At 43.6% G+C, this 72,089-nt stretch overlaps 1 protein-coding gene across 1 annotated transcript; it reads left to right on the top strand.

Annotated features, from left to right (window-relative positions):
• The first annotated feature begins 34,640 nt into the window (after positions 1–34,640).
• Positions 34,641–35,905, top strand: LOC139554361 (uncharacterized protein C18orf19 homolog A-like). The gene is made up of 4 exons (XM_071367113.1): positions 34,641–34,744; positions 35,275–35,386; positions 35,544–35,699; positions 35,795–35,905. The coding sequence occupies exons 1-4, from the start codon at positions 34,641–34,643 to the stop codon at positions 35,903–35,905; spliced, it is 483 nt and encodes a 160-aa protein (XP_071223214.1).
• Positions 35,906–72,089: the final 36,184 nt, after the last annotated feature.

Here is a 72,089-nt window from a genome sequence, read left to right as displayed (position 1 = left end):
ATGGTGGGAATAGAAGACCATTCTAACATGGTGGGAATAGAGGACCATTCTAACATGGTGGGAATAGAGGACCATTCTAACATGGTGGGAATAGAGGACCATTCTAACATGGTGGGAATAGAGGACCATTCTAACATGGTGGGAATAGAAGACCATTCTAACATGGTGGGAATAGAGGACCATTCTAACATGGTGGGAATAGAGGACCATTCTAACATGGTGGGAATAGAGGACCATTCTAACATGGTGGGAGGAGAAGACCATTCTAACATGGCAGAGGAGAAGACCATTCTAACATGGCAGAGGAGAAGACCATTCTAACATGGCAGAGGAGAAGACCATTCTAACATGGCAGAGGAGAAGACCATTCTAACATGGCAGAGAAGAAGACCATTCTCACATGGCAGATGAGAAGACCATTCTAACATGGCAGAGGAGAAGACCATTCTAACATGGCAGATGAGAAGACCATTCTAACATGGCAGAGGAGAAGACCATTCTAACATGGCAGAGAAGAAGACCATTCTAACATGGTTGGAGGAGAGGACCATTCTAACATGGTGGGAATAGAGGACCATTCTAACATGGTGGGAGGAGAAGACCATTCTAACATGGCAGAGAAGAAGACCATTCTAACATGGTTGGAGGAGAGGACCATTCTAACATGGTGGGAATAGAGGACCATTCTAACATGGTGGGAATAGAGGACCATTCTAACATGGTGGGAATAGAAGACAATTCTAACATGGTGGGAATAGAGGACCATTCTAACATGGTGGGAATAGAAGACCATTCTAACATGGTGGGAATAGAGGACCATTCTAACATGGTGGGAATAGAGGACCATTCTAACATGGTGGGAATAGAGGACCATTCTAACATGGTGGGAATAGAGGACCATTCTAACATGGTGGGAGTAGAGGACCATTCTAACATGGTGGGAATAGAGGACCATTCTAACATGGTGGGAATAGAGGACCATTCTAACATGGTGGGAATAGAGGACCATTCTAACATGGTGGGAATAGAGGACCATTCTAACATGGTGGGAATAGAGGACCATTCTAACATGGTGGGAATAGAGGACCATTCTAACATGGTGGGAATAGAAGACCATTCTAACATGGTGGGAATAGAAGACCATTCTAACATGGTGGGAATAGAAGACCATTCTAACATGGTGGGAATAGAAGACCATTCTAACATGGTGGGAATAGAAGACCATTCTAACATGGTAGGAATAGAAGACCATTCTAACATGGTGGGAATAGAGGACCATTCTAACATGGTGGGAATAGAGGACCATTCTAACATGGACAGAGGAGAAGACTATTCTAAAATTGTAGTAGGAGAAGACCATTCTAACATGGTTGGAATAGAAGACGATTCTAACATGGTGGGAATAGAAGACCATTCTAACATGGTGGTAATAGAGGACCATTCTAACATGGTGGGAATAGAGGACCATTCTAACATGGTGGGAATAGAGGACCATTCTAACATGGTGGGAATAGAGGACCATTCTAACATGGTGGGAATAGAGGACCATTCTAACATGGTGGGAATAGAAGACCATTCTAACATGGTGGGAATAGAGGACCATTCTAACATGATGGGAATAGAGGACCATTCTAACATGGTGGGAATAGAGGACCATTCTAACATGGTGGGAGGAGAAGACCATTCTAACATGGCAGAGGAGAAGACCATTCTAACATGGCAGAGGAGAAGACCATTCTAACATGGCAGAGGAGAAGACCATTCTAACATGGCAGAGGAGAAGACCATTCTAACATGGCAGAGAAGAAGACCATTCTAACATGGCAGATGAGAAGACCATTCTAACATGGCAGAGGAGAAGACCATTCTAACATGGCAGATGAGAAGACCATTCTAACATGGCAGAGGAGAAGACCATTCTAACATGGCAGAGAAGAAGACCATTCTAACATGGTTGGAGGAGAGGACCATTCTAACATGGTGGGAATAGAGGACCATTCTAACATGGTGGGAGGAGAAGACCATTCTAACATGGTGGGAGGAGAAGACCATTCTAACATGGCAGAGAAGAAGACCATTCTAACATGGTTGGAGGAGAGGACCATTCTAACATGGTGGGAATAGAGGACCATTCTAACATGGTGGGAATAGAGGACCATTCTAACATGGTGGGAATAGAAGACAATTCTAACATGGTGGGAATAGAGGACCATTCTAACATGGTGGGAATAGAAGACCATTCTAACATGGTGGGAATAGAGGACCATTCTAACATGGTGGGAATAGAGGACCATTCTAACATGGTGGGAATAGAGGACCATTCTAACATGGTGGGAATAGAGGACCATTCTAACATGGTGGGAGTAGAGGACCATTCTAACATGGTGGGAATAGAGGACCATTCTAACATGGTGGGAATAGAGGACCATTCTAACATGGTGGGAATAGAGGACCATTCTAACATGGTGGGAATAGAGGACCATTCTAACATGGTGGGAATAGAGGACCATTCTAACATGGTGGGAATAGAGGACCATTCTAACATGGTGGGAATAGAAGACCATTCTAACATGGTGGGAATAGAAGACCATTCTAACATGGTGGGAATAGAAGACCATTCTAACATGGTGGGAATAGAAGACCATTCTAACATGGTGGGAATAGAAGACCATTCTAACATGGTAGGAATAGAAGACCATTCTAACATGGTGGGAATAGAAGACCATTCTAACATGGTGGGAATAGAGGACCATTCTAACATGGTGGGAATAGAGGACCATTCTAACATGGACAGAGGAGAAGACTATTCTAAAATTGTAGTAGGAGAAGAACATTCTAACATGGTTGGAATAGAAGACCATTCTAACATGGTGGGAATAGAAGACCATTCTAACATGGTGGTAATAGAGGACCATTCTAACATGGTGGGAGGAGAGGAACATTCTAACATGGCAGGAGGAGAGGAACATTCTAACATGGTGGGAGGATAAGCATATTCTAATCTGGTGGAAGAGAAGACCATTCTGACATGGCAGGAAGAGAGGGTAATTCTAACATCGAATTAGGAGAGGACCATTCTAACATGGTGGGAGGAGAAGACCATTCTAACATGGTGGGAATAGAGGACCATTCTAACATGGTGGGAATAGAAGACCATTCTAACATGGTGGGAGGAGAGGAACATTCTAACATGGTGGGAATAGAGGACCATTCTAACATGGTGGGAATAGAGGACCATTCTAACATGGTGGGAATAGAGGACCATTCTAACGTGGTGGGAATAGAGGACCATTCTAACATGGTGGGAATAGAGGACCATTCTAACATGGTGGGAGGAGAAGACCATTCTAACATGGTGGGAGGAGAGGAACATTTATAACATGGCAGGAGGAGAGGAACATTCTAACATGGCAGGAGGAGAGGACCATTCTAACATGGCAGGAGGAGAGGAACATTCTAACATGGCAGGAGGAGAGGAACATTCTAACATGGCAGGAGGAGAGGAACATTCTAACATGGCAGGAGGAGAGGAACATTCTAACATGGCAGGAGGAGAGGAACATTCTAACATGCCAGGAGGAGAAACCCATTCTAACATGGTGGGAGGATAAGCATATTCTAATCTGGTGGAAGAGAAGACCATTCTGACATGGCAGGAAGAGAGGGTAATTCTAACATCGAATTAGGAGAGGACCATTCTAACATGGTGGGAGGAGAAGACCATTCTAACATGGTGGGAATAGAGGACCATTCTAACATGGTGGGAATAGAAGACCATTCTAACATGGTGGGAATAGAGGACCATTCTAACATGGTGGGAATAGAGGACCATTCTAACATGGTGGGAATAGAGGACCATTCTAACATGGTGGGAATAGAGGACCATTCTAACATGGTGGGAATAGAAGACCATTCTAACATGGTGGGAATAGAGGACCATTCTAACATGGTGGGAATAGAGGACCATTCTAACATGGTGGGAATAGAGGACCATTCTAACATGGTGGGAGGAGAAGACCATTCTAACATGGCAGAGGAGAAGACCATTCTAACATGGCAGAGGAGAAGACCATTCTAACATGGCAGAGGAGAAGACCATTCTAACATGGCAGAGGAGAAGACCATTCTAACATGGCAGAGAAGAAGACCATTCTCACATGGCAGATGAGAAGACCATTCTAACATGGCAGAGGAGAAGACCATTCTAACATGGCAGATGAGAAGACCATTCTAACATGGCAGAGGAGAAGACCATTCTAACATGGCAGAGAAGAAGACCATTCTAACATGGTTGGAGGAGAGGACCATTCTAACATGGTGGGAATAGAGGACCATTCTAACATGGTGGGAGGAGAAGACCATTCTAACATGGCAGAGAAGAAGACCATTCTAACATGGTTGGAGGAGAGGACCATTCTAACATGGTGGGAATAGAGGACCATTCTAACATGGTGGGAATAGAGGACCATTCTAACATGGTGGGAATAGAAGACAATTCTAACATGGTGGGAATAGAGGACCATTCTAACATGGTGGGAATAGAAGACCATTCTAACATGGTGGGAATAGAGGACCATTCTAACATGGTGGGAATAGAGGACCATTCTAACATGGTGGGAATAGAGGACCATTCTAACATGGTGGGAATAGAGGACCATTCTAACATGGTGGGAGTAGAGGACCATTCTAACATGGTGGGAATAGAGGACCATTCTAACATGGTGGGAATAGAGGACCATTCTAACATGGTGGGAATAGAGGACCATTCTAACATGGTGGGAATAGAGGACCATTCTAACATGGTGGGAATAGAGGACCATTCTAACATGGTGGGAATAGAGGACCATTCTAACATGGTGGGAATAGAAGACCATTCTAACATGGTGGGAATAGAAGACCATTCTAACATGGTGGGAATAGAAGACCATTCTAACATGGTGGGAATAGAAGACCATTCTAACATGGTGGGAATAGAAGACCATTCTAACATGGTAGGAATAGAAGACCATTCTAACATGGTGGGAATAGAGGACCATTCTAACATGGTGGGAATAGAGGACCATTCTAACATGGACAGAGGAGAAGACTATTCTAAAATTGTAGTAGGAGAAGACCATTCTAACATGGTTGGAATAGAAGACGATTCTAACATGGTGGGAATAGAAGACCATTCTAACATGGTGGTAATAGAGGACCATTCTAACATGGTGGGAATAGAGGACCATTCTAACATGGTGGGAATAGAGGACCATTCTAACATGGTGGGAATAGAGGACCATTCTAACATGGTGGGAATAGAGGACCATTCTAACATGGTGGGAATAGAAGACCATTCTAACATGGTGGGAATAGAGGACCATTCTAACATGATGGGAATAGAGGACCATTCTAACATGGTGGGAATAGAGGACCATTCTAACATGGTGGGAGGAGAAGACCATTCTAACATGGCAGAGGAGAAGACCATTCTAACATGGCAGAGGAGAAGACCATTCTAACATGGCAGAGGAGAAGACCATTCTAACATGGCAGAGGAGAAGACCATTCTAACATGGCAGAGAAGAAGACCATTCTAACATGGCAGATGAGAAGACCATTCTAACATGGCAGAGGAGAAGACCATTCTAACATGGCAGATGAGAAGACCATTCTAACATGGCAGAGGAGAAGACCATTCTAACATGGCAGAGAAGAAGACCATTCTAACATGGTTGGAGGAGAGGACCATTCTAACATGGTGGGAATAGAGGACCATTCTAACATGGTGGGAGGAGAAGACCATTCTAACATGGTGGGAGGAGAAGACCATTCTAACATGGCAGAGAAGAAGACCATTCTAACATGGTTGGAGGAGAGGACCATTCTAACATGGTGGGAATAGAGGACCATTCTAACATGGTGGGAATAGAGGACCATTCTAACATGGTGGGAATAGAAGACAATTCTAACATGGTGGGAATAGAGGACCATTCTAACATGGTGGGAATAGAAGACCATTCTAACATGGTGGGAATAGAGGACCATTCTAACATGGTGGGAATAGAGGACCATTCTAACATGGTGGGAATAGAGGACCATTCTAACATGGTGGGAATAGAGGACCATTCTAACATGGTGGGAGTAGAGGACCATTCTAACATGGTGGGAATAGAGGACCATTCTAACATGGTGGGAATAGAGGACCATTCTAACATGGTGGGAATAGAGGACCATTCTAACATGGTGGGAATAGAGGACCATTCTAACATGGTGGGAATAGAGGACCATTCTAACATGGTGGGAATAGAGGACCATTCTAACATGGTGGGAATAGAAGACCATTCTAACATGGTGGGAATAGAAGACCATTCTAACATGGTGGGAATAGAAGACCATTCTAACATGGTGGGAATAGAAGACCATTCTAACATGGTGGGAATAGAAGACCATTCTAACATGGTAGGAATAGAAGACCATTCTAACATGGTGGGAATAGAAGACCATTCTAACATGGTGGGAATAGAGGACCATTCTAACATGGTGGGAATAGAGGACCATTCTAACATGGACAGAGGAGAAGACTATTCTAAAATTGTAGTAGGAGAAGAACATTCTAACATGGTTGGAATAGAAGACCATTCTAACATGGTGGGAATAGAAGACCATTCTAACATGGTGGTAATAGAGGACCATTCTAACATGGTGGGAATAGAGGACCATTCTAACATGGTGGGAATAGAAGACCATTCTAACATGGTGGGAATAGAAGACCATTCTAACATGGTGGGAATAGAGGACCATTCTAACATGGTGGGAATAGAAGACCATTCTAACATGGTGGGAATAGAGGACCATTCTAACATGGTGGGAATAGAAGACCATTCTAACATGGTGGGAATAGAGGACCATTCTAACATGGTGGGAATAGAGGACCATTCTAACATGGTGTGAATAGAGGACCATTCTAACATGGTGGGAGTAGAAGACCATTCTAACATGGTGGGAATAGAGGACCATTCTAACATGGTGGGAATAGAGGACCATTCTAACATGGTGGGAATAGAGGACCATTCTAACATGGTGGGAATAGAGGACCATTCTAACATGGTGGGAATAGAGGACCATTCTAACATGGTGGGAATAGAGGACCATTCTAACATGGTGGGAATAGAGGACCATTGTAACATGGTGGGAGTAGAGGACCATTCTAACATGGTGGGAATAGAGGACCATTCTAACATGGTGGGAATAGAGGACCATTCTAACATGGTGGGAATAGAGGACCATTCTAACATGGTGGGAATAGAGGACCATTCTAACATGGTGGGAATAGAGGACCATTCTAACATGGTGGGAATAGAGGACCATTCTAACATGGTGGGAATAGAGGACCATTCTAACATGGTGGGAATAGAAGACCATTCTAACATGGTGGGAATAGAAGACCATTCTAACATGGTGGGAATAGAGGACCATTCTAACATGGTGGGAATAGAAGACCATTCTAACATGGTGGGAATAGAGGACCATTCTAACATGGTGGGAATAGAAGACCATTCTAACATGGTGGGAATGGAGGACCATTCTAACATGGTGGGAATAGAAGACCATTCTAACATGGTTGGAATAGAAGACCATTCTAACATGGTTGGAATAGAAGACCATTCTAACATGGTGGGAATAGAAGACCATTCTAACATGGTGGTAATAGAGGACCATTCTAACATGGTGGGAATAGAGGACCATTCTAACATGGTGGGAATAGAGGACCATTCTAACATGGTGGGAATAGAGGACCATTCTAACATGGTGGGAACAGAGGACCATTCTAACATGGTGGGAATAGAGGACCATTCTAACATGGTGGGAGGAGAAGACCATTCTAACATGGCAGAGGAGAAGACCATTCTAACATGGCAGAGGAGAAGACCATTCTAACATGGCAGAGGAGAAGACCATTCTAACATGGCAGAGGAGAAGACCATTCTAACATGGCAGAGGAGAAGACCATTCTAACATGGCAGAGGAGAAGACCATTCTAACATGGCAGAGGAGAAGACCATTCTAACATGGCAGAGAAGAAGACCATTCTAACATGGCAGATGAGAAGACCATTCTAACATGGCAGAGGAGAAGACCATTCTAACATGGTTGGAGGAGAGGACCATTCTAACATGGTGGGAATAGAGGACCATTCTAACATGGTGGGAGGAGAAGACCATTCTAACATGGTGGGAGGAGAAGACCATTCTAACATGGCAGAGAAGAAGACCATTCTAACATGGTTGGAGGAGAGGACCATTCTAACATGGTGGGAATAGAGGACCATTCTAACATGGTGGGAATAGAGGACCATTCTAACATGGTGGGAATAGAAGACAATTCTAACATGGTGGGAATAGAGGACCATTCTAACATGGTGGGAATAGAAGACCATTCTAACATGGTGGGAATAGAGGACCATTCTAACATGGTGGGAATAGAGGACCATTCTAACATGGTGGGAATAGAGGACCATTCTAACATGGTGGGAATAGAGGACCATTCTAACATGGTGGGAGTAGAGGACCATTCTAACATGGTGGGAATAGAGGACCATTCTAACATGGTGGGAATAGAGGACCATTCTAACATGGTGGGAATAGAGGACCATTCTAACATGGTGGGAATAGAGGACCATTCTAACATGGTGGGAATAGAGGACCATTCTAACATGGTGGGAATAGAAGACCATTCTAACATGGTGGGAATAGAAGACCATTCTAACATGGTGGGAATAGAAGACCATTCTAACATGGTGGGAATAGAAGACCATTCTAACATGGTGGGAATAGAAGACCATTCTAACATGGTAGGAATAGAAGACCATTCTAACATGGTGGGAATAGAAGACCATTCTAACATGGTGGGAATAGAGGACCATTCTAACATGGTGGGAATAGAGGACCATTCTAACATGGACAGAGGAGAAGACTATTCTAAAATTGTAGTAGGAGAAGACCATTCTAACATGGTTGGAATAGAAGACCATTCTAACATGGTGGTAATAGAGGACCATTCTAACATGGTGGGAATAGAGGACCATTCTAACATGGTGGGAATAGAAGACCATTCTAACATGGTGGGAATAGAAGACCATTCTAACATGGTGGGAATAGAGGACCATTCTAACATGGTGGGAATAGAAGACCATTCTAACATGGTGGGAATAGAGGACCATTCTAACATGGTGGGAATAGAAGACCATTCTAACATGGTGGGAATAGAGGACCATTCTAACATGGTGGGAATAGAGGACCATTCTAACATGGTGTGAATAGAGGACCATTCTAACATGGTGGGAGTAGAAGACCATTCTAACATGGTGGGAATAGAGGACCATTCTAACATGGTGGGAATAGAGGACCATTCTAACATGGTGGGAATAGAGGACCATTCTAACATGGTGGGAATAGAGGACCATTCTAACATGGTGGGAATAGAGGACCATTCTAACATGGTGGGAATAGAGGACCATTCTAACATGGTGGGAATAGAGGACCATTCTAACATGGTGGGAGTAGAGGACCATTCTAACATGGTGGGAATAGAGGACCATTCTAACATGGTGGGAATAGAGGACCATTCTAACATGGTGGGAATAGAGGACCATTCTAACATGGTGGGAATAGAGGACCATTCTAACATGGTGGGAATAGAGGACCATTCTAACATGGTGGGAATAGAGGACCATTCTAACATGGTGGGAATAGAAGACCATTCTAACATGGTGGGAATAGAAGACCATTCTAACATGGTGGGAATAGAACACCATTCTAACATGGTGGGAATAGAAGACCATTCTAACATGGTGGGAATAGAGGACCATTCTAACATGGTGGGAATAGAAGACCATTCTAACATGGTGGGAATGGAGGACCATTCTAACATGGTGGGAATAGAAGACCATTCTAACATGGTTGGAATAGAAGACCATTCTAACATGGTTGGAATAGAAGACCATTCTAACATGGTGGGAATAGAAGACCATTCTAACATGGTGGTAATAGAGGACCATTCTAACATGGTGGGAATAGAGGACCATTCTAACATGGTGGGAATAGAAGACCATTCTAACATGGTGGGAATAGAGGACCATTCTAACATGCTGGGAATAGAGGACCATTCTAACATGGACAGAGGAGAAGACTATTCTAAAATTGTAGTAGGAGAAGACCATTCTAACATGGTTGGAATAGAAGACCATTCTAACATAGTGGGAATAGAAGACCATTCTTACATGGTGGTAATAGAGGACCATTCTAACATGGTGGGAATAGAGGACCATTCTAACATGGTGGGAATAGAAGACCATTCTAACATGGTGGGAATAGAGGACCATTCTAACATGGTGGGAATAGAGGACCATTCTAACATGGTGGGAATAGAGGACCATTCTAACATGGTGGGAATAGAGGACCATTCTAACATGGTGGGAATAGAGGACCATTCTAACATGGTGGGAATAGAGGACCATTCTAACATGGTGGGAATAGAGGACCATTCTAACATGGTGGGAATAGAAGACCATTCTAACATGGTGGGAATAGAGGACCATTCTAACATGGTGGGAATAGAAGACCATTCTAACATGGTGGGAATAGAGGACCATTCTAACATGGTGGGAATAGAGGACCATTCTAACATGGTGGGAATAGAGGACCATTCTAACATGGTGGGAATAGAGGACCATTCTAACATGGTGGGAATAGAGGACCATTCTAACATGGTGGGAATAGAGGACCATTCTAACATGGTGGGAATAGAGGACCATTCTAACATGGTGGGAATAGAGGACCATTCTAACATGGTGGGAATAGAAGACCATTCTAACATGGTGGGAATAGAGGACCATTCTAACATGGTGGGAATAGAAGACCATTCTAACATGGTGGGAATAGAGGACCATTCTAACATGGTGGGAATAGAGGACCATTCTAACATGGTGGGAATAGAGGACCATTCTAACATGGTGGAAATAGAGGACCATTCTAACATGGTGGGAATAGAAGACCATTCTAACATGGTGGGAATAGAGGACCATTCTAACATGGTGGTAAATGAACACCATTCTAACATGGTGGGAATAGAGGACCATTCTAACATGGTGGGAATAGAGGACCATTCTAACATGGTGGGAATAGAGGACCATTCTAACATGGTGGGAACAGAGGACCATTCTAACATGGTGGGAATAGAGGACCATTCTAACATGGTGGGAATAGAGGACCATTCTAACATGGTGGGAATAGAGGACCATTCTAACATGGTGGGAATAGAAGACCATTCTAACATGGTGGGAATAGAGGACCATTCTAACATGGTGGGAATAGAGGACCATTCTAACATGGTGGGAATAGAAGACCATTCTAACATGGCAGAGGAAAATACCATTCTGACACTTTTGGGAGAAGAGGACCATTCTAACAAGGCCAGTGTAGAGGACCATTCTTACAAGTTGTGAAGAAAATAATATTCTAACATGGTTGGAGTCGAAGACCATTCTAACATGGTGGGAATAGAGGACCATTCTAACATGGTGGGAATAGAGGACCATTCTAACATGGTGGGAATAGAGGACCATTCTAACATGGTGGGAATAGAGGACCATTCTAACATGGTGGGAATAGAGGACCATTCTAACATGGTGGGAATAGAGGACCATTCTAACATGGTGGGAATAGAGGACCATTCTAACATGGTGGGAATAGAAGACCATTCTAACATGGTGGGAATAGGGGACCATTCTAACATGGTGGGAATAGAGGACCATTCTAACATGGTGGGAATAGAGGACCATTCTAACATGGTGGGAATAGAGGACCATTCTAACATGGTGGGAATAGAGGACCATTCTAACATGGTGGGAATAGAAGACCATTCTAACATGGTGGGAATAGAGGACCATTCTAACATGGTGGGAATAGAGGACCATTCTAACATGGTGGGAATAGAAGACCATTCTAACATGGTGGGAATAGAGGACCATTCTAACATGGTGGTAAATGAACACCATTCTAACATGGTGGGAATAGAGGACCATTCTAACATGGTGGGAATAGAGGACCATTCTAACATGGTGGGAATAGAGGACCATTCTAACATGGTGGGAATAGAGGACCATTCTAACATGGTGGGAATAGAAGACCATTCTAACATGGTGGGAATAGAGGACCATTCTAACATGGTGGGAATAGAAGACCATTCTAACATGGTGGGAATAGAGGACCATTCTAACATGGTGGTAAATGAACACCATTCTAACATGGTGGGAATAGAGGACCATTCTAACATGGTGGGAATAGAGGACCATTGTAACATGGTGGGAATAGAGGACCATTCTAACATGGTGGGAATAGAGGACCATTCTAACATGGTGGGAATAGAGGACCATTCTAACTTGGTGGGAATAGAGGACCATTCTAACATGGTGGGAATAGAAGACCATTCTAACATGGTGGGAATAGAGGACCATTCTAACATGGTGGTAAATGAACACCATTCTAACATGGTGGGAATAGAGGACCATTCTAACATGGTGGGAATAGAGGACCATTCTAACATGGTGGGAATAGAGGACCATTCTAACATGGTGGGAATAGAGGACCATTCTAACATGGTGGGAATAGAAGACCATTCTAACATGGTGGGAATAGAGGACCATTCTAACATGGTGGGAATAGAGGACCATTCTAACATGGTGGGAATAGAAGACCATTCTAACATGGTGGGAATAGAGGACCATTCTAACATGGTGGTAAATGAACACCATTCTAACATGGTGGGAATAGAGGACCATTCTAACATGGTGGGAATAGAGGACCATTCTAACATGGTGGGAATAGAGGACCATTCTAACATGGTGGGAATAGAGGACCATTCTAACATGGTGGGAATAGAGGACCATTCTAACTTGGTGGGAATAGAGGACCATTCTAACATGGTGGGAATAGAGGACCATTCTAACATGGTGGGAATAGAGGACCATTCTAACATGGTGGGAATAGAGGACCATTCTAACATGGTGGGAATAGAAGACCATTCTAACATGGTGGGAATAGAGGACCATTCTAACATGGTGGGAATAGAGGACCATTCTAACATGGTGGGAATAGAAGACCATTCTAACATGGCAGAGGAAAATACCATTCTGACACTTTTGGGAGAAGAGGACCATTCTAACAAGGCCAGTGTAGAGGACCATTCTTACAAGTTGTGAAGAAAATAATATTCTAACATGGTTGGAGTCGAAGACCATTCTAACATGGTGGGAATAGAGGACCATTCTAACATGGTGGGAATAGAGGACCATTCTAACATGGTGGGAATAGAGGACCATTCTAACATGGTGGGAATAGAGGACCATTCTAACATGGTGGGAATAGAGGACCATTCTAACATGGTGGGAATAGAGGACCATTCTAACATGGTGGGAATAGAAGACCATTCTAACATGGTGGGAATAGGGGACCATTCTAACATGGTGGGAATAGAGGACCATTCTAACATGGTGGGAATAGAGGACCATTCTAACATGGTGGGAATAGAGGACCATTCTAACATGGTGGGAATAGAAGACCATTCTAACATGGTGGGAATAGAGGACCATTCTAACATGGTGGGAATAGAGGACCATTCTAACATGGTGGGAATAGAAGACCATTCTAACATGGTGGGAATAGAGGACCATTCTAACATGGTGGTAAATGAACACCATTCTAACATGGTGGGAATAGAGGACCATTCTAACATGGTGGGAATAGAGGACCATTCTAACATGGTGGGAATAGAGGACCATTCTAACATGGTGGGAATAGAGGACCATTCTAACATGGTGGGAATAGAAGACCATTCTAACATGGTGGGAATAGAGGACCATTCTAACATGGTGGGAATAGAAGACCATTCTAACATGGTGGGAATAGAGGACCATTCTAACATGGTGGTAAATGAACACCATTCTAACATGGTGGGAATAGAGGACCATTCTAACATGGTGGGAATAGAGGACCATTCTAACATGGTGGGAATAGAGGACCATTCTAACATGGTGGGAATAGAGGACCATTCTAACATGGTGGGAATAGAGGACCATTCTAACTTGGTGGGAATAGAGGACCATTCTAACATGGTGGGAATAGAAGACCATTCTAACATGGTGGGAATAGAGGACCATTCTAACATGGTGGTAAATGAACACCATTCTAACATGGTGGGAATAGAGGACCATTCTAACATGGTGGGAATAGAGGACCATTCTAACATGGTGGGAATAGAGGACCATTCTAACATGGTGGGAATAGAGGACCATTCTAACATGGTGGGAATAGAAGACCATTCTAACATGGTGGGAATAGAGGACCATTCTAACATGGTGGGAATAGAGGACCATTCTAACATGGTGGGAATAGAAGACCATTCTAACATGGTGGGAATAGAGGACCATTCTAACATGGTGGTAAATGAACACCATTCTAACATGGTGGGAATAGAGGACCATTCTAACATGGTGGGAATAGAGGACCATTCTAACATGGTGGGAATAGAGGACCATTCTAACATGGTGGGAATAGAGGACCATTCTAACATGGTGGGAATAGAGGACCATTCTAACTTGGTGGGAATAGAGGACCATTCTAACATGGTGGGAATAGAGGACCATTCTAACATGGTGGGAATAGAGGACCATTCTAACATGGTGGGAATAGAGGACCATTCTAACATGGTGGGAATAGAAGACCATTCTAACATGGTGGGAATAGAGGACCATTCTAACATGGTTGGAATAGAAGACCATTCTAACATGGTGGAAATAGAGGACCATTCTAACATGGTTGGAATAGAGGACCATTCTAACATGGTGGGAATAGAAGACCATTCTAACATGGTGGGAATAGAAGACCATTCAAACATGGTGGGAATAGAGGACCATTCTAACATGGTGGGAATAGAGGACCATTCTAACATGGTGGGAATAGAGGACCATTCTAACATGGTGGGAATAGAAGACAATTCTAACATGGTGGGAATAGAGGACCATTCTAACATGGTGGTAATAGAGGACCATTCTAACATGGTGGGAATAGAGGACCATTCTAACATGGTGGGAATAGAGGACCATTCTAACATGGTGGGAGGAGAAGACCATTCTAACATGGCAGATGAGAAGACCATTCTAACATGGCAGATGAGAAGACCATTCTAACATGGCAGATGAGAAGACCATTCTAAAATGAAGGAGAAGACCATTCTAACATGGCAAGTGGAGAAGACCATTGTAACATGGCAGAGGAGAAGACCATTCTAACATGTGGGAATAGAGGACCATTCTAACATGGTTGGAATAGAAGACCATTCTAACATGGTGGGAGGAGAAGACCATTCTAACATGGTGGGAATAGAGGACCATTCTAACATGGTTGGAATAGAGGACCATTCTAACATGGTGGGAATAGAGGACCATTCTAACATGGTGGGAGGAGAAGACCATTCTAACATGGCAGATGAGAAGACCATTCTAAAATGAAGGAGAAGACCATTCTAACATGGCAAGTGGAGAAGACCATTCTAACATGGCAGAGAAGAAGACCATTGTAACATGGTGGGAGGTGAATACCATTCTGACATGTTGGGAGGAGAGGACCATTCTAACATGGTGGGAGGAGAGGAACATTCTAACATGGTGGGAATAGAGGACCATTCTAACATGGTGGGAATAGAGGACCATTCTAACATGGTGGGAATAGAGGACCATTCTAACATGGTGGGAATAGAGGACCATTCTAACATGGCAAGTGGAGAAGACCATTCTAACATGGCAGAGAAGAAGACCATTGTAACATGGTGGGAGGTGAATACCATTCTGACATGTTGGGAGGAGAGGACCATTCTAACATGGTGGGAGGAGAGGAACATTCTAACATGGTGGGAATAGAGGACCATTCTAACATGGTGGGAATAGAAGACCATTGTAACATGGTGGGAGGTGAATACCATTCTGACATGTTGGGAGGAGAGGACCATTCTAACATGCCTTTATGGTTGAGAATCCAACATCAGGGGTGTATTCGTTAGCTGGATTCGGCAGCAAAATGTTATATTTTTTGCAAAGCATTTCGCAAAGGAAACGAAAACAAGTCTCTATTGGACAAAGTCAGGTCCCTCCCATTTCCGTTCCTTTTGCTCTGTTCGCTTCCGCTTGCTTCCTAGAATTAACGGTAAACGGTTTCTCTTGCGAAACGTTTTGCAGAAGACCAAATGTTTTACACCGTAATCAGACTAATGAATATACCCCAGGTTACGCTACTGTGAACTCATGACTCCGTTACAAAACAAACACAATGGGTCCATTGATTTGGATAGTGTGAACACTATCTGTGTTAGCGTCCCAGCATGACAAATAGGTTTTCCCTAGAGCTCTGATGAAGTAGCTGCTAACAGAAGAACGAAGAGGCTGACACAGTCAGCAGGGAAGAGAACGTGCTCTATATCAATACAGCTATTCAATTCAGATCCAGTTAGCGAACACCACGACTGCATTGCATTTGATGGTCACGGTTTTCATCGTGTTTTGTCACTTTTATGCTCCCTTGATCATATGTCTGACTCATACTGGTTACGGTAGTACTGGTATTTATTCAGCCCGTCTGATCATATGTCTGACTCGTACTGGTATTTATTCAGCCAGTCTGATCATATGTCTGACTCGTACTGGTTACGGTAGTACTGGTATTTATTCAGCCCGTCTGATCATATGTCTGACTCGTACTGGTATTTATTCAGCCAGTCTGATCATATGTCTGACTCATACTGGTTACAGTAGTACTGGTATTTATTCAGCCAGTCTGATCATATGTCTGACTCGTACTGGTATTTATTCAGCCCGTCTGATCATATGTCTGACTCGTACTGGTATTTATTCAGCCAGTCTGATCATATGTCTGACTCATACTGGTTACAGTAGTACTGGTATTTATTCAGCCCGTCTGATCATATGTCTGACTCGTACTGGTATTTATTCAGCCCGTCTGATCATATGTCTGACTCATACTGGTTACAGTAGTACTGGTATTTATTCAGCCAGTCTGATCATATGTCTGACTCGTACTGGTTACGGTAGTACTGGTATTTATTCAGCCAGTCTGATCATATGTCTGACTCGTACTGGTATTTATTCAGCCAGTCTGATCATATGTCTGACTCGTACTGGTTACAGTAGTACTGGTATTTATTCAGCCTGTCTGTTTCTTTCACGATTATATATATATAATTTTTTTCTTTGTTCTACAAAAAAACAATTATCAGCAGATTGCCCACTTTAATCTTTCTATCTAATATATTCAATGAAATCATGAATCCATATACTGTACATGTACATATGGGACAGCATAGAGGCCCAGAGAATCAATCTCGGTTTCAAGAGCTGTCTGTGATGCTTTCAACTTGTCCAACACACAATCATATCTCTTGAATCAGTGTACTCAGTCCGTCTCTCTGTGTGAACCAGCTGTCGTAGTGCTGTCTTCAGCCAGTACAACATATACGTAATAATATCCATAACCTCGTCCATGGGCTGCAGTTGCTAGCGCATAGAGCCTGAGAACATTGTGGGACTGTTTGGAACTTAGGGAGTGACATTTACTGAGAGACACGCTATTCAATTCAAATTCCTTCCGAATCACACGACTATGGGGGGTGGATCTAAATCGAGGCGGGAGAGGGTAGTCACTAGTAAACACAAACACAACGTCATAAACCCTGCCTATTTCTACTATTTCTCTTTTTTTAAACGTTAACCTTAGCCTAACCCTAACATTACATTTAATTATTACATTTTTGTAGCCAATTTTGACTTTGGCTGCGGAATCAGACTTTGTGGCTATGGAAGCTAGTGGAAACTGAGAGGGAGTGAGCTTGAATGGCGAGAATCGGCAATAAAAATACAGGTTCAATCACATTAATGATATATTTTTGGGGAAGCCCAATTGATTCAGACTTCGGGCATAAGTTTCTATGTGAAAACTATTTATACGACTTTAGAACTTCCTTGTTTACTGCTTGTGCTTTAACGTCCACCATGTAGAGGGGAGGGTCTAAGGGTTGGGCCAGATAGTGATGGCCTGAGAGAACAGCCAATTAAAACTGGCGGATGTTTTGCCACTCCTGGCACAGACTCCCATTCAAGTTCCATTCTGAGGCGCTGTGAAACAAGATGGGTCGACAGAAAGAGAGAGCCGGCTAAGGGATGAGATTATAATCTCCAAATCTGTTGAATCAGTCAAAATGGCGCCGGAAGACATTGCAGCCGTTTTACGGGCGCCCAAACAACTTTGAAAGCATGCACGGAGTACAAGTCCGGTAATCCATTTGTCCCTGCGTCCTTGTGAATTTTGACCTGTTTAAAGGTCTTTCTCACATCGGCTGCGACGAGCATGATCACACAGTCGTCCGGAATAGCTGGTGCTCTCATGCATGCTTCAGGATTGCTTACCTTGAAGCGCACATAGAAGTAATTTAGCTCGGCTGGTAGGCTTGTGTCACGGCTTGGCTTCCCTTTGTAGTCCGTAATAGTTTGCAAGCCCTGGCACATCCGATGAGCATCGGAGCCTGTGTAGTAGGATTCAATCTTAGTCCTGTGCCATCGATGCACTCATTGATGAAAACCAGTGACTGATGTGGCATACTCCTCAGTGCTATCGGATGAGTCCCAGAACATATTCCAGTCTGTGCTAGCAAAACACTCCTGTAGCTTAGCATCTGCATCATCTGACCACTTCCATATTGAGAGAGTCACTGGTACTTCCTGCTTTAGTTTTTGCTTGTTTGCAGAAATTAAGAGGACAGAATTATATTCAGATTTGGGCGAGGGAGAGCTTTGTACGTGTCTCTGTGTGTAGAGTAAAGGTGGTCTGGAGTTTTTTTTCCTCTTGTTGCACATGTAACATGCTGGTAGAAATTAGGTCAAACGGATTTAAGTTTCCTGCATTAAAGTCCCCGGCCACTAGGAGCGTCGCCTCTGGATGAGCATTCTTTTGGTTGCTTATGGCTGTATACAGCTGGTTGAATGCTGTCTTAGTGCCAGCGTTGGCTTGTGGTGGTAAATAGACAGCTACGAAAATATAGCTTAAATCTTTCTTGGTAAATTGTGTTGTCTACAGCTTAACATGAGATACTCTACCTCAGGCGAGTAAAACCTTGAGACGTCTTTAATATTTGATTTTGCGTACGTGCTGTTACTGACAAATAGGCACAGACCGCCACCCCAGCTGTTCTGTCTTGCTGATGCACGGAAAAACCAGCCAACTGTATATTTTCCATGGAAGGTTGAAGGTCCTCAAGAACACAGTGTCCTCCATCATTCTTAAATGACAGAAGTTTGGAACCACCAAGACTCTTCCTAGAGCTGGGCGCCTGGCCAAACTGAGCAATTGGGGGAGAAGGGCCTTGGTCAGGTAGGAGACCAAGAACCTGATGTTCACTCTGACCAAGCTGTAGAGTTCCTCTGTAGAGATGGGAGAAACTTCCAGAACGACAACCATCTCTGCAGCACTCCACCAATTAGGACTTTATGGTAGAGTGACCAGACAGAAGCCACTCCTCAGTAAAAAGCACATAACAGCCCGCTTGGAGTTTGCAAAAGACACCTAAAGACTTTCAGACCATGAGAAAGAAGATTATCTGGTCTGATGAAACCAAGATTGAACTCTCCTGCCTAAATGCCAAGCGTCACGTCTGGAGGAAACCTGGCACCATCCCTATGGTGAAGCATGGTGGTGGCAGCATCATGCTGTGGGGATGTTTTTCAGCGGGAGGGACAGGGAGATTAGTCAGGATCGAGGCAAAGATGAACGGAGCAAAGTACAGAGAGATCCTTGATGAAAACCTGCTCCAGAGCGCTCAGGACCTCAGACTGGGGGCGAAGATTCACCAAGTTCTTGGTTCAACGCTGCAGAAATGTTTTGCTACCCTTCCCCAGATCTGTCCCACAGGACAATGACCCTAAGCACACAGCCAAGACAATGCAGGAGTGGCTTCATGGCAAGTCTCTGAATGTCCTTGAGTGGCCCAGTCAGAGCCAGGACATTGAACCCGATCTAACATCTCTGGAGAGACCTGAAAATAGCTGTGCAGCGACGCTCCCCATCCAACCTGACAGAGCTTCAGAGGATGTGCAGAGAAAAATGGGAAAAACTCCCCAAATACAGTTGTGGCAAGCTTGTAGCATCATAGCCAAGAAGACTCAAGGCTGTAATCACTGCCAAAGGTGCTTCAGCAAAGTACAGAGTAAATGGTCTGAATACTTACAGTACCAGTCAAAGGTTTGGAAACACCAACTCATTCAAGGGTGTGTCTTTATTTGCACTATTTTCTACATTGTGGAATAACAGTGAAGACATCAAAACTATGAAATAACACATATGGAACCAAATAAGTGTTTAACAAATCAAAATAGATTTTAGATTCTTCAAGTTAGCCACCCTTTGCCTTGATGACAGCTTTGCACACTCTTGGTATTCTCTCAACCAGCTTCATGAGGAATGCTTTTTTAGCTGTCTTGAAGGAGTTCCCACATATTCTGAGCACTTGTTGGCTGCTTTTCCTTCACTCTGCGGTCCAACTCATCCCAAACCATCTCAGTTGGGTTGAGGTCGGGTGATTGTGGAGACCAGGTCATTTGATGTAGCACTCATCACCCTCCTTGGTCAAATAGCCCTTATACAGCCTGGAGGTGTGTTTTGGGTCATTGTCCTGTTGAAAAACAAATGATAGTCCCACTAAGTGCAAACCAGATGGGATGGCGTATCGCTGCAAAATGCTGTGGTAGACATGCTGTGGTAGACATGCTGGTTAAGTGTGCATTGAAGTCTAAATAAATCACTGACAGTGTCACCAGAAAAGCAACCCCACACCATCACATTTCCTCCTCCATGCTTCACAGTGGGAACCACACATGCAGAGATCATCCGTTCACCAACTCTGCGTTTCACAAAGACATGGCGGTTGGAACCAAAAATCTCAAATCTGGACTCATCAGACCAAAGGACAGATTTCCACTGGTCTAATGTCCATTGCTCATGTTTCTTGGCCCAAGCTAGTTTATTTTTGTACTTTAGTAGTGGTTTCTTTGCAGCAATTCGACCCTGAAGGCCTGATTCATGCAGTCTCCTCTGAACAGTTGATGTTGAAATGTGTCTGTTACTTTGTACTCTGTGAAGCATTTATTTGGGCTGCAATCTGGTGTTGCAGTTAACTAAATTATAATGAACTTACCCTCTGCAGCAGCGGTAACTCTGGGTCTTCCTTTCCTGTGGTGGTCCTCATGAGAGCCAGTTTCATCATAGCGCTTGATGGTTTTTGCGACTGCACTTGAAGAAACTGTCAAAGTTCTTGAAAATGTCCTGATTGACTGACCTTCATGTCTTAAAGTAATGATGAACTGTCATTTGTCTTTGCTTATTTGAGCTGTTCTTGCCATAATATGGACTAAGTCTTTTACCAAATAGGGCTATCTTCTGTATATCTGTATATCTTCTGTAAATAGGTCTCTATGTAGTTTTGTGTTGTCTCCCTTGTTGTGATGTGTGTTTTGTCCTATTTATATTGTATTAATTTTTTTATTTGAATCCCAGTCCCCCATCCCCGCAGGAGGCCTTTTGTCTTTTGGTAGGCCGTCACTGTAAATAAGAATTTGTTCTTAATTAACTGACTTGCATAGTTAAATAAAGGTTAAATAAAAAATACATTTTAAAAATACTACCCCTACCGTGTCACAACACAACTGATTGCCTCAAATGCATTAAGAAGGAAAGAAATTCCACAAATTAACTTTTAACAAGGCACACCTGTTAATTGAAATGTATTCCAGGTGACTACATTTGGTTGAGAGAATGTCAGGAGTGTGCAAAGCTGTCATCAAGGCAAAGCTTGGCTACTTTGAAGAATCTCAAATGTACTTTATATTTTTATTTGTTTAACACTTGTTTTAGTTTACTACATGATTCCATATGTGTTATTTCATAGTTTTGATGTCTTCACTATTATTCTACAATGTAAAAAAAATAAAAAAATAAAGAAAAACCCTGGAATGAGTAGGTGTGTCCAAACCTTTGACTGGTACAGTATGTAAATGTGATATTGCAGTTTTTTTTATGTTTTATGAATGATCAAATGTTTCTAAAAACCAGTTTTTTCTTTGTAATTATGGGGTATTGTGTGTAGATTGATGAGGGGGAAAAAACGATTTAATCAATTTTAGAATAGGGCTGTAACCTAACAAAATGTAGGAAAAGTCAAGGGGTCTGAATAATTTCCAAAGGCACTGTATAAAATGTCATTTGAAACATGTAAAAAATACTTGTTTATGATATTGTAAACATACTGTAGTTTAATAATAGGCTAACCAAAAGGTTGCTGGATCGAATCCCCGAGCTGACAAGGTAACAATCTGTCGTTCTGCCCCTGAGCAAGGCAGTTCCCCAGGCACCGAAGACGTGGATGTCGATTAGGGCAGCCCCCCGCACCTCTGGGTTAAATGCGGAAGACACATTTCAGTTGAATGCATTCAGTGTACAACTGACTAGGTATCCCCCTTTCCCTATTTTCTATTAATTTATTTTTATAATATTTATTTTCCACTTCAGTTTATTTTAGTAAGTACTTTAACACTTTTTAAAAAACTGCATTGTTGGGAGGTCTAAACCTGTAGTGTTCTGTGCATGTGACAAATTACATTTGATTTGATTTGGTATGTGACCAGTCAGCTCAAATCGTTCTTATATAGCAACATTTTACATTTTGTTTTTTACATTGGCTAAAAGTAGAGACTCAGAGCTACAAAATGGTACATGATACACTACAGTTGAGGAAAAATGGGAAAGTAATTTTGCTTTGAAAGTTGATAAAGTTGTAAACTCACTTTTGAGAAAATGACATTTGAATGTATTGGTACTACTACTGGAGAGCCCTTCTTTGTCTACACCCATTCAGCATCGTTCACACCCTTTTAAGCTTTATCTCTTTAAGGGTTGATCCGAGCATTCTGTACTAACAACAGCACCCCTGTAAAGACTTTTATTATACACAGATTAAAAATAGCTATTGATAACAAATGTGTATGTTGTGGTTGTGACCCAGAGCCTCTTGAGGGGGGACTGTTCTTATGTCAGAAAATTTTGGAGTGAGTTAGAAGATTTTATATTAAAATTAACTACTATTAATGTTCATTTGAAAGACTGATATCATGTTTTATTTTGATCCAAATTATATGGACCCTGATTTAACTTTCATTGTTAATTTCTTTATTTTTCATGAGATTCTTAATCCATAAAATGATGTGGGCGGAGATCAAACCTCTACATAGTATCAGTAAGTGTAAAAACAAAAAAGCAATACCTAACACTTTTGAAGAAATTTCAAATGTATCTGAATATGTAATACCCTGTCTGTTAGGTTTATTTACTCTTGTTTGTATATTTCTGTTTTTGTATTTGTTTTGTTCCCGAGTGGCACAGAGACCTAAGGCCCTGGTTCAAATCCAGGCTGTATCACATCCAGCCGTGATTGGGAGTCCCATAGGGCGGTGTACAGTTGGCTCAACGTTGTCCGGGTTTGGCCGGGGTAGGCCAGGTTTGGCCGGGGTAGGCCGTCATTGTAAATAAGAATTTGTTCTTAACTGACTTGCCTAGTTTAAATAAAGGTTACACTTTTTATGTTTTATTTAAAATAATAATAATAGTCAGCCAACCATGCTAACTTCCTAGCTACTTCCAGACACAAAAGAGAGAACAGCTCCCTGAACATTAAACATTTGAGAGTCATGATGGCTTGCAGTGATGACGCAAAAAAGTTATGCATTCAGTTGTACAATTGACTAGGTATCCTCCCTTACCCTGTCCCTGTCCCCCCTTACCCTGTCCCTGTCCCCCCTTACCCTGTCCCTGTCCCCCTTGTCCCTGTCCCCCCTTACCCTGTCCCTGTCCCCCCTTTCCCTGTCCCCCCTGACCCTGTCCCTGTCCCCCTGACCCTGTCCCTGTCCCCCCTTACCCTGTCCCTGTACCTTTATTATTTTTCAACTGCGAGAGAAGCGCTAAACCTGGTGGAGAGAGGCTGTACGACACAGAATGAGTTGCATAATGTGTGCTGTACATTACGTCATGACACGTCACAATGTAACGTACAGTGTCAGAGGGGTCTGTTTTTTTTCAACTTTTCTCCAATACTATCGGGCCATGTCAATTACCATGTCAATCAACGCTTGAATAGAAATGTAGTCCACCCCCCGGATGGTGATGCCAACACAGTCGCTACAGTCCCATTAGTTTTCATTGCAGCCTTGTTTGAATTTAACAGTTGCGCAAATTAGCACGGAACGTGGTTAGTCACCATTAGCTAGCTAAAAACAATGAACCATAATCCCAACTCATGACGTTACTACCTTGCATGAATCTGAACCTGGTTGGTTAGCTACCTGCAATGTTAGCTAGCTTACATTAGGCTATAACTAGTCAAGCAAATGGGTCTGAGATACGAATAATACAATCAAACACGTAACGTTAGCTAGCGAGCAAGCCAGCTAACGTTAGCTAGCTAATAGTACACTATTTAGCTTGAAATGAAACCACTTTGTCAAAATTAGAAACGTGTTATCTGAAAATGTAGCTAGCTAAACTATCTTACCCGTATACATCATCAAATCTCAGAGTAAAAAGAGCTGAATATATTAATAAAAGTCACCTTGTCCTAGAGAGATGTACACGGCTATCAAAACATCACGCCAGGGTAAGCCAACATGAAACACAGCCCTCATTTTAAGTGTTTTCGAAAAACTCCCAATGGGAAAAATGAATGGTGGAAAAACAATTGGAACCATTTCCCTGTTTGACCACTAGGTTTTATCGGTATTATGACTCATACTGTGGTACTCTATTAACCAATGAAATCAAGCCACACCCGGCCATGATTACAGATACCTGTGTGTCCTTCTAAACTCTATAAACTAGTGACCCGCAGTGTTTGTCATTATACCCTAATGAAGACAATTTCTCAGTCCAAACTTTGGTTATTCTCCCTGTCTGGCCCACACTCTAGTACAGTAGGTGTCGGTAATGGACCATAACGTTGGATGCCAACCACCGGAAAAACAAAAGAAGAAGAAGAAGATTGATTGACGGTCGGTGGCGGCGCTACATTCCGAATAAACACAAATGCACTTCCTTGACAATAAACATGGAGAACTTTGACGAAAGGCTATCAGAACATGTTCACGAATGAAAAAACAGCTTTATGATACCTCGTATAGGGATTTCAAAGACACGAAAACTCCTGGAAAGAGCTCGGGAGGTAATGGGGATAGATGCGGTAAAGAGGTCAATGGAATGCAGACCGCAGGGATAGGAGGACGCTGGATTGGCGCATATTCAACAAATTATTTGTTGTAACTATTGTAACAGTCCCACAATGTGGTTACTAAAATTCGATTTAGATATATTTGATGGTTATGCTGCATAACATTTAGAAGTTGTCCCTTTTCAGGTTTAACTCCCATTTGTATAAGCTAGTAGAATAGCTAGTAGAATAGCTAGTAGAATAGCTAGTAGAATAGCTAGTAGTATAGCTAGTAGTATAGCTAGTAGAATAGCTAGTAGAATAGCTAGTAGAATAGCTAGTAGAATAGCTAATAGAATAGCTAGTAGAATAGCTAATAGAATAGCTAGTAGAATAGCTAGTAGAATAGCTAGTAGAATAGCTAATAGAATAGCTAGTAGAATAGCTAGTAGAATAGCTAGTAGAATAGCTAATAGAATAGCTAGTAGAATAGCTAGTAGAATAGCTAGTATAATAGCTAGTAGAATAGCGCCGGACTATTCTAGAATAGACTAGAATAGCTAGCACACATAAATCAATGGTCGTAGTCAAAGTAGTTTTAAATGCAGTTGATTGACGATGATGACATGAACATGTATTAGGGTTGACATCCATACAATCATTTTATTCAGATTTTTACCTCGACATAGTGTGAAATAGACATATAAACAGTAGCCTAAATGTTGGCTAATTTGCTGGAGGGCAATGGGGAGATTCAGGATGGAGATGCAGGTGGGAAAACGATGCAGCCTTTTAACTTCATGCTGTCTTGGCTGAGCTCCTGTGTAAAGCACTGGGAAATAGACTCCAACATCTCAGAAGAGGCAAGGACTTTTAGTTTAGCCTGTTACTTGTAATTAGCTGGATGGCTATAGAGATTAGCACTCAATCACTATAAGTGGTTCAGTGCAGACCAATTTACTGGATGCGTATGACAGCTCATCGAAGCGCAATAAATGCTCTGACTTCTGCGTTGCAGTAAATGCTGTAAAGCCACTGAAGACTTCAGATTGACCACGCAGAGCCTTTAAGGTGCCCGCCTGCTTCCCAATAGTCCGGCACAGTGAGCATGTCATAATACCCTTAAAACCTAGCAGTAAAAACCGGTAATGGTTTGTTTTTTCACCATACATTTTCTGTGTATGGGATTTTAGAACTGTTTCATATAAGGTTTCATATAAAAGCATGTTTTCTCAGTATATTCGCCTCAATTTACTCTCAAAAATGCAAAATTCTAGTTAGCAACAGAGAAGACCTCAGGAAGACTAGAAATTACTGCCGAAACCTCCTACAATTATTCTTTAGTCACCAGCGTGATCAGACCTTTGTGCCCAACCCTTATCCACTGCTGCTTGAATTCCAACTGGCGATCTGTTCACCGTCTGCCCTGGTTGTCTCCCCCTGTCTCATACAGGTAGTTGGTTACACAGACTTTTGGCCTCCCATCCTATTCTAACCACCTCTAGCCAACTTTGTCTTCATGTTACCTGCTGAAATTGCTGTACAACATGATCTTGTTGCCAACTGATGCACATTCATGTGTCATAAATCAGCACTGCAGAGCTCTCCCTGTCCTTGATTGTATTACTGTTGATGATATCTGGAAATGTGCATGTACACCCTGGCCCATCTACTGTTGCTAGCCCCAATTCTGACTTGTGCTCTGATATCTGCTTCACTGATTTCTGTTCTCGTAAAAGCCTGGGTTTTCTGCACATTGACGCTAGAAGCTTATTACCTAAAGTGGATCAATTGAAAGTGTGGGTTCACAGTTCCAATCCGAATGTGTTGGTCATTACTGAGACATGGTTAAGGTAGAGTGTTTTGAATACTGATAATAACCTTTACTGGGATTCCTGGAAGTGCATTCTGATGAAGATCATCAAAGGTAAGTGAATATTTATAATGTTATTTCTGATTTCTGTTGACTACACAACATGGCGGATATCTTTATGGTTGTTTTGGTCTCTGAGCGCAGATTATTGCATGGTTTGCTTTTTTGGTAAAGTTTTTTTTAAATCTGACATAGCGGTTGCATTAAGGAGAAGTTTATCTAAAGTTCCATGTATAATTCTTGTATTGTCATCAACATTTATGATGAGTATTTCTGTAAATTGATGTGGCTCTCTGCAAAATCACCAGATGTTTTGGAACTACTGAACATAACGCGCCAATGTATACTGAGATTTTTTTATATAAATATGAACTTTAACGAACAAAACATACATGTATTGTGTAACATGAAGTCCTATGAGTGTCATCTGATGAAGATTATCAAAGGTTAGTGATTAATTTTATCTCTATTTCTGCTATTTTCTGTGAATAAGCACTCACCTAACATAATCGTTTGTGGTGCTTTCGCTGTAAAGCCTATTTGAAATCGGACACTGTGGTGGGATTAACAAGAAATGTATCTTTAAAATAGTGTGAAATACTTGTATGTTTTTGGTAATTTAAATTATGAGATTTCTGTTGTTTTGAATTTGGCGCCCTGCAGTTTCACTGGCTGTTGACGAGGTGAGACGCTACCGTCCCACATACCCTAGAGAGGTTAAATAAAGTCCAAGCTTACCACATCCCACACACTTACTTTCCCGGACACAAATCTAGATGTTATAATGGATATTGACTCATGTGACACCGGTATTTGGGAAGTCCTCTCCCAGAAACACGAGGGTTGTGAGAGAGTAGTAGAATATGCCAGTCGGGCACGGTCAAAACAGGAGAGGAAGTATTCAACTACCAAGAAGGAGCTTCTTGAACATTTCAGACACTTTTTTATGGGGAGGAAATTTCTACTGAGAACTGATCACAGCTCACTGAAGTGGCTGAGTAACTTCAAACAGCCTGAGGGCTGTTGGCTAGATGGTTAGATAAACTGGATCAGTTTGATTTAGGATATTGTACACTGGCCAGGGATACTGCACGGTAATGCAGATGGTGTGTCACGCCGACACACACAGACAGAGAGTGTAGACACAGCCGACTCACAGGAGGCCACTGTCAATCTAGGAGCCATCGTAAACAAGCCTCAGGATGTCACTATTTAGGCCGTAGTTGGAGCTTAAACAAGACAGGCATTACCCACAAATGAAGCTATCCTTCTGGAAGCTCAGGATAGAGACCAATTGGTCTCCCTGTGGAGTTGCAATCAGATCCAAATCTCAGGCCTGTCAAACAGTCTCTATGGGGGTACCACAGGGTTCAATTCTCGGGCCGACTCTTTTCTCTGTATATATCAATGATGTTGCTCTTGCTGCTGGTGATTCCCCGATCCACCTCTATGCAGACGACATCATTCTGTATACATCTGGCCCTTCTTTGGACAGTATGTTAACTAACCTCCAAACGAGCTTCAATGCCATACAACACTCCTTCTGTGGCCTCCAACTGCTCTTAAACGCTAGTAAAACCAAATGCATGCTTTTCAACCGTTTGCTTAGTGACTAGCAGCACTACTCTGGACGGTTCTGACTTAGAATATGTGAACATCTCCAAATACCTAGGTGTCTGGCTAGACTGTAAACTCTCCTTCCAGACTCATATTAAACATCTCCAATTCAAAATCAAATCCAGAATCGGAATCCTATTTCGCAAAAAAGCCTCCTTTACTCACACCGCCAAACATACCCTCGTAAAACTGACTCTCCTACCGATCCTCGACTTCGGCGATATCATTTACAAAATAGCTTCCAACACTCTACTCAGCAAACTGGATGCAGTTTATCACAGTGCCATCCGTTTTGTCACCAAAGCCCCTTATACCACCCACCACTGCGACCTGTATGCTCTAGTTGGCTGGCCCTCGCTACATATACACCAGTATTTCTACTTGCACATCATCATCTGCTCATCTATCACTCCAGTGTTAATCTGCTAAATTGTAATTACTTTGCTACTATGGCCTATTTATTGCCTTACCTCCTCATGCCATTGGCACACACTGTATATAGACTTTCTTTTTTTCTATTGTGTTATTGACTGTACGCTTGTTTAGTCCATGTAACTCTGTGTTGTTGTTTGTGTCGCACTGCTTTGCTTTATCTTGGCCAGGTCGCAGTTGTAAATGAGAACTTGTTCTCAACTGGCCTACCTGGTCAACTGGCCTACCTGGTTAACTGGCCTACCTGGTTAACTGGCCTACCTGGTTAACTGGCCTACCTGGTTAACTGGCCTACCTGGTTAACTGGCCTACCTGGTTAAATAAAGGTGAAATAAAAATAAAAACAGGGGGCATGTGAAGAATGGGGTGTTATGCCTTACGAGACACTATGAGACATATGACACCACCTGGAGAGGGGTTGTACCAGATGAGCTCGTACATCAGACACTTTCTTTTATCCACAATGACAGAACAGGAAACCATTTTGAGCATGATGTTATTGGCCAGGCTGGTAGAGAGCCATAAAGCAGGGGTGTAAGGGCTGTGTGGCATACGCTGCGTAAAAGTTACAGGGTCCAGCACCCATTACAAGTTCGGTCACAGGCCGCCCTTATGAAAGGATAGCTATAGACTTAATGGATCAGTTTACAGAGATGGGACGAGGTAACAAACACATTATGGTAGTGTCAGATGACTTTACTAGGTGATCAGAGTCATATGCCATACCCAATCAGGAAGCGGTAACAGTAGCCAAGAAACTGGTAGAGGAATTTGTGTTGAAGTTAGGCGTTCCTCGCTCCATCTATAGCATCCTGTGGCAACATTTTGAATCTACTCTTTTTAGAGAGATGTGCAATGTTTTACAAATGATCAAAAACCACTCCATACAACCCACAGTCAGATGGTTTAGTGAAAAGAATCAACAGTTCTCTGACCAATATGCTGCCACTTTTTGTTGATGAAAATCAGAGAAATTGGGATGAGATACTCCCATATGTGATGATGGCCTAGTGTTCAATCTTCCAAGAGGATCACACCATACAGAGTGCTGTTCGGTACTGTATTTACGTTACTGGTTGATGTGGTTATGGGAACACAGCAAAATGAAGGGAAACAATATGTTGTTCAGTATGTGCAAAAGGTGCAAGGGAATTTAAGCTGTAAGGGAAGCTGTAATGAGAAATGACCTAAAAGCCACAGGTTAACAAAAGCAATGCTTTGATCTAAAGGTGACACCCCAGAGGTATGAGGAAAATGAATATGTGTGGCTTAGACTACCACTGGGAAAAGGGCTTGTCAGCCAAACTGAGATACGAGTATTCTTCCATTTACTTAGCTATGTAATCTGCAGTTATTAAATTCTCAGTTTCTCTCCCTTTGTTTTCTACTTCCGGAGAGGGTGATGTTCAGGTAAGGATGATGTCTGTACAAAAACAAAACAGGCTCTTTTAAGAGTCATCCATATGTTTTAAATATAGAACAATTAGAAACCCTACAACCCACACCTACACTGTGTATCAACCTGATTGATGGATTGTGTTGTGCAGTAAGCAGGCTCAGGTGTATAACTGTGGCTCCTTCCACCTTCAAAGAATAGGCAAGAGGACCGACCATAGAGAATAGTAAGACACTTCATAATTTTTATTTCTATAACTATGCTATATTATTTGTTCTGTTGTGTCTGTTCGTGTTTTTGCAGCCACTTAGTGTGGACATCAGCTGAGGCCACCGTCTCTGTAACACTGTCTCCTTACTACCTTAGTTTCTCAATAACAGTCTCTCTCCCTCACCTCATCCTTCTCCCTAAATCTTCTAGGTTATATCAGCTGTGTCGGTGAACCCCTCCCACATCTGAGCTGGCTGACATCAAATCAAATGTTATTAGTCACATACACGTGTTTAGCAGATGTTATTGCGGGTGTAGCGAAATGCTTATAGAGCATTGTAGAGACAGAGGGCACAGCATGATCAGAGGTGAGAGGTCACTTTGTCGAGTCAACAGGAAGTATTATTAAAGAGATATTTTACATTGAAATACAGATAGAGTCAGAGATGTTAATGATCCAAGGTCAGTTTTGCATTTCACCTCCTGATGATTATGATGACTGACAGTGTTAGCATGATTAAGCCTTGTGTGTTTTTTTATTCTATTTCTCTCCATCTGTCTCTCGTCTGCAGGTTTTGATGTGAGAGAGGATGCCAACCCCCAGTCCCGTCATCACCACCTCAACCGCTCTTAAGATAACCTTAGGGCTGACTGGAGGCCGAAGGCTGGTGAAGAGAGACCGCATGAGACACTAGTATGTAATTGTAATGAACTGAGAGAATATGAAGTATAGTAGCACTGTAGTTCATTAATCATATGCTGCTCTCCCTGCTCCTCTGTTCTTACCTCTTTCCCTTTGTCTCCCCACCTCTTTCTTCCTCTGTTTTTATAATGCACAACAGAGGTGCATTGAAGTAAAGATCGAATATGTATTTATAATATAATATTACAATTATAATAATTATAATGAATGTCTTAATTAACTTCTTTCAATAAAGCGTTTCACATTCTCTACTGATTGAAATTAAGTCTCTCATTTGATAAAATACTACACCTATCTGTCCTGTGTCCTCAGATCAGTGCAGATCAAGGAAATAGATATTGAGATGAATCTGTTTTTGTGTAGTGTACTGTTGTTTAAATTCTGTTTCTGTATATATAAAGTACAAATCAGCCTTTAACTAGTTAAATCATGTGTTTTAGTTTACTGCAGAGTTACAATGTGTAACCATTGATGTCCCAGGACCAGAATTGGTAAATACTGTTGAAGTGTATAATTGTAATAGATACATACATGTTACAGTACTCTTCTTGCGTTGTGTAAAATCAAATCATCGACACGAACTCCAACTTGTAGCACCAGTCATGGAGATTTATTCTGATAGAAACAGCACAAAATTGCACGTCATACATGCACGGCTCACCATCCCACTCTGCACTCACGCACGCTTGTTTGGTGCTTGTTCACTGGGACAATTCTAACTGAAACATCCTCCCTCGTAAGCTACGCAAACCAGCCAATTAGATGCCATGTTGAGTAGGTGAAGGCAAGACAAAAATAAAACCAAAAACCCATTGGCTTAACAATAAATGGCAAGAGGAATCACCAATATAACCCTGTTACATACAGACATAGCATAATACAAAGACTGGAGTTGGATATTCCTGGTATTGGATATGACTGAAAATAATGTCTCACAGACATTCATACCTGAACCACACCTTTATTTGCCAAGGTAGAGTTACATGATCAGTGAGTATATAATGTACAGGCTACAATGTGAAGAACTCATGCTTGGTAATAACTACATGTATATACGACTTGCATCCTTGGCACAATAAGTTATATTATATTCTACTCAATCCATAAGCTTAATTGATGCCATTCAGACTGTTTTGAAGTCGATACAACCTGCTGTGATAGCTGAGGTGCATAGCTAGGTCCATAGCTAGCTAATATTGACATTATAACATTGTCTGCAATTTCTTGGGGATTAATGATTAACTGGTGGAAGCAATTAAAACCACTGTTCTGAACAAATATTTATAACAAATGTTTTAGTGATTTTCGTAAATTAACTTTATGACAAAAAAATATGTATAGTCATTTGTCTCTACACAAACTAACATATTCCTCTCAACTCTAATGTTTCTGCATGACTCGTTATATGACATTATAATTACTTATATTTGCCTCCATCCTAGTTTTTTTGTCAGCCATCATTGCTGAAGAAAGTCTCCAACGTTGGGTCGCATAGCGTCAAATTCATCATGAGAACCACTCGATATGATTGGTCATCGCCCCCAGCGTTCGCTGCTGGTGATTTGCACAAAGTTGGGAATTGCTGAACCTTTTCACCGCCTCCCTCTCCACGCCACCCAACGGTCCCCCGCACACTCCGCTAGTCACCATTTTCCTTCCATTGAAAATGAACTGCAGTGTTTCACTGCATCGTTTTGCCAGTAGTGTACAGGACTGGGAGTATGTGAATACACTCGCTCGGTTCACCTAGCTGAATAGCTGGACTGCAGCATGCTGACGCCTTTAACTTCTCTAGGGTAGGGGGCAGCATTTTCACGTTTGGATGAAAAGCATACCCAAATTCAACTGCCAGCTACTCATCCCCAGGAGATAAGATATGCATATTATTAGTAGATTTGGATAGAAAACACTCTGAAGACACACCGCGCGATTATGTTAGGTCAGCGCCTAGCCACAAAAACCATACAGCCATTTTCCAACCAAGGAGAGGTGTCACAAAAGTCAGAAATAGCGTTAAAGTTAATCACTTACCTTTGATGATCTTCATCTGGTTTCACTCGCAGGTCTCCATGTTAGACAATAAATGTTAATTTTGTTCGATAATGTCCCTCTTTATGTCCAAAAACCTCCGTTTTGTTCGTGCGTTTAGTTCAGAAACCCAAAGCAACAATGTGCGCTCTCAACATCAAGACGAAAAGTCAAAAAAGTAAAATAAAAGTTCGTAGAAACATGTCAAACGATGTTTAAAATCAATCCTCAGGTTGTTTTTGTCATAAATAATAAATAATATTTCAACCGGACAAAAGCTTCGTCAATAGAAAAGGAGAAACAAGAAAGGCGCATTCCCGATCACGCGCAGGACTCATGTCTGGAAATTTCCACTGGCCACTCATTGAAAGTGCTGTATCTCCCTAATTTTTCAGAGTAAAAGCCTGAAACAATGCCTAAAGACTGGCCACATGTAGAGGAAGCCATAGAAATTGTGAACTGGGTCCTAAGTCTTTGTATGGTGGATAGGGTTTCAATGGAAAAACAGCCTTTCAAAATAATAGTACTTCCTGGTTGGATTTTCCTCAGGTTTTTGCCTGCCATATCAGTTCTGTTATAATCACAGACATTATTTTAACAGTTTTGGAAACTTTAGATTGTTTTCTATCCAAATGAGTAGCAGGCAGTTTAATTTGGGCACGCTTTTCATCCAAAATTCAGAATGCTGCCCCCTACCCTAGTGAAGTTAACACAGTGTCCAAAGAGGGGCCAGAAGTATACAGAATGTCATCTGTGTAGAGGTGGATCAGAGAATCACCAGCAGCAAGAGCTACATCATTGATGTATACAGAGAAAAGAGTCGGCCCAAGAATTGAACCCTGTGGCACCCCCGTAGAGACTGCCAGAGATCCGGACAACAGGCCCTCCGATTTGACACACTGAACTCTATCAGAGAAGTAGTTGGTAAACCAGGCGAGGCAATTATTTGAGAAACCAAGGCTGTCGAGTCTGCCAATAAGAATGTGGTGATTGACAGAGTCGAAAGCCTTGGCCAGGTTGATGAATACGGCTGCACAGTAATGTGGTTCAGGAGGACTCTAAAGCAGAATGGGAAGGTCATGATCCCCCTTCACCTCATCAACTCCTCCATGTGGTTTGGGACATTTTACTATGCTGCCATGCAGCAAGTTTTATTTAATATTTATCTATGCAGGGATGTCCCAATGTCTCTTTTGCAAGGGAGCTCTGTATCACAAAAATGCAGCATGAAATAAAGTACATAATAAGGAATTAGTTATTAATTACAAAAGTTCTTTACTATGCTGCCATGCAAAAAGTTACAAGTAATAACGTTGTACAGCAATATCAAGACATTATTTATCAAAGTGAAATGAGAGGAAGAGACAAAGACAAACCCATAATCATGTACAATGTGAGATGTTTTTCTGAGGCTGTTTCTCCTCTCCATATGGGCATTAGTGATAATGGGCTTTTCTCCGGTCAACCTGAGGTCACTGCCTGACACCACTGAGTCTCATTTAGATGTACAGTATTCTGATTAAACAATCAGGGTTGTGTCTGTCTGGCCTGGCAGTAAGAGCTGACAATAAGCCGGCTTTAAATTAGTCTCAGACTAGGATGGGCAGTGTGATGGTCATTAGTTTAGTTGTTGACACTTGACTGACTTGATGTCATAGAAAATTAACCCTTTAGGGGTGTAAATGTCGTTCCGTTTCTGTATTATGTTGGACTCCCGCAGGAGCTTGTTAAACTGTTGGAGCATTCCCAGAGTGGCTATGCACTGAATGCTCATATCTCATTACACGTTTGGACAGCAATTGTTTGTGATTGGAATGTCATACTATGGCAATTCCTTTGAGTGTTTTTGTATTAAAAACAATGTCCAGAGCTAAATCACCACAATCTTAACACATCATAGTAATCACATTAACACTAACCACAATGCTCATGTTTATTGTCAGATTGTCACAGTGTACCTGGCTGAGGTGGCAATAAGGCGGACGTCCCTCTCGATCAGGTACCTCCATAAACACAGCCACATGACCACCCCACCGCCCATTAAGGAGTATCTGCAGGACAAGATGGAGGAGACCAAGGAACGCCTCTCTGAGAAGATGGATTGAAACCAAGGACAGGTTGTCTAAGAAGATGGATTGAAACCAAGGACAGGTTGTCTAAGAAGATGGATTGAAACCAAGGAACGCCTCTCTGAGAAGATGGAAGAGATCATCTGTCGGGGAGGATTGGGGACAACAAGGACAAGTTGGCAGAGAAACTCCAGGAGACCAAAGACCAAGTGTTTTTCAGAAAGAAACCGGAATAGATATATGTTAATTCCTGAATATGATTAAATATATGTTAATATGGCCACTATAGCTCTTTAGAAGGATGGATGGACATAAACTGACTTCATCAGATATCATAACATTGTTGGATTCTAGCTTGAAATACTTGCAATACTAGAAGTTAATGATTACATGTATAAGGAATGTATATTGTGGCGTCAATGGAGTGAGGATAAGAACTAGGGTTATTGAAGTTACTGAGTGAGGAAAAAGGCTTGGTTGCAATCAATGATAAAGTTGGATAGCCGTTGTTTAGAGGGGAGTGAGGAATGTGGGCCGAGGTCAGGTCAAGTGAGAAGGAACAATTTTATTACACACATCACTTAACTTCCTGCCTTGCAACAGAGATGTAATGGCTGTCTAGATGTGCAAAGAGGAGACTCCACCTAATAGGCGGGTATAAATACTTGTGCTGGTGGAAACATGTCTTTGTCTTTGCAGCTGTTTGATCCAGTGATAAACTTGGTTTGAGCTTTAACTTCTCTGGGATATGTGGGACGGTAGCGTCCCACTTGGCCAAAAGCCAGAAAAAATGTAGCGCACCAAATTCAAATTCAAATATCTTACTATGGAAATCAATCTTTCATGAAATCACACATGAAAGACACCAAATTAAAGCTACACATGTTGTGAATCCAGCCAACGTGTCTGATTTCAAAAAGGATTTACGGGGAAAGCACACCAAACAATTATGTTAGCTCAGTACATAGCCACAGAAAAACACAGCCATTTTCCCAGCAAAAGATAGTAGTCACAAAAAGCAGAAATGGAGATAAAATTAATCACTAACCTTTGATGATCTTCATCAGATGACACTCATAGGACATCATGTTACACAATACATTTATGTTTTGTTCGATAATGGGCATATTTATATCCACAAATCTCGGTTTACATTGGCGCCATGTTCAGAAATGCCTCCAAAATATCCGGAGAAATTGCAGAGAGCCACGTCAAATAACATAAATACTCATCATAAACTTTGATGAAAGATACATGTTTTACATATAATTAAAGATACACTTGTTCTTAATGCAACCGCTGTGTCAGATTTAAAAAAAACTGTACGTAAAAAGCACACCATACAATAATCTGAGACGGCGCTCAGATAAAAACAACATTTCTCCGCCATGTTGGAGTCAACAGAAATACGAAATTACATCATAAATATTCCCTTACCTTTGATCATCTTCATCAGAATGCACTCCCAGGAATCCTAGTTCCACAATAAATCGTTGTTTTGTTCGATAATGTCCATTACTTATGTCTAAGTAGCTACTTTTGCTAGCATGTTTTGTGCACATGTCCAAACGCTCGCGCAGATGCAGGCAAACTCGGACGAAAACTTCAAAAAGTTATATAACAGGTCGAATAAACTGGTCAAACTAAGTAGAGAATCAATCTTCAGGATGTTGTTATCATATATATCCAATAACTTTTCAACCGGAGAATTCCTTTGTGTCTGTATTCCCCAGGCGCTCTCTTTTGATGACTTCTGTAACCGTAATAGCCTTGGCTTCATGCATGTTAACATTAGAAGCCTCCTCCCTAAGTTTGTTTTGTTCACTGCTTTAGCACACTCTGCCAACCCGGATGTTTTAGCCGTGTCTGAATCCTGGCTTAGAAAGACCACCAAAAATTCTGACATTTTCATCCCCAACTACAAGATTTTCAGACAAGATAGAACGGCCAAAGGGGGCGGTGTTGCAATCTATTGCAAAGATTGCCTGCAGAGTTCTGTTTTACTATCCAGGTCTGTTCCCAAACAATTTGAACTTCTACTTTTAAAAATCCACCTCTCTAAAAACAAGTCTCTCACCGTTGCCGCCTGCTATAGACCACCCTCTGCCCCCAGCTGTGCTCTGGACACTATATGTGAACTGATTGCCCCCCATCTATCTTCAGAGCTCGTGCTGCTAGGCGACCAAAATTTTAACATGCTTAACACCCCAGCCACCCTACAATCTAAGCTTGATGCCCTCAATCTCACACAAATTATCAATGAACCTACCAGGTACCACCCCAATTCCGTAAACACGGGTACCCTCATAGATATCATCCTAACAAACTTGCCCTCCAAATACACCTCTGCTGTTTTCAACCAAGATCTCAGCGATCACTGCCTCATTGCCTGCATCCGTAATGGGTCAGCGGTCAAACGACCTCCACTCATCACTGTCAAACGCTCCCTGAAACACTTCAGCGAGCAGGCCTTTCTAATCGACCTGGCCGAGGTATCCTGGAAGGATATTGATCTCATCCCGTCAGTAGAGGATGCCTGGACATTTTTTTTAAATGCCTTCCTCACCATCTTGAATAAGCATGCCCCATTCAAGAAATTTAGAACCAGGAACAGATATAGCCCTTGGTTCTCTCCTGACCTGACTGCCCTTAACCAACAGAAAAACATCCTATGGCGTTCTGCATTAGCATCGAACAGCCCCCGTGATATGCAACTTTTCAGGGAAGCTAGAAACCAGTATACACAGGCAGTTAGAAAAGCCAAGGCTAGCTTTTTCAAGCAGAAATTTGCTTCCTGCAACACAAATTCTAAAAAGTTCTGGGACACTGTAAAGTCCATGGAGAATAAGAACACCTCCTCCCAGCTTCCAACTGCTCTGAAGATAGGAAACACTGTCACCACCGACAAATCCACTATAATTGAGAATTTCAATAAGCATTTTTCTACGGCTGGCCATGCTTTCCACCTGGCTACCCCTACCCCGGACAACAGCACTGCCCTCCCCTCTGCTACTCGCCCAAGCCTTCCCCATTTCTCTTTCTCCCAAATACAGTCAGCTGATGTTCTAAAAGAGCTGCAAAATCTGGACCCTTACAAATCAGCCGGGCTAGATAATCTGGACCCTTTCTTTCTAAAACTATCTGCTGAAATTGTTGCCACCCCTATTACTAGCCTTTTCAACCTCTCTTTCGTGTCGTCTGAGATTCCCAAAGATTGGAAAGCAGCTGCGGTTATCCCCCTCTTCAAAGGGGGGGACACTCTTGACCCTAACAGCTACAGACCTATATCTATCCTACCCTGCCTTTCTAAGGTCTTCGAAAGCCAAGTCAACAAACAGATTACCGACCATTTCGAATCCCACCATACCTTCTCCGCTATGCAATCTGGTTTCAGAGCTGGTCATGGGTGCACCTCAGCCACGCTCAAGGTCATAAACGATATCTTAACCGCCATCGATAGGAAACAATACTGTGCAGCCGTATTCATTGACCTGGCCAAGGCTTTTGACTCTGTCAATCACCACATCCTCATCGGCAGACTCGACAGCCTTGGTTTCTCTAATGATTGCCTCGCCTGGTTCACCAACTACTTCTCTGATCGAGTTCAGTGTGTCAAATCGGAGGGTCTGTTGTCCGGGCCTCTGGCAGTCTCCATGGGGGTGCCACAGGGTTCAATTCTTGGACCGACTCTCTTCTCTGTATACATCAATGATGTCGCTCTTGCTGCTGGTGATTCTCTGATCCACCTCTACGCAGACGACACTATTCTGTATACTTCTGGCCCTTCTTTTGACACTGTGTTAACAACCCTCCAGGCGAGCTTCAATGCCATACAACTCTCCTTCCGTGGCCTCCAATTGCTCTTAAATACAAGTAAAACTAAATGCATGCTCTTCAACCGATCGCTGCCTGCACCTGCCCGCCTGTCCAACATCACTACTCTGGACGGCTCTGACTTAGAATATGTGGACAACTACAAATACCTAGGTGTCTGGTTAGACTGTAAACTCTCCTTCCAGACTCACATCAAACATCTCCAATCCAAAGTTAAATCTAGAATTGGCTTCCTATTCCGCAACAAAGCATCCTTCACTCATGCTGCCAAACATACCCTTGTAAAACTGACCATCCTACCAATCCTCGACTTCGGTGATGTCATTTACAAAATAGCCTCCAAAACCCTACTCAATAAATTGGATGCAGTCTATCACAGTGCCATCCGTTTTGTCACCAAAGCCCCATATACTACCCACCACTGCGACCTGTACACTCTCGTTGGCTGGCCCTCGCTTCATACTCGTCGCCAAACCCACTGGTTCCAGGTCATCTACAAGACCCTGCTAGGTAAAGTCCCCCCTTATCTCAGCTCGCTGGTCACCATAGCAACACCTACCTGTAGCACGCGCTCCAGCAGGTTTATCTCTCTGGTCACCCCCAAAACCAATTCTTCCTTTGGCCGCCTCTCCTTCCAGTTCTCTGCTGCCAATGACTGGAACGAACTACAAAAATCTCTGAAACTGGAAACACTTATCTCCCTCACTAGCTTTAAGCACCAGCTGTCAGAGCAGCTCATAGATTACTGCACCTGTACATAGCCCATCTATAATTTAGCCCAAACAACTACCTCTTTACCTACTGTATTTATTTATTTATTTTGCTCCTTTGCACCCCATTATTTCTGTCTCTACTTTGCGCTTTCTTCCACTGCAAACCAACCATTCCAGTGTTTTTAGTTTTTATTTTACTTGCTGTGTTGTATTTACTTCGCCACCATGGCCTTTTTATATTTTTATTTATTTATACATATATTTGTTTGCCTTCGCCTCCCTTATCTCACCTCACTTGCTCACATTGTATATAGACTTATTTTTTTTCACTGTATCATTGACTATATGTTTGTTTTACTCCATGTGTAACTATGTGTTGTTGTATGTGTCGAACTGCTTTGCTTTATCTTGGCCAGGTCGCAATTGTAAATGAGAACGTGTTCTCAATTTGCCTACCTGGTTAAATAAAGGTTAAATAAAAAATAAAAAATAAAATAAGTTATGGAACGCAAGGCGATATCATGAGGAAAGCGCATGACCAGGAACTGGCATTCTGCCAGACCAATGACTGAAACACCTCCCATCCGGCCCCACATCACACTAGAGGCTTCATTCCACGTTCTACAGACTGTTGACATCTAGTGGAAGGCTTAGGAAGTGCAAGATCCATATCAGATCCATATCTTACAGGGAATTGAATCGGCGATGAGTTGAACATTGACCAGTCTCAGAATTCTCACTTCCTGTTTGGATTTTTTCTCAGGTTTTTGCCTGCCATATGAGTTCTGTTATACTCACAGACATCATTCAAACAGTTTTAGAAACTTCTGAGTGTTTTATATCCAATAGTAATAATAAAATGCATATATTAGCATCTTGGACAGAGTAGGAGGCAGTTCACTATGGGCACGCAATTCATCCAAAAGTGAAAATGCTGCCCCTATCATAAAGAAGTTAACTAGTTGTCCGTTAGGTTCTGACAAACAGAGTGAAAAGCTAACAGTTGGCGTTGTCGGCAGTATTCACGATGATTTTTAGTCGAACTGGACAGTCCGAATCAGTAGAGCAGGAGCAGGCACAAAAACAAGGCAGGCACAGTTCCTACACAGTTCCTACACATTCTGACATCTTAGGGAGATGAGAATCTGAACAATAATAGGATACGGACCTAGAAAGCCTAAGCTTATTCAGTAGTTCCTTTGTGTTAGGACCGGTCGTAAACATATGGTTTAGGGTAGGTTCCATAAGGATAAGGCCCGAGTGGAGGTGCTCCTCTGCGAGATCGATAGAAATATATGGTTTAGGCCAAGATCCATGAGTGACACTACAGTGTAGGCTAGATTCTGTGTAGGATGTCCCTAGAGGTAGTATTCCCCTGCGAGGCCTGTAAGAGGGACGAAAGTCCCAGCCGCAGTGGCCAGGAAGCCGTAGGATGTGTGTATGAATGTTTGAACATGATTTGTGTGTAGTAGCAGTAGCAATAAAGAGAGGTTGGTTTATGCCCTATTGGGGCGGCGAACTGTGACAGACCAGGTGGGTTGTTGGGAACAGTGGTATTTTGGTCAAGAAATTGGACTAAAACCCCGTCCCAGGCTGCACATTAGTCATCCTGTGGGGAATTGACAGAAACAGTGTCGTCCAGCACCAGAGGAGTGAACAAATTATTGGTAGCCTAAGCTGTTACTTAACGCCGTTGGGGGGGGCGCCGAGTCTATAATAACTTAAATGGCTTATATGGCCAGGAGACTCCCGGAGTGGGAGGAGACTCCGAGTGTGAGAAGAGGAAAATGTTACCAAAGCAGAGGCAAAAAAAACATATGACCTGCATCAAGAACCAGATAAATGGTGAGGAAAATTAGCCAAATTTGAGAAAATTGGTACACATTATCCTGTGGATGGAAAGTTTAAAACCAGCCAAGAGTGTATGGATGCAATCGTACTGTGGAATACTGAAATCAGAGAACGGTCCAGACCATAATACGCAGGAATCCATGGGATTTTATCAGCAGCAGTTAAAGATGTAAAAAATAGAGACATGCGAGGTAAAATAGAGCAGTAGACAAGAACGAGGCGACAAAGAAAAAACTAGGCATATCCGAAGGGCATGGGCATAGATTAGATGAACAGCAGCAGGAATTGGCTATTGCGCTAGAAAATAGTCAAAAACTAAACCAAGAATTAGAGGGTGCCCTTGAGGATAGACAAAATCCAATAATTATCAGGGCACAAGGCGAGACCCAGATGCAGATGGTTGAAGTCTTAGATGTTTATTGATCCAAAAAGGGGTATGCAAGAGAATGGTTGTGGTCAGGCAAAAGGTCAAAACCAGTTCAGAGTCCAGGAGGTACATAGTCCAGAAACAGGCAAGGGTCAAAACCGGGAGGACTAGCAAAAAGAGAATAGAAAAGGCAGGAGCACGGGGAAAACACGCTGGTTGACTTGGACATACAAGACGAACTGGCACAGAGAGACAGGAAACACAGGGATAAATACACTGGCACAGAGAGACAGGAAACACAGGGATAAATACACTGGCACAGAGAGACAGGAAACACAGGGATAAATACACTGGTACAGAAAGACAGGACCACAGGGATAAATACACTGGCACAGAGAGACAGGAAACACAGGGATCAATACACTGGCACAGAGAGACAGGAAACACAGGGATAAATACACTGGTACAGAGAGACAAGAAACACAGGGATAAATACACTGGGGAAAACAAGATGAACTGGCACAGAGGGACAGGAAACACAGGGATAAATATACTGGTACAGAGAGACAGGAAACACAGGGATAAATACACTGGTACAGAGAGACAGGAAACACAGGGATAAATACACTGGTACAGAGAGACAGGAAACACAAGGATAAATACACTGGAGAAAACAAGATGAACTGGCACAGAGAGACAGGAAACACAGGGATAAATACACTGGTACAGAGAGACAGGAAACACAGGGATAAATACACTGGGGGAAAACAAGATGAACTGGCACAGAGAGACAGGAAACACAGGGATGAATACACTGGTACAGAGAGACAGGAAACACAGGGATAAATACACTGGTACAGAGAGACAGGAAACACAGGGATAAATACACTGGCACAGAGATACAGGAAACACAGGGATAAATACACTGGGGAAAACAAGCGACACCTGGAGGGGGTGGAGACAATCACAAGGACAGGTGAAACATATCAGGGTGTGACAATAATACAACTCATGGTTGCGCTTCAACAGTATCAGAATACGTGTGGAGGAGTATATGCAACGCTGTTCGCCCCATGCTATAAGAAAAAACAGGTCACATCTGGTGGGCCACCATTATACCCCTCTCTTGGATAGTGGATCAGCATTATCCAGGTAATAATAGAGATGCCCAGTACGAACAAACACGACCCCGGTTACATATTATCTTGGACAAAGGAGAGGACAACCCTATTCCCGATGACGCACATCCCGAAGTATGGATTAAAATTCAGCATCAGCATCAGCCACTGAGCGTGAGTGAAATGCGTAGTATTATGAAAGAGGCACTGGATCCAGTAAAAGAGGGACAGGAATGTATCAGTTTTTCTGAGGAAACGGTAGAATGTTGGGGTTTCATACTCGTGATTACGATCATATTGTACCCTCGCTTTTCTCCAAAGGCCATGTTTTCAACAATCACACAGGGATATCGAAACGTCAGCTTGGTCCTTCGGACACAAACTATGTGACCCAGCGACAACAAATGACGAAATTGAGGGATTCTTAACCACAGTTGGGAATATATTGTTTTGACCGGATGCAAGTAAAATTAGTAACTGTACTCAGGGTCCGAAAGAAGGGATGCGCGATTACGTGTATTCAGATGGATGATACTAATCTGACAATGGAGGATAGATACGATCGAAATGCTGAAATTTGTACGTCTGCTTTGATGGCAATCGCAAAAAGGGTGTACATTTGAGAGTTCAGTGTTTTAATTTGTTAATTTCTTTTTTTCTTTTTTAAAGGGTGGATCAGCTTTGATATTGAGGATAGATTCTTGCTTCCATCAATGTAATTGTCTGCATCACTTCCAATCCCCCATATATTTTTAGGTAAATATATATATCGATATACCTACATACATACCCATGTTTGTGTATATATGTGTATATATATACACTGCTCAAAAAAATAAAGGGAACACTTAAACAACACAATGTAACTCCAAGTCAATCACACTTCTGTGAAATCAAACTGTCCACTTAGGAAGCAACACTGATTGACAATAAATTTCACATGCTGTTGTGCAAATGGAATAGACAAAAGGTGGAAATTATAGGCAATTAGCAAGACACCCCCAAAAAAGGAGTGATTCTGCAGGTGGTGACCACAGACAACTTCTCAGTTCCTATGCTTCCTGGCTGATGTTTTGGTCACTTTTGAATGCTGGCGGTGCGCTCACTCTAGTGGTAGCATGAGACGGAGTCTACAACCCACACAAGTGGCTCAGGTAGTGCAGTTCATCCAGGATGGCACATCAATGTGAGCTGTGGCAAAAAGGTTTGCTGTGTCTGTCAGCGTAGTGTCCAGAGCATGGAAGCGCTACCAGGAGACAGGCCAGTACATCAGGAGACGTGGAGGAGGCCGTAGGAGGGCAACAACCCAGCAGCAGGACCGCTACCTCCGCCTTTGTGCAAGGAGGTGCACTGCCAGAGCCCTGCAAAATGACCTCCAGCAGGCCACAAATGTGCATGTGCTAAAACGGTCAGAAACAGACTCCATGAGGGTGGTATGAGGGCCCGACGTCCACAGGTGGGGGTTGTGCTTACAGCCCAGCACCGTGCAGGACGTTTGGCATTTGCCAGAGAACACCAAGATTGGCAAATTCGCCACTGGCGCCCTGTGCTCTTCACAGATGAAAGCAGGTTCACACTGAGCACATGAGCACATGTGACAGACGTGACAGAGTCTGGAGACGCCGTGGAGAACGTTCTGCTGCCTGCAACATCCTCCAGCATGACTTGTTTGGCGGTGGGTCAGTCATGGTGTGGGGTGGCATTTCTTTGTGGGGCCGCACAGCCATCCATGTGCTCGCCAGAGGTAGCCTGACTGCCATTAGGTACCGAGATGAGATCCTCAGACCCCTTGTGAGACCATATGCTGACACATGCACATTTGTGGCCTGCTGGAGGTCATTTTGCAGGGCTCTGGCAGTGCACCTCCTTGCACAAAGGCGGAGGTAGCGGTCCTGCTGCTGGGTTGTTGCCCTCCTACGGCCTCCTCCACGTCTCCTGATGTACTGGCCTGTCTCCTGGTAGCGCCTCCATGCTCTGGACACTACGCTGACAGACACAGCAAACCTTTTTGCCACAGCTCGCATTGATGTGCCATCCTGGATGAACTGCCCTACCTGAGCCACTTGTGTGGGTTGTAGACTCCGTCTCATGCTACCACTGGAGTGAGAGCACCGCCAGCATTCAAAAGTGACCAAAACATCAGCCAGGAAGCATAGGAACTGAGAAGTGGTCTGTGGTCACCACCTGCAGAATCACTCCTTTTTTGGGGGTGTCTTGCTATTTGCCTATAATTTCCACCTTTTGTCTATTCCATTTGCACAACAGCATGTGAAATTTATTGTCAATCAGTGTTGCTTCCTAAGTGGACAGTTTGATTTCATAGAAGTGTGATTGACTTGGAGTTACATTGTGTTGTTTAAGTGTTCCCTTTATTATTTTGAGCAGTGTATATTTAAATATATATATTTATATACATTCATACATATACACATATATACATACATACATTATTCCCCGCAAACCCTACCACCCCTCCCCCAAATGGGGCGGCAGGTAGCCTAGTGGTTAGAGCGTTGGACTAGGAAACGAAAGGTTGCAAGATCAAATCCCTGAGCAGACAAGGTAAACATCTGTTGTTCTGCCCCTGAACAAGGCAGTTATAATAAGAATTTGTTAAATAAAGGTACAATTTAAAAAATGGAGGAAACTAATAAACAATAACACTTCGGCTTCTACCTTCAGTTTATACATCTGATACACAATCTATTTCGCAATAGTTATATTTAGTTTGTTTTTAGTCCTTCCTCTATTTCTGATGTCCATCCAGTTTGATTTCTATTTGTGACTGTGCTATTTCACAACATTTCTGAACCTATATACATTTTTACAGACCCCGTATGTTTTACGTTGGTTATCTTGTTATTAGTCCCACCCTTCAGATACCCTCAACCCCTCCCATCTATCTCTATCTTCTATTTGTTATATATTTTTCAACTGTGCTGTGATGTTTCACAAAAGTACTGAACCTTTCTATTCTCATAGCTTCTACAGATTGTAAATTAAAGAAACATTTTTGCTAAAATAATTATTATATTATTGATTGATTGACTATGACTTTTCAAATCCCCCAGTATTGCTATCTGCAGCGTTAGTTCTAGGCAAATGTTGCAATTCTTCAGCCATTCCTGGACCTGTGACCAAAAACGAGCTACATATGGACAATACCAAAATAAATGATCGAATGACTCTGCCTCCTCACTGCAGAATCTGCAGAGCTGGGAAGATTGTATCCCCCTTATATATACAATTCTATTGGTTGCAAGAATTTTGTATAGTAATTTAAATAGAAAAATGTGAAGTTTTGAATCCGGCGTTGTTTTGTGAATCAATTCATAAACCATGTGCCATGGAATGGGTACATCAAAAATATCTTCCCAACTATTTTGCAATTTTTATGGCACAACTGTCCATTTTGAGTCCTTAAATGAAATTGGTAAATGTTTTTATTTATCACAATTTTCTTTAACCATTTATGTTCTTTAATACAGGGCCGACATACAAGTTCCTTACTTTTTCCCCCTTCCACTTTCCTCTTCCATTTTCATGGTAATGCTGCAAATAGTTGGTTGTAATTTTGTGTAGAGCAGACATTTCCATATGTCTGTGTTAGCTGCATGTGTGACATAACTCCACCAGTCCTATTTATGATATCATTCACTAAAATTATACCTTTTTAAACATTTTTATCGATTTTTATTTTTATCAATTAGTATATTTGAGTTTAACCACAATAGTTGTTGTATTATTTGTTCTGTCTTTTCAGGTGGATTAAACTGAAATTGCAACCAGCTTTCTAAGGCTTGTTTTAAAAAATAAAGATATTTTGGAGATGATTTCCTTTTCAAACAACCGAAAGTGAGCCGTTGTAATCTGAATAAAGGGAAAAAGGCCCTTCTTGAACATGTGGTGAGACATTCTTACTAATTTACTAGAGAACTTCCTGCCTTAGGTCAGTTAGGATCACCACTTTATTTTAAGAATGTGAAATGTCAGAACAATAGCAGAGAGAATGATTTATTTCAGGTTTAATTTCTTTCATCACATTCCCAGTGGGTCAGAGGTTTACATACACTCAATTAGTATTTGGTAGCATTGCCTTTAAATTGTTTAACTTGGGTCAAACATTTTGGGTAGCCTTCCACAAGCTTCCCACAATAAGTTGGGTGAATTTTGGCCCATTCCTCCTGACAGAGCTGGTGTAACTGAGTCAGGTTTATAGGCCTTGCTCGCACATGCTTTTCAAATCAAATCAACATTTACTTGTCACGTGCACCGTGTACAACAGGTGTAGACCTTACAGTGAAATGCTTACTTACAGGTGTAACGGATGTGAAATGGCTAGCTAGTTAGCGGGTACGCGCTAGTAGCGTTTCAATCAGTTACGTCACTTGCTCTGAAACCTAGAAGTAGTGTTGCGACCTTGCTCTGCAAGGGCCGCGGCTTTTGTGGAGCGATGGGTAACGACGCTCAGTGGGTGACTGTTGTTGATGTGTGCAGAGGGTCCCTGGTTCGCGTCGGGGCGAGGGGACGTACTAAAGTTATACTGTTACACAGGCTCTAACCAATAGTGCAAAAGAGGTATCTGCCCACAAATGTTCTGTAGGTTTGAGGTCAGGGCTTTCTGATGGCCACTCCTGTACCTTGACTTTGTTGTCCTTAAGTCATTTTGCCACAACTTTGGAAGTATGCTTGGGGTCATTGTCCATTTGGAAGACCCATGTGTGACCAAGCTTTAACTTCCTGACTGATGTCTTGAGATGTTGCTTCAAACATCATTTTCCTACCTCATGATGCCATCTATTTTGTGAAGTTCACCAGTCCTTCCTGCAGCAAAACACCCCCACAACATGATGCTGCCGCCCCCACAACATGATGCTGCCGCCCCCACAACATGATGCTGCCACACCCACAACATGATGCTGCCGCCCCCGCAACATGATGCTGCCGCCCCCGTGCTTCACGGTTGGGATGGTGTTCTTGCCTGCTAGACCTCACCACATTAGTAACTGTTTGGCAGAACAGGTTCACAAAGCATCATATGAGAAAGCACAACAAGAGGGAACATATTTGGGGGTGTCGATTTTCAAAAGGCACGAAGCACGTGATCGAGTAAGAACAATGCATTCTCTGGCACGAACAAACACTCCTCACACGCTCAGGAAAACCTGAGGGGTTTTCAATTTTGTGAGACATTTTATTCCGTCGTTTTCTGAAATTGAGACACTTACAGGTCCCCATGAATATAGTGGAGTCAAGAGTGTGAGGAAGTGTTTGTCGAGCGCCAGCACTGGCGGCTGCCAAACCTAAAATGTTTGTTCATGAACATGAAAGGCATTGTAGTGCAGTGGTTACGCAAAACCATGTGGGAAAAGAGAGATCAGTAATGACCTGGAGTAAATCGTTAGACTCGGTGGCGAGAGGAATGACTGTCTGAGGGCAGGTCAAGATTCAAACATGGTGTTGCATTGCTTCGATTCCAATGGGTCAAAAAAGTGGATCTGTATGTTCCACATGCTGTAGCAACCACACAGCACGAAAGCACAACATGTTACTAGTGCAAAATGGGAGTTAAGTTAAATGGGGAAAATCTACAATTCCATCAGATTGGTGCTTTGAATCCTGTGCCATTGCCTGGGAGGGTGAATTGTGACCCAGATCAAATTACTCCAAAGCCTCGGGCCGATTTGCAACAGCATTTGGAATTCGTACAAGCTACATGACCATAGTAGGGTGTGATGACAGGCTGGCCAACTGCGTCAGCCTAGGGGGCTGGCAGTTCTATGCATTAGCCGAGGCCTGCAGGTTGTCTGAAGGGGAGAATGGAACAATATACACTGATTCTCCATATGCATTTGGGGGTGTTCATGATTTGGGTGCATTGTGGTCACAATGGGGCATGTTAACAGCGACAGAAACACCAATAAAAAATGGACATGAAGTAGAAGCATTATTAGAAGCATGTCAGCTACCCAGTAAATTAGCAGTGGTGAGATGTGGAGCTCGTATTAGTCATACAGATAAAATAGCCATTGGGAATCGCCGAGCAGACGAAACGGCCAAGGCAGTAGCCTTAGTAAGAGAAGGTGTTAAGAAACCACATGTAAATGCCAAGGCTGGGATTCTAAAACATTTACAGCAGCAAACTAACAAGAAAGAAAAGTGAGAGTGGTTAGAACATGGTTAGAACATGGTTAGAACATGGTTGCCAAGTCGACACTGAGGGGTTGTGATATAATACCACCACTTGGAAGACCAGTAGCACCAAGCGGGATACATATTACTCTTTCTGAAATGTATCATATCAAATGTTATTAGTCACATACGCCGAATACAACAGGTGTAGACCTTACAGTGAAATGCTTACTTACGAGCCCCGAACCAACAATGCAGTTTAAAAAAATATGAATGAGAAAAAGAAATAAAAGTAACAAGTAGTTAAAGAGCAGCAGTAAAATAACAAAAGCGAGACTATATACAGGGGGGTACTGATACAGAGTCAATGGGCAGGGGCACTGGTTAGTCGAGGTAATTGAGGTAATATGTACATATTATTAAAGTGACTATGCATAGATCATAACAAAGAGTAGCAGCAGTGTAAAAGGGGGGGGGGGGGGAGCAATGCAAATAGTCTGGGTAGCCATTTGATTAGATGTTCAGGAGTCTCATGGCTTGGGGGGTAGAAGCTGTTTGGAAGCCTCTTGGAGCTAGACTTGGCACTCCGGTACTGCTGGCCGTGCAGTTGTTATGGTTAGGGTTGTTGTCCTGGCACCACACGGTCAGGTCTCTGACCTCCCTATAGGCTGTCTCGTCGTTGTTGGTGATCAGGCCTACCACTGTTGTGTCATTGGCAAACTTAATGATGGTGTTGGAGTCGTGCCTGGCCGTCCAGTCATGTGTGAACAGGGAGTACAGGAGGGGACTGAGCACGCACCCCTCAGAGGCCCCTGTGTTGAGGATCAGCGTGGCGCATGTGTTGTTACCTACCCTTGCCACCTGGGGGCGATGCACCAGGAAGTCCAGGATCCAGTTGCAGAGGGAGGAGTTTAGTCCCAGGGTCCTCAGCTTATTGATGAGCTTTGAGGGAACTATGGTGTTGAACGCTGAGCTGTAATCAATGAATAGCATTCTCACATAGGTGTTCCTTTTGTCCAGGTGGGAAAGGCCAGTGTGGAGTGCAATAGAGATTGCATCATCTGTGGATCTGTTAGGGCGGTATGCAAATTGGAGTGGGTCTAGGGTTTCTGGGATAATGGTGTTGATGTGAGCCATGACCAGCTTTTCAAAGCACTTCATGGCTACAGACGTGAGTGCTATGGGTCGGTAGTCATTTAGGCAGGCCGAGACATGGGCGCTGGGCAAGCCGGTTGGGGCGTGGGAGCCCAACAAACCAGCAGGAGCGAGAGAGCCTGACGAGCCGGCTGAGGCATGGAAACCAGAGAATCTGACTGAGGCAAGACGCCTGTTGATCCTGCTGCAGCGAGGGAGACCGATGATCCGGTGGAGAGTGACATGGAAGCTGCCGAGCCAACCGAGGAAAGGAAACCTCTCAAGCCAGCCAGGGCTTAGGCACCCCCAGTTCCATCGGCGGCGGAATCCACCCCGACGTCACCAACAAAACTAAAAACAAAAACAAAAAAACTCCTGGACCGGCTGGGCGAACAGGAACTGACGATCCGGCTGAGGCCTGACGTGGGATGGGCGCCATCCGAGCCAACTGGGGGCAAGGAAACCTCTCGAGCCAGCTGGGGCATGGAAGCCCGACGAGCTGGCTAGGCACCCCCGGTTCCATCAGTGGCGATCCAGAGCCGATGCCTCCATACCAACCGGAACACCAGTACTCCCCGATGCTTCGTGGGATGGCTGCTGCATTGTGTCACATGTGACGACGCTGGAGAGACTAAGCAGGTACGGGGAGTCAAACATTTAATAAAGAACGGACATGGAACGAGACAGGAACAGCGTCAGCAAACAAGTAATACAGACAAAAGACAATTAATGCAGCAGTGGGGAACAGAGCAAGGGAACTGACAAATATAGGGGAGGTAATAAACAGATGTTGAGTGAGTCCAGGTGAGTCCAATATTGCTGATGTGCATGTTGAGGGAAGGCAGGTGTGCGAAATTGATGGCAGGAGTGCGTGATGCAGGGCAGCCTGGCGCCTTCAAGCATCAAGGGAGGGAAGAGCGGGAGCAGACGTGACAATTCCAAGAAAAAAAGAAAAAAAACTCTGGGTTTCCGTTAGGATGGAATGGAAAATATGTACAACGTGACGGTCGGGAGGAAATGTGATGGGACTGGGCTATTTAGCTTAATAATCCCAGTGTCGTGCACGCGGGAGACCTGGGTTACATTTCCCAACGGAGAGGAAGGAGTAGGCCTTGTACATAAGAATTTGTTTTTAACTGACTTGCCTAGTTAAATAAAAGGTTGCACTAAGAGCATACCATTTCTACACCCCCTCCACAAAGTTTCCAAATACAGAGAGGTGTTGGTAAAGGTATATTGTCCTGCTAAAAGCCCATCGTGGGCTGTTATAATACTGTACATGGTGTCCAGGTCAGGATAACCAAAACATTTATTTATTAAAGACTATCAGGAAGAATTTTGGTATTTATTTATTTTGATCCAAAGCCATGAATGAGTGAGTCACTCATGTAGGTGCCCGGCTATATGACTGTGCCATCAACTTTATTTTATTTCCCCTCTATTTAACCAGGTAGGCTAGTTGAGAACAAGTTCTCATTTACAACTACGACCTGGCCAAGAGAAAGCAAATCAGCTCAACACAAAGTTACACAGAGTTACACATGGAATAAACAAACATACAGTCAATAATACAATAGAAAGAAAGTCTATATACAGTGTGTTCAAATGAGGTAGGATAAGGGAGGTAAGGTAATAAATAGGCCATAGTGGCGAAATAATTACAATATAGCAATTAAACACTGAAGTGATAGATGTGATAGAGGAAGTGATAGAAGATGAGTGTGCAAGTGGCTTTGGGGATGACCAGTGAAATATACCTGCTGGAGCGCGTGCTACGGGTGGGTGCTGCTATGGTGATGACCAGTGAAATATACCTGCTGGAGCGCGTGCTACGGGTGGGTGCTGCTATGGTGACCAGTGAAATATACCTGCTGGAGCGCGTGCTACGGGTGGGTGCTGCTATGGTGATGACCAGTGAAATATACCTGCTGGAGCGCGTGCTACGGGTGGGTGCTGCTATGGTGATGACCAGTGAAATATACCTGCTGGAGCGCGTGCTACGGGTGGGTGCTGCTATGGTGATGACCAGTGAAATATACCTGCTGGAGCGCGTGCTACGGGTGGGTGCTGCTATGGTGATGACCAGTGAAATATACCTGCTGGAGCGCGTGCTACGGGTGGGTGCTGCTATGGTGGTGACCAGTGAAATATACCTGCTGGAGCGCGTGCTACGGGTGGGTGCTGCTATGGTGATGACCAGTGAAATATACCTGCTGGAGCGCGTGCTACGGGTGGGTGCTGCTATGGTGGTGACCAGTGAAATATACCTGCTGGAGCGCGTGCTACGGGTGGGTGCTGCTATGGTGACCAGTGAAATATACCTGCTGGAGCGCGTGCTACGGGTGGGTGCTGCTATGGTGATGACCAGTGAAATATACCTGCTGGAGCGCGTGCTACGGGTGGGTGCTGCTATGGTGATGACCAGTGAAATATACCTGCTGGAGCGCGTGCTACGGGTGGGTGCTGCTATGGTGATGACCAGTGAAATATACCTGCTGGAGCGCGTGCTACGGGTGGGTGCTGCTATGGTGATGACCAGTGAAATATACCTGCTGGAGCGCGTGCTACGGGTGGGTGCTGCTATGGTGGTGACCAGTGAAATATACCTGCTGGAGCGCGTGCTACGGGTGGGTGCTGCTATGGTGGTGACCAGTGAAATATACCTGCTGGAGCGCGTGCTACGGGTGGGTGCTGCTATGGTGACCAGTGAAATATACCTGCTGGAGCGCGTGCTACGGGTGGGTGCTGCTATGGTGATGACCAGTGAAATATACCTGCTGGAGCGCGTGCTACGGGTGGGTGCTGCTATGGTGATGACCAGTGAAATATACCTGCTGGAGCGCGTGCTACGGGTGGGTGCTGCTATGGTGACCAGTGAAATATACCTGCTGGAGCGCGTGCTACGGGTGGGTGCTGCTATGGTGATGACCAGTGAAATATACCTGCTGGAGCGCGTGCTACGGGTGGGTGCTGCTATGGTGATGACCAGTGAAATATACCTGCTGGAGCGCGTGCTACGGGTGGGTGCTGCTATGGTGATGACCAGTGAAATATACCTGCTGGAGCGCGTGCTACGGGTGGGTGCTGCTATGGTGATGACCAGTGAAATATACCTGCTGGAGCGCGTGCTACGGGTGGGTGCTGCTATGGTGATGACCAGTGAAATATACCTGCTGGAGCGCGTGCTACGGGTGGGTGCTGCTATGGTGGTGACCAGTGAAATATACCTGCTGGAGCGCGTGCTACGGGTGGGTGCTGCTATGGTGATGACCAGTGAAATATACCTGCTGGAGCGCGTGCTACGGGTGGGTGCTGCTATGGTGGTGACCAGTGAAATATACCTGCTGGAGCGCGTGCTACGGGTGGGTGCTGCTATGGTGACCAGTGAAATATACCTGCTGGAGCGCGTGCTACGGGTGGGTGCTGCTATGGTGATGACCAGTGAAATATACCTGCTGGAGCGCGTGCTACGGGTGGGTGCTGCTATGGTGATGACCAGTGAAATATACCTGCTGGAGCGCGTGCTACGGGTGGGTGCTGCTATGGTAACCAGTGAGCTGAGATAAGGCGGAGATTTACCTAGAAAAGACTTATAGATGACCTGGAGCCAGTGGGTCTGGCGACAAATATGTAGCGAGGGCCAGCCGACTAGAGCATACAGGTCGCAGTGGTGGGTAGTATATGGGGCTTTGGTGACAAAACGGATGGCACTGTGATAGACTGCATCCAATTTGCTGAGTAGAGTGTTGGAGGCTATTTTGTAAATGACATCGCCGAAGTCAAGGATCGGCAGGATAGTCAGTTTTACAAGGTTATGTTTAGCAGCATGAGTGAAGGAGGCTTTGTTGCGAAATAGGAAGCCGATTCTAGATTTAATTTTCGATTGGAGATGCTTAATGTGAGTCTGGAAGGAGAGTTTACAGTCTAACCAGACACCTAGGTATTTGTAGTTGTCCACATATTCTAAGTCAGAGTAGTGATGCTGGACGGGCGGGCAGGTGCAGGCAGCGATCGGTTGAAGAGCATGCATTTAGTTTTACTTGCATTTACGAGCAGTTGGAGGCCACGGAAGGAGTGTTGTATGGCATTGAAGCTCATCTGGAGGTTTGTTAACAGTGTCCAAAGAAGGCCCAGAGGTATACAGAATGGTGTACTGTACAAAACCATAAATTACCTCTAAATCCCGCAGCATATTCGCAAAACTTTTAGTGGAGCATCCACTGTACATCATTACAGATAGACTTTTTAGTGGTGGACAGATTCTAAAGTATTTGTAACTTCCTCAGCTTCAGCAAACTTTGTAGCACAAACTTTGTCACAGGAAGTGATACCGAGATGGGGCTTATTAAGGACACTAGACTTGGTTAAGAAAGTGATACCGAGATGGGGCTTATTCCGGAAACTAGACCCTGATCACGGGACACATTTTACTTTCAAATTGCGTAAGGCTTTAGGAATTGAACATTCCTTCCGTTGTCCGTATATGCCACAAGCGGCGGGGATAACTGAGCATCAGAACCGTTCGATTAAGGAGAAATTGGCCAAAACGTTGAGCACTGACGGGAAAGACTGGGTTACGAATGTACCCATGGTACTGATAGCAATGAGGGCGTCAACTACCCTTCAATACCAGAAACCAGCCATATTCTCCAATTCTGTTGTTGTTCAACACCACATTCTGAGTTCCAGAATCCCACAAACAAAACATTTTGAGTTCTAGAATCCCACAAACAAAACATTTTGAGTTCCAGAATCCCACAAACAAAACATTTTGAGTTCTAGAATCCCACAAACAAAACATTTTGAGTTCTAGAATCCCACAAACAACACATTGTAATGAGTTATTTTCCCAAGTTGAATTGCTCACCTGCAGTTTGACCACAGCCAAAGAACAAGCACTGAATCTTTATGAATGAATACAACAGCACTTAAAGCAACAGTTTTTATTGTTTATAATTTTTTTCTTCTTTTTCCTGTATTTTCCTGTAAGTATTGCAGTAACAGACCTCGGACTGAAACTCTATGGCGTCACATTTGCTTTGATAAAAAAAATATGAAAAAATGTTCAAAGTACACAGCAGTGTTTTTCCTCACTGGATTTGACTGGTGAATAACGCTTACTGTTGAAGTCCATATCGATGCAGTCATGTGATGGGGGGGGGGGGGGATTTCAATGAATTGTGCATGGAAAAAACATTCCATTTTAGAACTCAAAGATCACTGGAATGGGGAGCACACAGAATCAGAACCATTCGAACAGCCCTGGAGTTCTAGCACACAGAACCATTCAAACAAGGCTGGAGTTCTAGAACACAGAACCATTGAAATAGCCTTAGAGTTCTAGAACACAGAACCATTCAAACAGCCCTGGAGTTCTAGAACACAGAACCATTCAGACAGCCCTGGAGTTCTAGAACACAGAACCATTCAGACAGCCCTGGAGTTCTAGAACACAGAACTATTCAGACAAACCCTGGAATTCTTAAAATGCATAACCTAAATATCCCTTATAGGGGTAAAAGTCAACCCACCTACTCCTGTGACTGCTTGTCTTATCAAAGTCTGTCATACTTAATTACCCCCCCCCCCCCCCATTGATCAGCTCTTCCTGTGAACTGTGTGAGGTCCTCTACATGTGTATCTTTATGTGTCCACACTTTAGTTCTTGGCCTTGGTTACTGGGTCTATCCACAGGGTTACTGGGTCTATCTACAGGGTTACTGGGTCTATCTACAGGGTTACTGGGTCTGTCCACAGGGTTACTGGGTCTATCTACAGGGTTACTGGGTCTATCTACATGGTTACTGGGTCTATCTACAGGGTTACTGGGTCTATCTACAGGGTTACTGGGTCTATCCACAGGGTTACTGGGTCTATCCACAGGGTTACTGGGTCTATCTACAGGGTTACTGGGTCTATCTACAGGGTTACTGGGTCTATCCACAGGGTTACTGGGTCTATCTACATGGTTACTGGGTCTATCTACAGGGTTACTGGGTCTCTCCACATGGTTACTGGGTCTCTCCACATGGTTACTGGGTCTATCTACATGGTTACTGGGTCTATCTACATGGTTACTGGGTCTATCGACATGGTTACTGGGTCTATCCACAGGGTTACTGGGTCTATCCACAGGGTTACTGGGTATCTCCACATGGTTACTGGGTCTATCTACATGGTTACTGGGTCTATCTACATGGTTACTGGGTCTATCTACATGGTTACTGGGTCTATCTACATGGTTACTGGGTCTATCTACATGGTTACTGGGTCTACCTACATGGTTACTGGGTCTATCTACATGGTTACTGGGTCTATCTACATGGTTACTGGGTCTATCCACAGGGTTACTGGGTCTATCTACATGGTTACTGGGTCTATCTACATGGTTACTGGGTCTATCTACATGGTTACTGGGTCTATCTACATGGTTACTGGGTCTATCTACATGGTTACTGGGTCTATCTACATGGTTACTGGGTCTATCTGCATGGTTACTGGGTCTATCTACATGGTTACTGGGTCTATCTACATGGTTACTGGGTCTATCTACATGGTTACTGAGTCTATCTACATGGTTACTGGGTCTATCTACATGGTTACTGGGTCTATCTGCATGGTTACTGGGTCTATCTACATGGTTACTGGGTCTATCTACATGGTTACTGGGTCTATCTACATGGTTACTGAGTCTATCTACATGGTTACTGGGTCTATCTACATGGTTACTGGGTCTATCTACATGGTTACTGGGTCTATCTACATGGTTACTGGGTCTATCTACATGGTTACTGGGTCTATCTACATGGTTACTGAGTCTATCTACATGGTTACTGGGTCTATCTACAGGGTTACTGGGTCTATCTACAGGGTTACTGGGTCTATCCACAGGGTTACTGGGTCTATCCACAGGGTTACTGCGTCTATCTACAGGGTTACTGGGTCTATCCACAAGGGTAATGGGTCTATCCACAGGGTTACTGGGTCTGTCCACAGGGTTACTGGGTCTATCCACAGAGTTTCTGAGTCTATCCACATGGTTACTGGGTCTATCCACAAGGGTACTGGGTCTATCCACAGGGTTACTGGGTCTATCCACAGGGTTACTGGGTCTATCCACAGAGTTTCTGAGTCTATCCACAGGGTTACTGGGTCTATCCACATGGTTACTGGGTCTATCCACAGAGTTTCTGAGTCTATCTACATGGTTACTGGGTCTATCTACAGGGTTACTGGGTCTATCTACATGGTTACTGGGTCTATCTACATGGTTACTGGGTCTATCTACATGGTTACTGGGTCTATCTACATGGTTACTGGGTCTACCTACATGGTTACTGGGTCTATCTACATGGTTACTGGGTCTATCTACATGGTTACTGGGTCTATCCACAGGGTTACTGGGTCTATCTACATGGTTACTGGGTCTATCTACATGGTTACTGGGTCTATCTACATGGTTACTGGGTCTATCTACATGGTTACTGGGTCTATCCACAGGGTTACTGGGTCTCTCCACATGGTTACTGGGTCTATCTACATGGTTACTGGGTCTATCTACATGGTTACTGGGTATATCTACATGGTTACTGGGTCTATCTACATGGTTACTGGGTCTATCTACATGGTTACTGGGTCTACCTACATGGTTACTGGGTCTATCTACATGGTTACTGGGTCTATCTACATGGTTACTGGGTCTATCCACAGGGTTACTGGGTCTATCTACATGGTTACTGGGTCGATCTACATGGTTACTGGGTCTATCTACATGGTTACTGGGTCTATCTACATGGTTACTGGGTCTATCTACATGGTTACTGGGTCTATCTGCATGGTTACTGGGTCTATCTACATGGTTACTGGGTCTATCTACATGGTTACTGAGTCTATCTACATGGTTACTGGGTCTATCTACATGGTTACTGGGTCTATCTACATGGTTACTGGGTCTATCTACATGGTTACTGGGTCTATCTACATGGTTACTGGGTCTATCTACATGGTTACTGGGTCTATCTACATGGTTACTGAGTCTATCTACATGGTTACTGGGTCTATCTACAGGGTTACTGGGTCTATCCACAGGGTTACTGGGTCTATCCACAGGGTTACTGGGTCTATCCACAGGGTTACTGCGTCTATCTACAGGGTTACTGGGTCTATCCACAAGGGTAATGGGTCTATCCACAGGGTTACTGGGTCTGTCCACAGGGTTACTGGGTCTATCCACAGAGTTTCTGAGTCTATCAACATGGTTACTGGTTCTATCCACAAGGGTACTGGGTCTATCCACAGGGTTACTGGGTCTATCCACAGGGTTACTGGGTCTATCCACAGAGTTTCTGAGTCTATCCACAGGGTTACTGGGTCTATCCACATGGTTACTGGGTCTATCCACAGAGTTTCTGAGTCTATCTACATGGTTACTGGGTCTATCTACAGGGTTACTGGGTCTATCTACATGGTTACTGGGTCTATCTACATGGTTACTGGGTCTATCTACATGGTTACTGGGTCTATCTACATGGTTACTGGGTCTACCTACATGGTTACTGGGTCTATTTACATGGTTACTGGGTCTATCTACATGGTTACTGGGTCTATCCACAGGGTTACTGGGTCTATCTACATGGTTACTGGGTCTATCTACATGGTTACTGGGTCTATCTACATGGTTACTGGGTCTATCTACATGGTTACTGGGTCTATCCACAGGGTTACTGGGTCTCTCCACATGGTTACTGGGTCTATCTACATGGTTACTGGGTCTATCTACATGGTTACTGGGTCTATCTACATGGTTACTGGGTCTATCTACATGGTTACTGGGTCTATCTACATGGTTACTGGGTCTACCTACATGGTTACTGGGTCTATCTACATGGTTACTGGGTCTATCTACATGGTTACTGGGTCTATCCACAGGGTTACTGGGTCTATCTACATGGTTACTGGGTCGATCTACATGGTTACTGGGTCTATCTACATGGTTACTGAGTCTATCTACATGGTTACTGGGTCTATCTACATGGTTACTGGGTCTATCTACATGGTTACTGGGTCTATCTGCATGGTTACTGGGTCTATCTACATGGTTACTGGGTCTATCTACATGGTTACTGAGTCTATCTACATGGTTACTGGGTCTATCTACATGGTTACTGGGTCTATCTGCATGGTTACTGGGTCTATCTACATGGTTACTGGGTCTATCTACATGGTTACTGGGTCTATCTACATGGTTACTGAGTCTATCTACATGGTTACTGGGTCTATCTACATGGTTACTGGGTCTATCTACATGGTTACTGGGTCTATCTACATGGTTACTGGGTCTATCTACATGGTTACTGGGTCTATCTACATGGTTACTGGGTCTATCTACATGGTTACTGGGTCTACCTACATGGTTACTGGGTCTATCTACATGGTTACTGGGTCTATCTACATGGTTACTGGGTCTATCCACAGGGTTACTGGGTCTATCTACATGGTTACTGGGTCTATCTACATGGTTACTGGGTCTATCTACATGGTTACTGGGTCTACCTACATGGTTACTGGGTCTATCTACATGGTTACTGGGTCTATCTACATGGTTACTGGGTCTATCTACATGGTTACTGGGTCTATCTACATGGTTACTGGGTCTACCTACATGGTTACTGGGTCTATCTACATGGTTACTGGGTCAATCTACATGGTTACTGGGTCTATCCACAGGGTTACTGGGTCTATCTACATGGTTACTGGGTCTATCTACATGGTTACTGGGTCTATCTACATGGTTACTGGGTCTACCTACATGGTTACTGGGTCTATCTACATGGTTACTGGGTCTATCTACATGGTTACTGGGTCTATCCACAGGGTTACTGGGTCTATCTACATGGTTACTGGGTCTATCTACATGGTTACTGGGTCTATCTACATGGTTACTGGGTCTATCCACAGGGTTACTGGGTCTCTCCACATGGTTACTGGGTCTATCTACATGGTTACTGGGTCTATCTACATGGTTACTGGGTCTATCTACATGGTTACTGGGTCTATCTACATGGTTACTGGGTCTATCTACATGGTTACTGGGTCTACCTACATGGTTACTGGGTCTATCTACATGGTTACTGGGTCTATCTACATGGTTACTGGGTCTATCCACAGGGTTACTGGGTCTATCTACATGGTTACTGGGTCGATCTACATGGTTACTGGGTCTATCTACATGGTTACTGGGTCTATCTACATGGTTACTGGGTCTATCTACATGGTTACTGGGTCTATCTACATGGTTACTGGGTCTATCTGCATGGTTACTGGGTCTATCTACATGGTTACTGGGTCTATCTACATGGTTACTGAGTCTATCTACATGGTTACTGGGTCTATCTACAGGGTTACTGGGTCTATCTACAGGGTTACTGGGTCTATCCACAGGGTTACTGGGTCTATCCACAGGGTTACTGCGTCTATCTACAGGGTTACTGGGTCTATCCACAAGGGTAATGGGTCTATCCACAGGGTTACTGGGTCTGTCCACAGGGTTACTGGGTCTATCCACAGAGTTTCTGAGTCTATCCACATGGTTACTGGGTCTATCCACAAGGGTACTGGGTCTATCCACAGGGTTACTGGGTCTATCCACAGGGTTACTGGGTCTATCCACAGAGTTTCTGAGTCTATCCACAGGGTTACTGGGTCTATCCACATGGTTACTGGGTCTATCCACAGAGTTTCTGAGTCTATCTACATGGTTACTGGGTCTATCTACATGGTTACTGGGTCTATCTACATGGTTACTGGGTCTATCTACATGGTTACTGGGTCTATCTACATGGTTACTGGGTCTACCTACATGGTTACTGGGTCTATCTACATGGTTACTGGGTCTATCTACATGGTTACTGGGTCTATCCACAGGGTTACTGGGTCTATCTACATGGTTACTGGGTCTATCTACATGGTTACTGGGTCTATCTACATGGTTACTGGGTCTATCTACATGGTTACTGGGTCTATCCACAGGGTTACTGGGTCTCTCCACATGGTTACTGGGTCTATCTACATGGTTACTGGGTCTATCTACATGGTTACTGGGTCTATCTACATGGTTACTGGGTCTATCTACATGGTTACTGGGTCTATCTACATGGTTACTGGGTCTACCTACATGGTTACTGGGTCTATCTACATGGTTACTGGGTCTATCTACATGGTTACTGGGTCTATCCACAGGGTTACTGGGTCTATCTACATGGTTACTGGGTCGATCTACATGGTTACTGGGTCTATCTACATGGTTACTGAGTCTATCTACATGGTTACTGGGTCTATCTACATGGTTACTGGGTCTATCTACATGGTTACTGGGTCTATCTGCATGGTTACTGGGTCTATCTACATGGTTACTGGGTCTATCTACATGGTTACTGAGTCTATCTACATGGTTACTGGGTCTATCTACATGGTTACTGGGTCTATCTGCATGGTTACTGGGTCTATCTACATGGTTACTGGGTCTATCTACATGGTTACTGGGTCTATCTACATGGTTACTGAGTCTATCTACATGGTTACTGGGTCTATCTACATGGTTACTGGGTCTATCTACATGGTTACTGGGTCTATCTACATGGTTACTGGGTCTATCTACATGGTTACTGGGTCTATCTACATGGTTACTGGGTCTATCTACATGGTTACTGGGTCTACCTACATGGTTACTGGGTCTATCTACATGGTTACTGGGTCTATCTACATGGTTACTGGGTCTATCCACAGGGTTACTGGGTCTATCTACATGGTTACTGGGTCTATCTACATGGTTACTGGGTCTATCTACATGGTTACTGGGTCTATCTACATGGTTACTGGGTCTACCTACATGGTTACTGGGTCTATCTACATGGTTACTGGGTCTATCTACATGGTTACTGGGTCTATCTACATGGTTACTGGGTCTATCTACATGGTTACTGGGTCTACCTACATGGTTACTGGGTCTATCTACATGGTTACTGGGTCTATCTACATGGTTACTGGGTCTATCCACAGGGTTACTGGGTCTATCTACATGGTTACTGGGTCTATCTACATGGTTACTGGGTCTATCTACATGGTTACTGGGTCTACCTACATGGTTACTGGGTCTATCTACATGGTTACTGGGTCTATCTACATGGTTACTGGGTCTATCCACAGGGTTACTGGGTCTCTCCACATGGTTACTGGGTCTATCTACATGGTTACTGGGTCTATCTACATGGTTACTGGGTCTATCTACATGGTTACTGGGTCTATCTACATGGTTACTGGGTCTATCTACATGGTTACTGGGTCTACCTACATGGTTACTGGGTCTATCTACATGGTTACTGGGTCTATCTACATGGTTACTGGGTCTATCCACAGGGTTACTGGGTCTATCTACATGGTTACTGGGTCGATCTACATGGTTACTGGGTCTATCTACATGGTTACTGGGTCTATCTACATGGTTACTGGGTCTATCTACATGGTTACTGGGTCTATCTACATGGTTACTGGGTCTATCTGCATGGTTACTGGGTCTATCTACATGGTTACTGGGTCTATCTACATGGTTACTGAGTCTATCTACATGGTTACTGGGTCTAGGGAGTTTTTCCTAGCCACCGTGCTTCTACACCTGCATTACTAGCTGTTTGGGGTTTTAGGCTGGGTGTCTGTACAGCACTTCGAGATATTAGCTGATGTACGAAGGGCTATATAAAATAAAATTGATTGATTGATGGTCTATCTACATGGTTACTGGGTCTATCTGCATGGTTACTGGGTCTATCTACATGGTTACTGGGTCTATCTACATGGTTACTGGGTCTATCTACATGGTTACTGGGTCTACCTACATGGTTACTGGGTCTATCTACATGGTTACTGGGTCTATCTACATGGTTACTGGGTCTATCCACAGGGTTACTGGGTCTATCTACATGGTTACTGGGTCGATCTACATGGTTACTGGGTCTATCTACATGGTTACTGGGTCTATCTACATGGTTACTGGGTCTATCTACATGGTTACTGGGTCTATCTACATGGTTACTGGGTCTATCTGCATGGTTACTGGGTCTATCTACATGGTTACTGGGTCTATCTACATGGTTACTGGGTCTATCTACATGGTTACTGAGTCTATCTACATGGTTACTGGGTCTATCCACAGAGTTTCTGAGTCTATCTACATGGTTACTGGGTCTATCTACAGGGTTACTGGGTCTATCTACATGGTTACTGGGTCTATCTACATGGTTACTGGGTCTATCTACATGGTTACTGGGTCTATCTACATGGTTACTGGGTCTACCTACATGGTTACTGGGTCTATCTACATGGTTACTGGGTCTATCTACATGGTTACTGGGTCTATCCACAGGGTTACTGGGTCTATCTACATGGTTACTGGGTCTATCTACATGGTTACTGGGTCTATCTACATGGTTACTGGGTCTATCTACATGGTTACTGGGTCTATCCACAGGGTTACTGGGTCTCTCCACATGGTTACTGGGTCTATCTACATGGTTACTGGGTCTATCTACATGGTTACTGGGTCTATCTACATGGTTACTGGGTCTATCTACATGGTTACTGGGTCTATCTACATGGTTACTGGGTCTACCTACATGGTTACTGGGTCTATCTACATGGTTACTGGGTCTATCTACATGGTTACTGGGTCTATCCACAGGGTTACTGGGTCTATCTACAGGGTTACTGGGTCGATCTACATGGTTACTGGGTCTATCTACATGGTTACTGGGTCTATCTACATGGTTACTGGGTCTATCTACATGGTTACTGGGTCTATCTACATGGTTACTGGGTCTATCTACATGGTTACTGGGTATATCTGCATGGTTACTGGGTCTATCTACATGGTTACTGGGTATATCTGCATGGTTACTGGGTCTATCTACATGGTTACTGGGTCTATCTACATGGTTACTGGGTCTATCTACATGGTTACTGAGTCTATCTACATGGTTACTGGGTCTATCTACATGGTTACTGGGTCTATCTGCATGGTTACTGGGTCTATCTACATGGTTACTGGGTCTATCCACAGGGTTACTGGGTCTATCTACATGGTTACTGGGTCTATCTACATGGTTACTGGGTCTATCTACATGGTTACTGGGTCTATCTACATGGTTACTGGGTCTACCTACATGGTTACTGGGTCTACCTACATGGTTACTGGGTCTATCTACATGGTTGCTGGGTCTATCTACATGGTTACTGGGTCTATCTACATGGTTACTGGGTCTACCTACATGGTTACTGGGTCTACCTACATGGTTACTGGGTCTATCTACATGGTTACTGGGTCTATCCACAGGGTTACTGGGTCTATCTACATGGTTACTGGGTCTATCTACATGGTTACTGGGTCTATCTACATGGTTACTGGGTCTATCTACATGGTTACTGGGTCTATCCACAGGGTTACTGGGTCTCTCCACATGGTTACTGGGTCTATCTACATGGTTACTGGGTCTATCTACATGGTTACTGGGTCTATCTACATGGTTACTGGGTCTATCTACATGGTTACTGGGTCTATCTACATGGTTACTGGGTCTACCTACATGGTTACTGGGTCTATCTACATGGTTACTGGGTCTATCTACATGGTTACTGGGTCTATCCACAGGGTTACTGGGTCTATCTACATGGTTACTGGGTCGATCTACATGGTTACTGGGTCTATCTACATGGTTACTGGGTCTATCTACATGGTTACTGGGTCTATCTACATGGTTACTGGGTCTATCTACATGGTTACTGGGTCTATCTACATGGTTACTGGGTCTATCTACATGGTTACTGGGTCTATCTACATGGTTACTGGGTCTATCTGCATGGTTACTGGGTCTATGTACATGGTTACTGGGTCTATCTACATGGTTACTGGGTCTATCTACATGGTTACTGGGTCTATCTACATGGTTACTGGGTCTACCTACATGGTTACTGGGTCTATCTACATGGTTACTGGGTCTATCTACATGGTTACTGGGTCTATCCACAGGGTTACTGGGTCTATCTACATGGTTACTGGGTCGATCTACATGGTTACTGGGTCTATCTACATGGTTACTGGGTCTATCTACATGGTTACTGGGTCTATCTACATGGTTACTGGGTCTATCTACATGGTTACTGGGTCTATCTGCATGGTTACTGGGTCTATCTACATGGTTACTGGGTCTATCTACATGGTTACTGGGTCTATCTACATGGTTACTGAGTCTATCTACATGGTTACTGGGTCTATCCACAGAGTTTCTGAGTCTATCTACATGGTTACTGGGTCTATCTACAGGGTTACTGGGTCTATCTACATGGTTACTGGGTCTATCTACATGGTTACTGGGTCTATCTACATGGTTACTGGGTCTATCTACATGGTTACTGGGTCTACCTACATGGTTACTGGGTCTATCTACATGGTTACTGGGTCTATCTACATGGTTACTGGGTCTATCCACAGGGTTACTGGGTCTATCTACATGGTTACTGGGTCTATCTACATGGTTACTGGGTCTATCTACATGGTTACTGGGTCTATCCACAGGGTTACTGGGTCTCTCCACATGGTTACTGGGTCTCTCTACATGGTTACTGGGTCTATCTACATGGTTACTGGGTCTATCTACATGGTTACTGGGTCTATCTACATGGTTACTGGGTCTATCTACATGGTTACTGGGTCTATCCACAGGGTTACTGGGTCTATCTACAGGGTTACTGGGTCGATCTACATGGTTACTGGGTCTATCTACATGGTTACTGGGTCTATCTACATGGTTACTGGGTCTATCTACATGGTTACTGGGTCTATCTACATGGTTACTGGGTCTATCTACATGGTTACTGGGTCTATCTACATGGTTACTGGGTCTATCTGCATGGTTACTGGGTCTATCTACATGGTTACTGGGTCTATCTACATGGTTACTGGGTCTATCTACATGGTTACTGAGTCTATCTACATGGTTACTGGGTCTATCTACATGGTTACTGGGTCTATCTGCATGGTTACTGGGTCTATCTACATGGTTACTGGGTCTATCTACATGGTTACTGGGTCTATCTACATGGTTACTGAGTCTATCTACATGGTTACTGGGTCTATCTACATGGTTACTGGGTCTATCTACATGGTTACTGGGTCTATCTACATGGTTACTGGGTCTATCTACATGGTTACTGGGTCTATCTACATGGTTACTGAGTCTATCTACATGGTTACTGAGTCTATCTACATGGTTACTGGGTCTATCTACAGGGTTACTGGGTCTATCTACAGGGTTACTGGGTCTATCCACAGGGTTACTGGGTCTATCCACAGGGTTACTGGGTCTATCTACAGGGTTACTGGGTCTATCCACAAGGGTAATGGGTCTATCCACAGGGTTACTGGGTCTGTCCACATGGTTACTGGGTCTATCCACAAGGGTAATGGGTCTATCCACAGGGTTACTGGGTCTATCCACAGGGTTACTGGGTCTATCCACAGAGTTTCTGAGTCTATCCACAGGGTTACTGGTTCTATCCACATGGTTACTGGGTCTATCCACAGAGTTTCTGAGTCTATCTACATGGTTACTGGGTCTATCTACAGGGTTACTGGGTCTATCTACATGGTTACTGGGTCTATCTACATGGTTATTGGGTCTATCTACATGGTTACTGGGTCTATCTACATGGTTACTGGGTCTATCTACATGGTTACTGGGTCTACCTACATGGTTACTGGGTCTATCTACATGGTTACTGGGTCTATCTACATGGTTACTGGGTCTATCCACAGGGTTACTGGGTCTATCTACATGGTTACTGGGTCTATCTACATGGTTACTGGGTCTATCTACATGGTTACTGGGTCTATCTACATGGTTACTGGGTCTATCTACATGGTTACTGGGTCTATCTACATGGTTACTGGGTCTATCTGCATGGTTACTGGGTCTATCTACATGGTTACTGGGTCTATCTACATGGTTACTGAGTCTATCTACATTGTTACTGGGTCTATCTGCATGGTTACTGGGTCTATCTACATGGTTACTGGGTCTATCTACATGGTTACTGGGTCTATCTACATGGTTACTGAGTCTATCTACATGGTTACTGGGTCTATCTACAGGGTTACTGGGTCTATCTACATGGTTACTGGGTCTATCTACATGGTTACTGGGTCTATCTACATGGTTACTGGGTCTATCTACATGGTTACTGAGTCTATCTACATGGTTACTGGGTCTATCTACAGGGTTACTGGGTCTATCTACAGGGTTACTGGGTCTATCCACAGGGTTACTGGGTCTATCCACATGGTTACTGGGTCTATCTACAGGGTTACTGGGTCTATCCACAAGGGTAATGGGTCTATCCACAGGGTTACTGGGTCTGTCCACATGGTTACTGGGTCTATCCACAAGGGTAATGGGTCTATCCACAGGGTTAACGGGTCTATCCACAGGGTTACTGGGTCTATCCACAGAGTTTCTGAGTCTATCCACAGGGTTACTGGGTCTATCCACATGGTTACTGGGTCTATCCACAGAGTTTCTGAGTCTATCTACATGGTTACTGGGTCTATCTACAGGGTTACTGGGTCTATCTACATGGTTACTGGGTCTATCTACATGGTTACTGGGTCTATCTACATGGTTACTGGGTCTATCTACATGGTTACTGGGTCTACCTACATGGTTACTGGGTCTATCTACATGGTTACTGGGTCTATCTACATGGTTACTGGGTCTATCTACATGGTTACTGGGTCTATCTACATGGTTACTGGGTCTATCTACATGGTTACTGGGTCTACCTACATGGTTACTGGGTCTATCTACATGGTTACTGGGTCTATCTACATGGTTACTTGGTCTATCCACAGGGTTACTGGGTCTATCTACATGGTTACTGGGTCTATCTACATGGTTACTGGGTCTATCTACATGGTTACTGGGTCTATCTACATGGTTACTGGGTCTATCCACAGGGTTACTGGGTCTCTCCACATGGTTACTGGGTCTATCTACATGGTTACTGGGTCTATCTACATGGTTACTGGGTCTATCTACATGGTTACTGGGTCTATCTACATGGTTACTGGGTCTATCTACATGGTTACCGGGTCTACCTACATGGTTACTGGGTCTATCTACATGGTTACTGGGTCTATCTACATGGTTACTGGGTCTATCCACAGGGTTACTGGGTCTATCTACATGGTTACTGGGTCGATCTACATGGTTACTGGGTCTATCTACATGGTTACTGGGTCTATCTACATGGTTACTGGGTCTATCTACATGGTTACTGGGTCTATCTGCATGGTTACTGGGTCTATGTACATGGTTACTGGGTCTATCTACATGGTTACTGGGTCTATCTACATGGTTACTGGGTCTATCTACATGGTTACTGGGTCTACCTACATGGTTACTGGGTCTATCTACATGGTTACTGGGTCTATCTACATGGTTACTGGGTCTATCCACAGGGTTACTGGGTCTATCTACATGGTTACTGGGTCGATCTACATGGTTACTGGGTCTATCTACATGGTTACTGGGTCTATCTACATGGTTACTGGGTCTATCTACATGGTTACTGGGTCTATCTACATGGTTACTGGGTCTATCTGCATGGTTACTGGGTCTATCTACATGGTTACTGGGTCTATCTACATGGTTACTGGGTCTATCTACATGGTTACTGAGTCTATCTACATGGTTACTGGGTCTATCCACAGAGTTTCTGAGTCTATCTACATGGTTACTGGGTCTATCTACAGGGTTACTGGGTCTATCTACATGGTTACTGGGTCTATCTACATGGTTACTGGGTCTATCTACATGGTTACTGGGTCTATCTACATGGTTACTGGGTCTACCTACATGGTTACTGGGTCTATCTACATGGTTACTGGGTCTATCTACATGGTTACTGGGTCTATCCACAGGGTTACTGGGTCTATCTACATGGTTACTGGGTCTATCTACATGGTTACTGGGTCTATCTACATGGTTACTGGGTCTATCCACAGGGTTACTGGGTCTCTCCACATGGTTACTGGGTCTCTCTACATGGTTACTGGGTCTATCTACATGGTTACTGGGTCTATCTACATGGTTACTGGGTCTATCTACATGGTTACTGGGTCTATCTACATGGTTACTGGGTCTATCCACAGGGTTACTGGGTCTATCTACAGGGTTACTGGGTCGATCTACATGGTTACTGGGTCTATCTACATGGTTACTGGGTCTATCTACATGGTTACTGGGTCTATCTACATGGTTACTGGGTCTATCTACATGGTTACTGGGTCTATCTACATGGTTACTGGGTCTATCTACATGGTTACTGGGTCTATCTGCATGGTTACTGGGTCTATCTACATGGTTACTGGGTCTATCTACATGGTTACTGGGTCTATCTACATGGTTACTGAGTCTATCTACATGGTTACTGGGTCTATCTACATGGTTACTGGGTCTATCTGCATGGTTACTGGGTCTATCTACATGGTTACTGGGTCTATCTACATGGTTACTGGGTCTATCTACATGGTTACTGAGTCTATCTACATGGTTACTGGGTCTATCTACATGGTTACTGGGTCTATCTACATGGTTACTGGGTCTATCTACATGGTTACTGGGTCTATCTACATGGTTACTGGGTCTATCTACATGGTTACTGAGTCTATCTACATGGTTACTGAGTCTATCTACATGGTTACTGGGTCTATCTACAGGGTTACTGGGTCTATCTACAGGGTTACTGGGTCTATCCACAGGGTTACTGGGTCTATCCACAGGGTTACTGGGTCTATCTACAGGGTTACTGGGTCTATCCACAAGGGTAATGGGTCTATCCACAGGGTTACTGGGTCTGTCCACATGGTTACTGGGTCTATCCACAAGGGTAATGGGTCTATCCACAGGGTTACTGGGTCTATCCACAGGGTTACTGGGTCTATCCACAGAGTTTCTGAGTCTATCCACAGGGTTACTGGTTCTATCCACATGGTTACTGGGTCTATCCACAGAGTTTCTGAGTCTATCTACATGGTTACTGGGTCTATCTACAGGGTTACTGGGTCTATCTACATGGTTACTGGGTCTATCTACATGGTTATTGGTTCTATCTACATGGTTACTGGGTCTATCTACATGGTTACTGGGTCTATCTACATGGTTACTGGGTCTACCTACATGGTTACTGGGTCTATCTACATGGTTACTGGGTCTATCTACATGGTTACTGGGTCTATCCACAGGGTTACTGGGTCTATCTACATGGTTACTGGGTCTATCTACATGGTTACTGGGTCTATCTACATGGTTACTGGGTCTATCTACATGGTTACTGGGTCTATCTACATGGTTACTGGGTCTATCTACATGGTTACTGGGTCTATCTGCATGGTTACTGGGTCTATCTACATGGTTACTGGGTCTATCTACATGGTTACTGAGTCTATCTACATTGTTACTGGGTCTATCTGCATGGTTACTGGGTCTATCTACATGGTTACTGGGTCTATCTACATGGTTACTGGGTCTATCTACATGGTTACTGAGTCTATCTACATGGTTACTGGGTCTATCTACAGGGTTACTGGGTCTATCTACATGGTTACTGGGTCTATCTACATGGTTACTGGGTCTATCTACATGGTTACTGGGTCTATCTACATGGTTACTGAGTCTATCTACATGGTTACTGGGTCTATCTACAGGGTTACTGGGTCTATCTACAGGGTTACTGGGTCTATCCACAGGGTTACTGGGTCTATCCACATGGTTACTGGGTCTATCTACAGGGTTACTGGGTCTATCCACAAGGGTAATGGGTCTATCCACAGGGTTACTGGGTCTGTCCACATGGTTACTGGGTCTATCCACAAGGGTAATGGGTCTATCCACAGGGTTAACGGGTCTATCCACAGGGTTACTGGGTCTATCCACAGAGTTTCTGAGTCTATCCACAGGGTTACTGGGTCTATCCACATGGTTACTGGGTCTATCCACAGAGTTTCTGAGTCTATCTACATGGTTACTGGGTCTATCTACAGGGTTACTGGGTCTATCTACATGGTTACTGGGTCTATCTACATGGTTACTGGGTCTATCTACATGGTTACTGGGTCTATCTACATGGTTACTGGGTCTACCTACATGGTTACTGGGTCTATCTACAT

The sequence above is a fragment of the Salvelinus alpinus genome, chromosome 26, assembly GCF_045679555.1.
Source record: "Salvelinus alpinus chromosome 26, SLU_Salpinus.1, whole genome shotgun sequence".
In the NCBI taxonomy this organism is placed as follows: domain Eukaryota; kingdom Metazoa; phylum Chordata; class Actinopteri; order Salmoniformes; family Salmonidae; genus Salvelinus; species Salvelinus alpinus.
The sequence above is the reverse complement of the archived record's forward strand: the minus strand, read 5'-3'. Positions and strand labels throughout refer to the sequence as shown.

Excerpts from the sequence above, each read along its gene's own strand:
- LOC139554361 (XM_071367113.1), top strand. The coding sequence starts at position 34,641 with ATGTGGTTCAGGAGGACTCTAAAGCAGAATGGGAAGGTCATGATCCCC. Across the intron at positions 35,387-35,543 it reads ATGCTCATATCTCATTACAC|ATTGTCACAGTGTACCTGGC; the intron begins GTTTGGACAGCA and ends GTTTATTGTCAG. Across the intron at positions 35,700-35,794 it reads AACGCCTCTCTGAGAAGATG|GAAGATGGAAGAGATCATCT; the intron begins GATTGAAACCAA and ends ACGCCTCTCTGA.